General features: G+C 48.0%; 2 protein-coding genes, 1 long non-coding RNA gene and 1 pseudogene across 3 annotated transcripts; 1 reads left to right on the top strand and 3 right to left on the bottom strand.

Moving 5' to 3' along the window:
• Positions 1-16,315: 16,315 nt before the first annotated feature.
• Positions 16,316-34,997, bottom strand: LOC144285131 (ubiquitin carboxyl-terminal hydrolase 17-like protein 6; annotated as a pseudogene).
• A 3,071-nt stretch (positions 34,998-38,068) lies between these two features.
• LOC144285130 (uncharacterized) lies at positions 38,069-48,241 on the top strand. The gene is made up of 5 exons (XM_077850379.1): positions 38,069-38,122; positions 45,596-45,789; positions 46,362-46,418; positions 47,318-47,511; positions 47,751-48,241. The coding sequence occupies exons 1-5, from the start codon at positions 38,069-38,071 to the stop codon at positions 48,071-48,073; spliced, it is 822 nt and encodes a 273-aa protein (XP_077706505.1). The 3' UTR covers positions 48,074-48,241.
• A 7,276-nt stretch (positions 48,242-55,517) lies between these two features.
• On the bottom strand, positions 55,518-60,288 carry LOC144283917 (beta-defensin 107A-like). Its single transcript, XM_077848393.1, has 2 exons — positions 60,101-60,288; positions 55,518-56,751 (listed from the first exon to the last, which is right to left on the bottom strand). The coding sequence occupies exons 1-2, from the start codon at positions 60,168-60,170 to the stop codon at positions 56,609-56,611; spliced, it is 213 nt and encodes a 70-aa protein (XP_077704519.1). The 5' UTR covers positions 60,171-60,288; the 3' UTR covers positions 55,518-56,608.
• A 7,984-nt stretch (positions 60,289-68,272) lies between these two features.
• Positions 68,273-70,144, bottom strand: LOC144284239 (uncharacterized). Its single transcript, XR_013352605.1, has 3 exons — positions 69,840-70,144; positions 69,448-69,489; positions 68,273-68,408 (listed from the first exon to the last, which is right to left on the bottom strand). It is a non-coding gene; the product is annotated as an uncharacterized LOC144284239 (long non-coding RNA).
• Between the last annotated feature and the right edge of the window lie 1,023 nt (positions 70,145-71,167).

Here is a 71,167-nt window from a genome sequence, read left to right as displayed (position 1 = left end):
CTCATTCATTTCTAAACTACTAGATATTGAATTTTTCAAATTTAATTCCAATAAAGGCATCAGAATCCTTTTAGAGATTGTTTATGAAATTCTGAGGCTACTATTAGCAGAATATGAAATGACTTTTAAAACAGAAATTTAGGGATCCCTGGGTGGCGCAGCGGTTTGGCGCCTGCCTTTGGCCCAGGGCGCGATCCTGGAGACCCGGGATCGAATCCCACATCGGGCTCCCGGTGCATGGAGCCTGCTTCTCCCTCTGCCTGTGTCTCTGTCTCTCTCTCACTCTCTGTGACTATCATAAATAAATAAAAAAAATAAAAATAAAAATAAAAAATAAAAAAATAAAACAGAAATTTAAGCAATATTTCAATCACATTTAAAAAGTAAGACAGTGGAGAACAGGAAAAGATCATTTGAAGAGTAATCAACTGATGACACCAGAGCTTAAGGATCGTACTATGAAGATGATATAAAACAGAATTCTAAATGGTTAGCTAATGCAAATTGGCCAAAAAGGTGGAAAAGAAAGAAGAGGAAAGATATAAGACAACTGGAAGGGAAACGCCTAAAGGTTATGTATAAGAAGTCACTGAATTTACGGTATATTGAATAGGGAGGACAATAGGAAAACTCTTCAACCACAGAACAATTCTGGAAACAATTCTGCAGATGCGGAAAGAGTATTGGGGGGCGCTAATTAGGGATGGGAAGATGGAATTCAACAAATACTTAGAAAGGAAGTCCTGAACCAGAAGGGGCCTGCGAGCCATCTGAGCCCCGTGACACTGACTTCCACGCAGATCCCAGAGGGCAGGGAGCGGGCCGCGCTCGGCAGGTGCAGCCGGGAAGCCGGTGGGGTCGCAGGCCGGAGCATCCCCTGCCGCAGCCTGGCTGGGCGCGGGCACCTGTGCAGGAGGCAGGGCAGGGACAGGTGCAGGAGGCGGCCGCCTGGGAAGGGCCGGCTGGCGGGTGTGGGCCGCCGGGCCCGGAGGAGGACATGGCCTGGGGTGCGGGTGGTGGACACACAGGTTCCCAGGCGGCAGAGGACGGGAGTTGAACCCGCAGTCAGCGGACTGGAGAGGGAATCGGGGAGACCCCGCGATGAGCCGCAGTCGACCTGGGACGGGCCGGCAGTCCGCGGGCATCAGCGTGGGCACCTCGCCAGCGTGGGTGCAGGCGAGGCTGCGTGGGGTCCCGACCTGAAGTCAGGACGGTCCTCGCTCGGCCGTCGGGTCTTGATGGCACAGCACATGCTTGCCTAGGGCTTTGCAAGCGTGAAGCAGGATCTGAAGCATTTTGGAAGGCTTTTCGCATTGATTCCTCCCACAGACGTAGGGAACAGGTGCCGTCCTTATTTTCAGTTTTGGTTTGTGGACATTAAGACTGAGAGTTTAAATAAAATGATTTTCCAAAAACATGCAGCGTATCGGGCAAGGGCTGTGTCTGCTTTCCCGATGACACACATTTTCGTTGGGAGGGACCCCGGGGTGCCACTGCAATACAATTTAAAATGTGTCTAGATTGGGATTGTTAATGTTTCTAGGGCATTATTTCCCAACCATGACTAAGAGCCAGACACCACGTATCTAAGCGTGTATTTATCACATGTAATTTTGATCAAAAATATTTTGATTGAAAAATCAAATCTTAAAAAAGAAATCAAATCTTACCACGAAAAGCATTTTATAAATCTATTACATAAAAAGAAAATCAGATGCATAAGTATGTTGGATATTAAGAACGTATTTGGGTGCCTGAGTGACTCAGTCGCCTAAGCATCTGCCTTTGGCTCAGATCACGATCACAGGGTCCTGGGATTGAGCCTGACACCTGCTCAGCGAGGAGCCCGCTTCTCCCTCTCCCTCTCTCCTTCCATCTACTTGTGCTCTGTCTCTCTCTCTGTCTCTCAAATAAATAAAACAAAAATCTCTCAAATTTTTTTAAATAAAAGGCAAAAGCAAGAACAAGCAAATGAAGGAGAAATATAAATATGTAATAATAGAGATTGATGGTTGACAAAAAGTAAGGCGTGATTGGCAATACCCGCTGCTGATGACAGTGGGAGTAAAGGCGCTCATCATATTCCTAGTGGGAGTTTAAATTGCTCCTGGGAAGAGACAGTACTATTTTTAAATTAAGCTCTCTATTTTGAGAGCATTACAGAAGCACATACGGTTGTAAGAAACACTACGTGGAGGCTCCGTGTGCTCACTCCCCATCTCCCCGCCCGTGACCTCCTGCGGCTCTCCTGCACAACACCTCCACGAGGCCGTAGGTACTGACGCAGTCCAGAAGCAGGACATTATCACCACGCACCTGTCTTCCTCCCCTCCCTGCTCCTTGACCCCCTGGGGCCGCGGAATCCTGGCTCCTTTCCCATGGTCTCCTCACTCAGGAGCCTTAATGGGATGGGAAGACCTGCGGCATTTGGGGGTTGGATTTTTCCCCTTTCCTTCCTTCCTTCCCTCCTTCCTTCCCTCCTTCCTTCCTTCTTCCCTCCCTTCCTCCCTCTTCCTTCCTTCCTTCCTTCCTTCCTTCCTTCCTTCCTTCCTTCCCTCCCTCCCTCCCTCCCTCCCTCCCTCCCTCCTTCCTTCCTTCCTTCCTTCTTTCCTTCCTTCCTTCCCTCAGAGCAAGTCTCTAAAGGTCCATCCACGTCATGGCGTGCATTACTGGCTTAGTCCTACGTGCTGCTAAGCAGTGCCCCTCGGAGCTGATGTACGACCTTCTGTTTACCTGCTCATCATTGAAAGGCAGCTGGGCTGTTCCCAGTTAGGGCTGCTGTGAACAAAGCTGTCGTAAATACTTGCATAGAGTTCTGCTGGTCTATGTCTTGGTTTCTTGAGAACAAAAGCCCTGGTTGGATGGACTGGGTCCTAGGGTAGGGGCATGCCTTGTGCTTTAAATTGCCTGGCTGTTCTGCAGAGAGGCTGTACCACTTCTGATAAACAGCGTTTCTGGGATCCCATTTCTCTGCATACCCACCGGCATTTGGAACCATCACTATTTGTCACGTTAGCCATTCTCATTGGTGCACTGGGGTGGCTCCTGATTATTTTAATCTGCATTTCCCTGAAGGCTGATGGTGTCGAACATTTTTTCTTTTTCTTTTTTTTTTTTTAAAGATTTTATTTATTTATTCATAGAGATGCAGAGAGAGAGAGAGAGGCAGAGACACAGGCAGAGGGAGAAGCAGGCCCCATGCAGAGAGCCCGACGCGGGACTCGATCCAGGGTCTCCAGATCACGCCCCGGGCTGCAGGCGGCGCTAAACTGCTGCGCCACCAGGGCTGCCCAACATTTTTTCGTGTCATTTGCCTTCCATGTACCCTTTGGGTGAAATACCTCTTACCCATTTTCTACTTGGAATTTGTTTTACTGTTGAGCTTTGAGATTCTTCATATGCTTTAGATACTAATCCTTTGCCAGGTATATGGTTCACAAGGATTTCCTTTACTCTGTAGCTGTTTTTCTATCCTATCAACAGTCACTTGAAGCATAAAAGTGTTTACTTTTGATGAAGTGTAGTGAATTGATGTTGTCTCTTTGTCTCTTACAGGTCAAGACCTGAGCTGAGATCAAGAACCAGATGCTTACCCGCCTGAGCCACCCAGGTGCCCCATAGTCAATGTATTTTTGAACCGACTGTGAGACTTCCTCTTTGACTCATGGAATATTTAGATTCTGATCAGGACTCTATGGTCATTTTTTTTTAATAATTTTTATTTATTTATGATAGTCACACAGAGAGAGAGAGAGAGAGAGGCAGAGACACAGACAGAGGGAGAAGCAGGCTCCATGCACCGGGAGCCCGACGTGGGATTCGATCCCGGGTCTCCAGGATCGCGCCCTGGGCCAAAGGCAGGCGCTAAACCACTGCGCCACCCAGGGATCCCTAGGATTCTATGGTCATTTTAATTGCTGTTCACCTATAGGATTTTTCTGTGATTTCTTTCAAGATTTTAAATCTTTCTTTCATTTTCAAAAAAAAATTAATCATGATATCTTGGCACAGATTTACCCTGTTTGGCTGCCCACAGCTCTTGAATCTGTTAGTTTATGTGTCTTGTCAAAATTTGCCAAGATTTAACCATTGACTGTTTCCAGGCCCCTCTTCTATTTCCTCTCCTTCTGGAACCACAGTGACACAAATATTAGATATTTGTGGTCGGTCTCCAAGCATCTACGTTCTGGAAAAATCCTCAAGGGTCACTTGGCGTGGCTCCAATCCCACTTCCATCCCCAGCACGCCAACTGACACACCAGGGGCATGAGGCCCCACTAGGCTTCGTGTTGCCCATTTACAATGCTCGGCTGTCCTTTCTCCTATGGACCCAGCCTGCATATTACATCACCACGTGCCCACCTCCGAAGATCCCTTTCCTCATTCGCTTTCTAAACTGAGCTTTCCAGAAAGTACACCGACACCTGGTTTGCTTCCTTCTGCCCAGGGTCTTCCTCTTCAGTGGGTTTTCATGCCCCCAATTCATTTTCTCAGTTTCGAGATGGTGACATATCCCATCTCGGGGTGGTCAGAAAGACAGAGCCTTTCTGTCTTGTCTCTGCTCAATTTCTAGAAGATCTAATCTGGACCCAGAGTCTTTCTTCTGGATCCATGATCTCAGAGGATTAGTGGATGAAATTATCCAGCTGTGTAAAGTTTATTCTACTGGGGTACCCGTGAAGCTCAGAGTTATATTGTGTGACCTCCTGGCCACTGGTCTGTGACATCAGTGTCAAGTGAGGCAAGCAGAGTGAAACACATTTCTTCTCTCCACACTCCTGTTTGTGATGCTCCTCCATTCACCCCCGGAGAGCCAGCGACCATCGCAACACCACCTGTGTAGCAGATTCCTAAACAAACCCTATTTGCAATCAGAAGTTAGAATTTTTTTCATAAACTCTGGAACTAGAAATCCCACACACGGCGTACATATTTATTTTAGACAATAATGTTTGCTGCAATAAAAATCTACTTATCAGTAAATAGAACTTCTCTCTTTTTCATTTCAAATCTTTAATCATTGTGAGTCAAACTGAATTATTCATAATTCTTAAAACAACATAATGTTTGGACATGTTTGCTATAATTTAAAGCAGCAATGTAGATGGAAAGAAAACACTTCTCTTTATTCTGCGTTTTAGCATATAAGTAAGCAATTAATCTCGGTTTGAGTTTATATGACTGTTTAGTAGTAATGCCTTCCTTTCCATTTATGCATTTAACTCAACATGCATTCCGTAATTTTTATTTCCTTTTTTTGTTGTTGTTAGAAATTTAGCCCTTGGGCAAAATAAAGGAAGTAATTACTTTTTGTCAAAAGGTTGCAAGACCGTAGCTCACGGATTATAAAGGAGACTTCATCAAGCCTGTATGTCTTCTATGCCTACTGTTATTTTACTTATCCTGACAGCCCTCAGAAGACAAAGCTCTTCATTAATGGACTCAACTATTACACTTCTAATTTTAACAGAAGGTTTTGGATATGTGGTGGTGTAAATGGGATATTATTTGAAAAAAAAAGTGTGAGTGAAATCCTTTATAATGTTCTCCTTTGATATATTTCCATTTAAATGGCCAATTTTATTAAAGTGCAAAGGGACCCTAGGCATGCACATTTGGTCATGAGTAGCCATGTCTCTTAACTCAACACAAGAGAAATCTTAGATCTAATGAGAAAACAGCCTTTTAAGGACAGCTCTTCAGAAAGCGGCTGAGAGTCTACTCATGCATTTAGATTTATTTGTGGGTATAAACATGCATATTATAGAGCATCTGGTTTTTACCTTTTCATAGTTTATCATCATTTAAAACTGCTGAATATGTTACTCCTTGGACAAGTGATTTTGTCATGATTTTTCATGGAATGACTTAGCATAGAAGAGCGAAAATTACCTCGTTCTCATACAAGTGATTCGGAACACGAATGAATGATGATGCTTTTATTTTAAGAAGGATGTGACCATTTAAAATAATAGATTATCACTTTTAATATCGATAAACTCAGGATCTACCTTGGTAAAGATCTTGCACGAACCTACTTGGAGCAAGAATGGATTGGAATAGGCCAAAATGTGGAATTAAGAAAAAGATATTAAACTATCTTTTTTCTTTTTCTACTAGACTCTTTCTACTTTATTTTGGTACTTATCATTTACTCTAGGTATTAAAGAGCAAACCAAACAACAAACAAACAAACAAAACCCATACATTAAAAAAAAGAAAATGGGAGTTTGAAGTCGTAGCCTCTGATGTAGGGACTACTGTACAAACATTTCCTACTGTGCATTCAGGTCAGTACATGTGGAGGCAGAGACGGTGCAAGAGCCGGGCCAGCAGAGGTCGGGGCTGTGGAGGGCTGACAATGCCCTAGGGGTCTGGACAGCACCTCTTCAGTGGCAGCCCAGGCTGGGTCATCTCAGCCAGTTTCTTCAGATCCCTGCTGGTCATTCCTGGACGTAGCTGCTTCAGGTGGGGGCACGGTCTGGGACAGGTGGTGGTTTCGGGTGGGGTGATACCTGCAGGGCCATCTGCTAGAAAGCACTGCCAGTAACGGGGGATACATCTTTATCCTCAAGGGTATGAGTGGCACATATGACAAGGTTTGTTCCCCTGGAAGAAAGTCCTTCCTGTCCTGAGAGAAGCCCCACTAAGATCCCAGTGAAAGGCCCTGTCTAAGAGGAACATGGCGGGGGGCGTTCTAGGGTACAGGAGCAGCCCCCCAACTCCAGAGAGAGGCTGATTTGGCAGCCACTCTGGGTATCTCCCACTCCCACCATCCACTGTAGGCTCCTCATCTTCAACTGGCACCTGTTGGCTCGTTAGCATGAGCCAGACTCTCATCCCTGAGGGTATGTGCTGCTGAGGCCGAGGCTGCTGTGCGTGTTCATTCACCATCCAGTGTTGGCAATGGGCACCTAGACACATCCAAGGGTGTCACCTGCATGCCACTCGGTGACAACATCCCCCTATCTTCCCCTTGGTCTCAGGCCATTATTATACCTGCTAGAAGAGAGATTCTTCTTCTCCGCAGCTCCATTGGCACAGAATCTAAGGTGAACTTTCTTCTCGTGAGCCCCTGCGTGAAGTGTTCTCTCTTAATGAAGACCTCCAAACCTACAAAGCCCAGAGTTTCAGGGACAGGAGGTCAGACTCCCTAAGTGGGTCCCTGGGGGTGACAGTGAGGAACCCCTCCATTTGCACCTTGGCCAAGACTCTTATCATGTTCTTGTTGGAGACATGGCACCAAAATGTGCACTTCGTCCTGGAGCCTGGTGTCCCATCTTTGTACAGTGTAGGCTCCTGGTGGACGGTATCACCTGTCACATTACCAGCTCCTCCTGATGCTTCCACAGGCCAGCTGTTTCTGGGATGGTATGGCTTGTGATCAGAACAGTGGATGTACTGGGCAGGACCCATTCCCCTCTCTTGCTGTAAAATGGGTCCTCCCTGAGTTAATGTTACTGAGTTAATTGAATTAATGTTAGTCCATTCTTGTAATGGAGGAACAAATATTCCAAAGCCCCTCACAGAGTGGAGATGGCTAAGCCCCTGAAGGTGAGAAAGGTAAATTCACATGCACAATACATATCATTTCTAATCAGGATGGACTGCTTTTCCCTTCTGATGTAAAAGGGGATTGATTTAATCAGTTTACCACCAGCGGGTGGGTGGTCTCCTTTTTTTTTTTTTTTTTATTTATTTATGATAGGCACACAGTGATAGAGAGAGAGGCAGAGACACAGGCAGAGGGAGAAGCAGGCTCCATGCACCGGGAGCCCGATGTGGGATTCGATCCCGGGTCTCCAGGATCGCGCCCTGGGCCAAAGGCAGGCGCCAAACCGCTGCGCCAACCAGGGATCCCAAGGTCTCCTAAAGAAATGCTTCTTAGGATCGACTCTGTCACTGGCAAGCTGGGAATTCCATAGTTTCAGCAGCTACATGCCCTTTGCTAGGTGAGTCTCACACACAGTGTCCTTTCTTGCCAGCAGGCTCACCTCATGTGACCCTCATGCCAGCACTTGTGTGGCCAGTGATAAAGGCCAGATGTTGTCATAAGTAATTTTGTCCACCTTGTTGCCTAGTGCTTCTGCTGGGGTGGATGCTTTCTGGGGGGCATGCCGTGCAATGCAAAGATCTCTACCTTCTAGGTTTATCCCATATGACCGCCACCATGTCTACACCAAGATTTCCTGTCCCCACCCTCCTGACCGTTCTCCTTCTCATCCCAGGATATGTTAGCCAAGCCCTTCAACGCAGATCACATCTCTCTATACAGTCCAACCTGAGGCTACTTCTATTTCCACATGCGTGGCCCACCAGGTGCCCTGCTTGAAGCAAGGTAGCCTTACCACTCTCTGGTAGTACCTTCTCTGGGCTGGGCTGTCATTCATTTGTGAAATGACATTCATTTCTAACTCACACCCAAATACTGAGCTGGCCCATCGTGAGCCAAGCTCAAGCTTTTTCCTCCCATGTCAGCTCGTCACAAAGGATCACCCATATGTGTGTATGCTGACTGGCAGGCCGAGTGCAGTTAGTGATGGGTGACATGGGGCCACTCGTTACCTATGTGTGAGACTTAACCTCTGATTTGCTTAATGCTCACCTTCCATCTTGCAATAGATTGTTTCTGGACCACCCACACTGATGGTTGAATGGGTACATGATAGCCTAGTTCACAGAGAGTAGCAGTGGCCATATGGTTACTTTTTGCCTGTGGGACAGGTGCTCTGTCCCTATCAAGACTCAGTAGCACATCGGGAGTTGTTCTACAAAAGACGTACATGCTCATAGAGGACAGCATGCGCTTGATCCACAGCCCGAAGCATCCACGATGTGGGCTCCTCAATGGGGCTCACACTAATTCATCACTGATATCTCCAGAACTAGAACATGCCAGGTCCTATGGCCCACGTGTCACTGTAGCTCAAACCTTCACCTGGGACCACAGCAGGATCCTTCCTGTTTGGAGCCCCCTTAGAGCAACCACCTTGGGAGTCAACTGCTGTCTGAACTGAAGTGGTATTCTCGGGTGTAGAGCACACTGTGGCCACAGCCTGGCCTACGAGGCACCGTATGAGTCAGGATTCTTTAGAAGGATGGAAATTGGGACAGAATTCCCGCTACTTTGGGAAATCCAAAAAGATCTTACTCGTAAGACCTTAGACTGATTGGGCGGAGCTCACCCATAGTATGAAAGGTCCTCAAAGTTGACTGAACATTTGAGTTCAAATGTTTCTGAACATTAATCTTATCTGAAATATACCCTCGTCAGAGCATCTGGCCTGGGGTTTGACCGGTCAGCTGGCCACTCTAGCCTACCCAGGTTGGCACATGGGATTGACCGTCCCAGGCAGTGTTGAGCCTTCTTTGTGATGGGAGCTGTGTGATCAGTGATTTCTCCCTTAATTTTGATAATGTGTTTCAGCACCCCCCGAGCTGCATCTAAATATTTCACATAACATGGTGGGACTCTGAACGTGCACGGAGGACATCCCCATCACACGGAACACATCTGTCTCTGCACGGGTACATGATACATTAGCACGATGCCACCGATTTAGTGGATTAACATGGTATCAGCAGGATGTTCAGATAATTCAGGCCTCTCTGGAGGATATTATGGCAGAGGGTAGGATATTTAACCCAGCCTTGGGGCCAAGCTCTAAATGTACCCTGTTTTTTCTGTGTGTGTGGGGGGGGTTTTAATCCATGTGGATATGAACTTGTTCTGATCCCTTTTCTGATTGTCACCAGCTAACCTGTGTTTACCCACTCTGCTAAGGCCACAGCCTCAGGCATGGACACTGATGTCTGATTAAGTGGTGAGAAGCCTCTTTTCACCCTCCACGGCCAACATGGGCTTCGCAGGACACTGACTGGCAACTGAAATGCTGAGATGACGGGCACCACCTCCAGACCCTTTATGTTTGTAAGGGTGGCTCCTAATCCCCAAGAGATGGGGTATTGCCGCTGATGTGAGGTCTTGGCCACATGGGGACGGGGGCAGTTTCAGAGGCTTCCATGTGACCATGTGTATACGACAGCTTCTCAGCCACTAGGTGAGGCCCCGGTATGGGACCGGTGACACACTCAGACATGCCCACTCTACTTACTCATTTAAGAACTGAAGACAGGGGGGGATCCCTGGCTGGCGCAGCGGTTTGGCGCCTGCCTTTGGCCCAGGGCGCGATCCTGGAGACCCGGGATTGAATCCCATATCAGGCTCCCAGTGCATGGATCCTGCTTCTCCCTCTGCCTGTGTCTCTGCCTCTCTCTCTCTCTGTGACTATCATAAGTAAATAAAAAAAAAAAAAGAACTGAAGACAGGGGATCCCTGGGTGGCGCAGCAGTTTGGCGCCTGCCTTTGGCCCAGGGCGTGATCCTGGAGACCCGGGATCGAGTCCCACATCGGGCTCCCGGTGCATGGAGCCTGCTTCTCCCTCTGCCTGTGTCTCTGCGCCTCTCTCTCTCTGTGACTATCATAAATAAATAAAAATTAAAAAAAAAAGAATAAGACAAGGGTGTTTGTTTAAAAAAAAAAAAAAGAACTGAAGACATAGCCATGGGGTGGGTCTGTGGACTGAGTGGGCCCGTTACAGACAGATTTAGTCAGGAATTCATTTGTCACCTGGTCCCCGTGTGCTCCCAAGTTAGTCAGGGAGCATGAAGATGCTTCGAGTCTCTGAACATGGATGCTGGCACAGACCAATGTACTGCCCTAACCAGACACCAAATATTGGACACCCCCTCCCTAGTGTCAGTGACTTTGTCTATATAAATTCTAGACTGTGTTTGTACTGTGAGCGAATTATGAAAATTTGCAGTATACCCAAGCCCCAGTCTCATCATTAAGTAAAAGAAAATATTAGAGCAAGAAAATGGGCAGATTTCTTATGAATCTAACCCTAAGCAATCCGATGATTATTGTCTCCTTTCTTGTAGCTAGATTAATATAAATCGCAGAGAATGCATGTGATAAAGTGTGATATCCCAAGAATTAAGTTGTTATGAGTTGCATTTAACTGGGTGATCCCCCAAAAGACACCGATATCCCTGAAAATATATAAAATGGATGCTTCACATCATCATGGAATGTTGAAGTATTTAAGATCACAGCATTCATGTAAGACAAGATCTGTTCTTGCTAGAAAAAAAAGTGAAGTCTCAGTTCTCTGAATTTCCCAAAGATATGGGACGAATAATACCTCAGATATGCAATTCATTGGCATCAAGTTCTCCAGGTAATTTCTCTGGGATGAAGAGCAAGCATTGTGATAGATGACAGGGGGTCTGTTCACAAACATTTGTGTATCATTTTTTCCCCAGAAACTAGCAGTTATGTCCCCTAACAAAGAAAAGAACAGAGATGTAAAATATATTCCTATTGGATAGGCACTGTGTGTGTGTTGGGAAGATGGGAGCGTAGAATGCTGTTCCAGAAAAGATTCCTTCAAACTACATTACAAAAATCAAAATGAGCTTGTAAAGCTTGAAAACCTTTGTCTCCTACGTTTGTGGGTAGAGAATTTACGAGTTTTAACACAAAACCTCACAACCCGCCGTAAGTGTGCTGTCCTTCCAAAGTGCCTTATTTAACGGCAGATTCCAGGGAGCACTGGCATTTACTCTAGAAAGCACTTCCTGCTCTTTTTCTCCCTCGGATAGATCCAGAAACAAAACTACTTTAAGAAATGAAGTCACAATTCCGCGATATTTAGGAAAAATGGCTTACATAAAAGCATCCAAAATAATACTCCTTTTGTTCAAAATTTAGGAGGTAAATCATCAAGAATTAATATTAAAATAGTGTTATGTATGTTGTGAAATGTAAGGTTTTCTGGGAAATGACACCTGCCATTTTGCCAGGCACCCCCAAGTATTTCACTGGAAACAGATGAGGAATGGTTGGGTCATCCAGCTCCTTAGTGTGATGTGTGACTTACAAACAGAAAAACACAGAGCATAGAGTTTTAGATGTGTGCCTCGGGGCTTTCTTACAAGAACCCCTGAGGGATCCCTGGGTGGCGCAGCGGTTTGGCGCCTGCCTTTGGCCTAGGGCGCGATCCTGGAGACCCAGGATCGATTCCCACGTCGGGCTCCCGGTGCATGGAGCCTGCTTCTCTCTGCCTGTGTCTCTGCCTCTCTTTCTCTCTCTGTGACTATCATAAATAAATAAAAAAATAAAAATAAAAATAAAAAAAAAAAAACCCTGAGCCAATGACAAGCATTAAGAACATTATAGATCTACCTTTGGATATAGAGTGAAAGGCAGGCAGCATTGTACAGGGGACTTGAGGCAATATTTTTAAACCTAGGATTTTCTAGTTTTTCTTGAATATGGCTCCCAAAGGAAAATGTACATGTCAAAACAAAGCAGGTGCAAGCAAAAGAATTCTCACAGAGAGAGATGCAATTGCAAGGGGATTCGACATCGCCTCCAGGCATGTTTGCAATAAGAGTATTAATGACCGGGTAAGAAACATGGCAAGAAATATTTGATGCTGCTCAAGGGACAATAAAAGACCTGGAAACTTGCCTTCATTCAGTGGAGGGGAGTGAAAAGTGGGCACATGTCTACTTGCTTCTATAAATCTTCATACAGTGTTACGTAAATATTACACAATCCCAGAAAGAATACAGGTGGGCCATGTGGGAACATGCGTTCCCAGGGCCTGGGAAGGGGCCAAGGTCCAGAAGCCCGCCGGTGCTGATGGTCATGCGACGGGGACTGTCAAGCAGCCAAGTCTTTAGCACTGATACACACGCCCAATTGTTCGGAATTGTATTTTCCAGATTTAAACCTTGAGAAATGCATTCACAGAAAAGTGCTATATATGAAGAAGTCAAGGAATATATATATATATATATATATATATATATATATATATATATATATATTTTTTTTTTTTGTCAGTAGATCATGTAGTTCTGCACAACATTCCCTGGGTTCAACAAATACCAACTCATGAAACACACTACCATATTTTTAAAAGAACACACTAAAGTTGATAATTCGTGCTCACATGGGATACAGATACCAATCCCAGATGTGATATGCCCAAGAAAAAAAAAGGATATAGAGAGGGAGCATGAATTTCTGCCTCAAGCGCCCCGAGCCACATCACTTACTAGCAACACAGTCTTGAGAAAGCCATGTAGACTCTTTCTCTTCAACTATTAAATTGAGATATCACCACTTGCTTTACAGCGTTGTTGCAAGATTTCATGCAATCATGCCTGTAAATTGCACAGTGCTGGGCGCATGTGGGGAGATGGGCACAAAAATACATTTGTATTCTTCCTGTGTCAGGTTCTGTGGCCAACGTCAGGGTACCCAACCCCTGGTTTGCTTAAAGTAAAATTCTTTGCAGTGCCTAAGTCTTTTAATTTCTTCAAAAAACCATGATCAAATTCAAATGTGGATTTTTAGGCTACGAGTAGATTATGAATCCAATGCCTGAGAGAATGTAATTATTTCAGAAGAATAAGACACTGCTTTATGAAAGCATTCTAAAAAGTGCTCCAGACATGGAAGAAATTGCACTTAAAATGGATTCTTGTCCTTGTTATTTAATGCACTGGTGATGACAGGTGTGCTTTGGGAGTTAGATGTTTAATTGGGTCACTAATTCACACCATGGTAATAAAAAAAAAAGTAGATCTTTTTAGTTTCATACTGAGAATAATGATTTCCTTATCTTACCCAGTTAGATTCAACATATCGTGCAGTCAGCTTGTCAATTATAATGATTGTGTGTATTGGAAAATGAGAGACCCTTCAGGGCATTTTTGATGGTGTAAAAATTGAACTTTATTTTATTTGCTTATTATCTGACTCTCTGACTAGTATGTGAGATCCATGAGGCTGTGACCCTTATCTGTTTTGTTTGCTTAAACGGTGCCTGGTACATAATAAATATGCAATCAATTTATTTTGAAAGATTTGAATGAATGAAGGCTTTCACCTGGAAAGTGAATGGAATATTTGATCTTCGAGAGTGACTATCCTTGAGGCATGCATTAGACAAAGGTTATAAAAAAGAGGGGAGAAAAGACCCATCCATGAGTGTTCCCCCAAACGTTCCTGACTTACCATTTGAGAATTTATTTTCCTCTGTGCATAGATTTGTTCTAGGCCATTCTGGGGCTACTATTTTGCTTATGTGATAAAGATCCTCTTCTTTGGTGATGGGTTAACAGTAGCATTTCCCTCGAGGCTGCTACACTTCCCTTTCTTTTTATAATAGGAGAAGCAAGTGTTTGCAGAAGGAACCCATCTCTAGTGAATTTAGGTAAAGATACAAATATGAAAGCTGTGAATGCAGATTCTAGTTTTACCAAAAAGTCTGAACAGAATAGAGAATCCAGAAGTGGACCCTCAACTTTATGGTAAACTAATATTCGACAAAGCAGGGAAGACTATCCACTGGAAAAAAGACAGTCTCTTCAATAAATGGTGCTGGGAAAATTGGACATCCACATGCAGAAGAATGAAACTAGACCACTCTCTTGCACCATACACAAGGATAAACTCAAAATGGATGAAAGATCTAAATGTGAGACAAGATTCCATCAAAAATCCTAGAGGAGAACACAGGCAACACCCTTTTTGAACTTGGCCAAAGCAAATTCTTGCAAGATACATCCATGAAGGCAAGAGAAACAAAAGCAAAAATGAACTATTGGGACTTCATGGAGATAAGAAGCTTCTGCACAGCAAAGGAAACAGTCGACAAAACTAAAAGACAACCTACAGAATGGGAGAAGATATTTGCAAATGACGTATCAGATAAAGGGCTAGTATCCAAGATCTATAAAGAACTTATTAAACTCAACAGCAAAGAAACAAACAATCCAATCATGAAATGGGCAAAAGACATGAAGAGAAATCTCACAGAGGAAGACATAGACATGGCCAACACGCACATGAGACAATGCTCCGCATCACTTGCCATCAGGGAAATACAAATCAAAACCACCATGAGATCCCACCTCACACCAGTGAGAATGGGGAAAATTAACAAGGCAGGAAACCACAAATCTTGATTCTATATACTGTAAATCCCTCCACTTCCCCTGGAACTTTCCAGTGCTGCTTGGTCAATAACTGGCTTTTCCCCTTACCTTCTAGCAATTCTTCTGGGGGAGGGTCCTGCTGTGCTGATTCTCAGGTGTGTGTACCTGGGGAGCTGCCCCGCCTTCTGCCAGGTGTACGGCTCAGTGGGAGTTTATCCTGTGAGCCCCCTGCTCAGTCCCAGGTACAGGGTGACACCAGGAGGGACAACAACAGTGCAGGCAGCCAGCTGTGCAGCCCTGGAGTCAGCTCCCGCAGTAACTACAACAGCCCCCAGTGTGCAGGGCCTGGGTGCTCCAGGGCGGGGCTGCTGACCTGCACAGCTCTGGGCCTGGCAGCAGGAGTGACCTGGCTGTCCTGGGTCCTCCCGGCCTCTGCCTGTCCCGGGGGAGCAACGGATCCTCGGCTGTGTCCCTCGGCGCCCTGGGCCAGGGGGCTTGCAACACTGTGAATGGACCTAAAGTACCACGATGTGAAATTCAGAAGCATCAGAGTAAATTTTGTACCAGGTTAACTTATCCCTTATTACAAATAAAATATATAAGCCCTTACAAAAGGTTTACGAAAATCATAAAATAGAGTAACAATGCAATGACAGGGAGGGGAAGGCTCCATTGGGCTATAGCCACCACGAGCCCCGTGGCAGGAGCTGGGGCGGGCTCCCGAGGTGACCAGGGGGCTGCTCAGGGGTCGAAGCAGGTTGTTCCGGAGTCCGGTGGTGGCTCTGACACTCTGGGGACCCCAATTGCAGGCTCCTGGGCCTACTCCTCTGGGGTGGCCGCGGGTGCAGGTGGCTCTTCCTCATCGGGGCAGGGAACCATAGGTTCGACCAGCATCTGCACTACCTTAAACTCAGGAGCCAGCATCTCGGCTTTGACCAAGTCCTCAGCTCCAGCAGCCAGGACCAGCTCCATCACCCTGAAGCTTCAGCAGGCCCCACAGTCGGAGCTGGGGCGGGCTCCCGAGGTGGTTCACAGGGTTGCTTCGGTCCTATGGCTGGTTGCTCCATCGAGTTAGGAGGCTGCTCGGGCACATCCATGACCTCGAGAGCAGGGGTGGCACCTGCTCCTCCTCCAGGCTCGCAGGGGTGCAGGGGGCTCCTGCAGGGCGGAGCAGTGAACTAGACCAGTGACGACTTTGCCTCCCCAGTGGGTGCCTCAGCGCAGGCCAAGCCCTCAGCCCCAGCAGCCAGGATGGCCTCGATCCCTTCAGGCCCCGACGGGGCAGTAGGCCCCACGGTCAGAGCTGGGGCACACTCCAGAGCGGGTTCAGGGTGTTTTGCTCGGTCCAAAGCTGTAGCTCCAAGAAGACAAAGTATCACCATCAGGGCAGACTGTCCACGTTCCTCCCAAATCAAGGCCACTCTTCCCACTGCTCCACATGTGTGGGGGCAAGAGCCCTGGGAGGTGTCCCCAGCCCACAGCCCGTGGGGTGGGGTGTGAGCCCACCCCCTGCTCCCGGCCCAGCTGCATAGAGGCTGGATCCGCCGGGCACCCCCTGTTCCCGCTCGGCCACCCCCTCTGGCTCCGCTGCTGGAGGCGTCTGAATTGCTGGAGGTAACGCCGGGCATGGAGTTCCACGTCCGAGCCTGGCATGCGCTGCCTCATGAATTCCAGAATCATCCTCAGGGAGGGAAATTCTGGGAGCTGACAAAATTCATCCCGAAAATAATCCAGCCATATTTCCAGCATGCAGGAGATGGCCCTGGGGAGGGACAGGAGGGCACAGGTGTCAGAAGACAGGGCACCATCACTCACAGGTGTCCTGAGGAAGCCCTGCAGGACCCAGGGACCCGACATCCCTTGCAGGATGTTGGAGGCAAGTCCTGATCCTCGTCCCCTTGCCACCTGGCGGACCTGCCTGCCACAGGCCTGCTCCCCGAGGAGGGGCTGGGATGCAGCCTCTGTGCGGGGAGCCCAGGCCCAGCGGGGTGACCATCACCATCTCTCCTGGAGAAGCGGGGCTCCCTCCTCAGCCTGGTCCCTGCCCACCTGCCCCTTGAGTCCACCGGCAGGCGTACGGGGACGGGGGGCATCTGGCCTGTCATTGCCCTCACTGCACACACTGTCTTCTGGGTAGGTCCAAGCCAGGAGGGCTCGGGCTCTGTGTCCTGCCAGGGCTTGCCAGGAACTGCCCAGGACCGCCAACTTCCCTCCTGTGGCTCTGGGCTGCCTCACTCCCGAGGGGGCCCTGGGGGTGTCCTTCCACTGACTCTAATCTCCCATCTCCCACGGGGCGGGGGCCGCCTGGTCCGGGAGCCCCCACCAGCCCTCCTGAGCACCTGCTGTGCCCCCGAGTCCAGGTGCTACCAGATTGGGGAGTGCAATGCTTCCCACCCCCTCTGCTCTGGCCCCAGGTGTGGGGCAGAGAGAGGGTTGGGGGGCATGGAGAAGGACTCCTTAGGGGTCCCAATGCCTCCCACCAAGCCCGCATCCCATCCACCGCTCTCCTGTGCTCTTTTCCAGAAGGGGCCTTAGACTTTACCCTGTCACGGGAATTGCAGATGTGTGGGGTGAGGGTGCAGCCTCCCCACCCCACAGCCCCCTCGCTGCCCTCCTGGAGAGGGAAGGCCCTCCTGCAGGAGCCGGAGTCACTCACATTTTCCAGCGCTGCAGGACCATGTCATTGTTACCCCACGCATCTACGATGCACCCATACCTAGAGGAGGGCGGGGGCATCCCATGAATTGTGCTGGGGACGTGACTTCTCATCATGGGGGCTGTCACCCTCTGACCCCGACTAGGCTGGAGCCCCGGGAGCCGTCACCTCTGTTCGTGGGGCCACGGGCAGCTCCCAGAGAATCGCCCGCACCTGCTGGGGACTCCTGAAGGCTTGAGCATGAAAGGGCTCCAGCCAGGCCCATATCCTAGTGGGCCTGAGGCACCCCGGGGTCCCCCGGTCTGGTTGCCCCAGGACACAGACCCCCGATGGACTCTCAAACCTCCCTTTCAATGGGGAAACAGGCCAGCTCAGGCCCCTGGTGATGGGTGGAGGAGGCACAAGTCTCCTCACAAGTGAGGAGGATGGCTGCTGAGCACAGGCACAGCCCCTCTGGCCGACCTGCCACAGGCCAGGCCCCAGGGCTGCCCTCCAGGACCTGCTAGGCCCTGGGTTACCCTGCTCCAGGTGGGGGAGCAGCCCGAGGCCGGGAAGCTCACACCATCCCCAGCCTCCCCACCAGCAGGTGGCCCAGCCCTGGGCTGCGGAGGGGCAGGTGCTCACTCAGTGGACAGCAGGTCCAGCACCTCGTCCGTGGTGGCGAATCCATGATAGTCGTCTAAGAAGCTGCAAATGGAGATGACATCTCTGCGCTGCAAGGCGAGCAGCAGTTGTCGGACTTTGTGCTCCAGCAACTCCGTCCGGCTGGACTTCATCAGGGCGATCAGATGCCCATTCCCGGCCAAGGCCCCTGCACCCTGAGGTGGGAAGTGGGGACATGCATCCTGCAGGGAGCCGCCGCGAGGCCTGAGAATCTATTTGCAGAAGATAAAATTGACATTCTACATGGAAGAGTAGCCTTTGTCATAGTGCATGGATTTCCCTAAGGAAAGTACAAGGTGTGTTTTGGGGGTGGGTGCATGGCTCCAGGAGCATGAGAACAGCACACTGTAGACCCGGGAATTTCCACACAATGCAGCTGAGCAATGGCTGATTCCCCACATGAGTCCAGGAGGGGCCACGTCCTGAGGTCTTCAGTCACCCCGTCAGGTGGCAGTGGGGTGGAGGACAATGTCTGAGGCCAGGAGCTGCCTCATTCACTATCAGTGTCTTCTGAGGATGAGGACACCTGTAGGTCACTGTGGAGGACACTCCAGGGGCCACAGACACAGGCTCCGTCCAACAGGTGGGGGGCAGGAGGGCCCTGAGCAGGTCCTGGCTTCTCAGGAGGAAGGATGAGGGAGCTGCGAGGAACCGGGAGCTCCAGCAGCTTCTGTCCAATCTGGTGAAGACCATTCTCAGGGGCTGAGTGGGGGCCCGCGCAGAGGGCGGCCGAGGGGGCTCGGTGCATGGCTGCAGCATCTCCAGGTGACGTGTGGCAGGTGTGGGCTGGGGGCTCTTGCTTGGCCAGAGGGCAGGTGTCTTCCTGGGCTGCGGGGGCCCGGCTGTGCATCCACAGGCATGACTGCTTCCTGGAGGACACAGATTCCCTGAATTCCCCACAGGGGCTGCCTGGATGCTCCTGCGGGTGTGCTAGCTGGGGCTCCACCGCGCTTTCTTTTGGGGGTTCTGGGTCCTGTCTAGGGGCATCTGGGCACATTTCTTGCCTGGAGTATGGAGGGGCATTTGGGAATTGTCTGCCAATTCGTTCCTGACAGCGGGACGGGTGTTCTCCTCAGGATACTTGGGTGGTGCCTGGGTGTGTCCTAACCCATGGCCCTGGGAGCCAGCCTGGAGCCCCTCGAGGGAGACTCTGCTGCACACCCAGGCTGTCAGCCCTGACACAGGGTTGGCGAGCTGGCTGTGGGGTGTCAGCGATCGGCACTTCCTGGGCACCAGGAGGTCCACCAGGTGGGCTGAGGCTAACTTTAGGGCTACTCAGAGGAGATGTGGAATGGGACTGGGCAGTCTCATCAGGGGTCTCAGTATGTGTCTTCATTGGCAGGTTAGGCTCAGGGATTAAAACTTTCAGGTAAAAATGGAGATATCATATAGAACATCCTACACAAGCTTTTATTGAACTCCATGGGTACAGAATCAATATCCTAAAACATGGTGGCTTCAGAGATGACACTTTTATTCTCTTAGTGTCCAGGGATGACAAGTGAACATCAAGAATTCACCAGGGCCCCAGGGCTTGTGAAGCCCAGTCACTGACCAAGGCCTGTCAAAATGTTCCTGTTTCTCTTGGCCTCTGGTCAGTAAAGAAGACAAATAGACTTAGGTTTCAACCTTTCCTAGACTTATACAATTTCCTATACTTCATTATTCTTCACTATTCTATCCTGCACAAAGATGCCTCCTTTCCCAATGCAAAGGATCATGGTCACAAGTAGGAAAGAATTGTCGTGACGACTCAAAAATGTTTCAGCAGACACTACCAATTCTGTGGGCGGAAGAAGCCATAATGACACTTTCAAACCACAAGCTAACAAGGTGCCCTCCTACCTGCATCTACACCTGCCAAGCCCACAATGTGGAAAAAGGCACAAGCCTACAACATATTCCAACTGAATCAAGAGAATATAAAGGATATTGGGGTGGAATTCCCTGAGGAACAGTTAAAATGAGGCATATAAACACTGGATTAAGGATAGAGACTCTTGTAGGAAAGGGAGTTTCAAAGGAATGTTTCCCAAAAGCATAAAACCAGCCAGAGAATTTTTCTTGTGGTGGACCCGGGCCACACCTAGACAGAAACTGGTATTCATCAAAACCTTCACAATCTTTGTAGATTGGGATCATAGTCCAGAGAGATGGAAGTGTAGAAGCCAATCAATGGATGCCATATTCCCAAATAATTGGTTACAGCTACAAACATTCTGGCTGGTGAGGAGAACGAGTTCCTATGTGATACCTGCGCTCCTTTGGGAGAGTGATCTTCCCTGTCCTAGAGCACTGACGACTAACACTCCTTGGCTCGCTTGAGGTTACTGAGGAAGAAAAAGGACATTCATAGAGATATCCATTGAACATAGAAACTGATCAAATTCGGTTCAGAAATGAGCAGGGGCAGTTAGGGAGGTTGAGAAAGACCTGAAGGTGCTGTCTGATGAGAGAATCAAGATTAGGACCTGGGCTGGCCTGAAAGGTCTCTATGAGAAAGGGACCACACCCAAATCCCTTAATCCAATCAAGCAATTATAGCCGATTGGAAGATCTTGCTCTTTATGATATTTCAGTTTTTAACTGAAAGTTAGTTGACAAAATGGATATAACATCTTGAATAACCTCAAACCCTGACCCCATTTTTAATACCATTAGGTCTAAATTCAGCAGAAGTGTTGGTAAAATACCAATAGTTCAGGAAACATGAGTCCTGAGGCTAATTCCCATGCTAAAATGTACCAATATAATTTCACTTGCAGAAATTCCAATCTCCACCAAATCCACATGGACTCACACCTCCATTCACAGAGACACACACACAGGCACACACACGGAGTCATAGAAATCGCTCTCATGAGGACATCATTAGCCTGTTGAAGCTGCTGATTGGCTCAATCCCTGCAGCAGCTAAGAGGATTAGGTGGATGTCTTTCAAGTGGCTGAAATGTCACGTGACCTTGGGGCAGTATAAAAGTCCGGGAGCACAGAAGTGGCCATTCCTGACCATCCCTCTCTCCCACGGGACACCCAGTCTCCTGCAGCGGAGTCTGTCCAGGACCTTTCTCAGCCTCTCCTGATGGGCGTGAGGACCACAAGTGCACTTCAGGTGAGTTTTCGGGCCACTGGTCCGACCTTCCCTGACAGAGCAATGGGACAGTGAGGAAATGATGGAGGGATTGGCCCTTCCTCCACGGGTTAAGGACTCTTTCTGGTCTAACATGTTCTGAGGACAGAGACTGAACCAAGGCATGGCTGTGAATGCCCTGGACACCCGGAGGTTCCAATGCCAGTGGAATGGGGCCTCAGGTGTCACATTGGTGTGGGGTGGTGGACGAGCAGGGACAGAAGGCCTGTAAATGTCTCACTGGGCCCTGCAGACCTAGAGAAGACACAGGATCAGGGCGCCTGGGCAGCTCCGTTTTTTCAGGGACTGACTTGGGTCGGGTTGTGATCTCAGGCTCTGGAGATGGATCCAGGCCCTCACTGGGTTTCTGATAACTGAGTGTCTGCTTCTCCCTCTGTCCTTCCTACAGCTCAGGTGATCACTCTCCCTCATACACACACACACACACACTCACTGTCCCATAAATAATTGACCTTTTTTTCAATAGAAGAATTACCTGGTTCCCAAGGTGAAAAGAAATTCACCTCCCAAACCTTCAATGGCAGTTAATTGGGGGCACTGCCACGAACACATGGAATGGAAGTGTTCAGATGGGCAGCTTCCCATCGAGTAGAGAAGAATGTGTTTTCCCAATGAATTTGGACTTAACTATGGCTTCCTCTGGAGTCACAAGGGGCATTCAGATATGAGAGAGGGAAGCCCACTTTCCTGACGCTTTTGCCCTTTGCGTGTTCCATGGTGCATCCCACTGGACCTCAATCGGGAGAGGTCCCGTCCCTGGTTTTGTTCCCACAGGGGATTTGGAGAGACTTAATGATAGTGTCAACAAGAGTCCTTCCTTAAGGGCGGCCTTCCTCAGAGCGGGGATGTGGCTTGGCCAGGAGAGCGTAGGCAGGAAGGAGGAAAGAGAAGTGACAGGGGGAAATGTGTTTGGCACCACTGTCCTGAAGCTCACTAAGGCCTCTTGGGAAGATGGTACAGTGAGGATGCCTAGGTCAGGTGAATAGGACTCTCTTGTTTCTTTTCCCTCAGGCTACCCGAAACCCATCCCTGAAGCAGACTGACTTGTCCCTCCAGAAGGTGGGACTGATGGCGGCTGGTCATGCCCACCTTGGGCCCGACAGTCCCTTGAGACCCCAGAAAGGCAAGAGGCCACAGATAGCAGGACTGGCCCTCAAAGTTCCCAGTCCAGAGGAGGAGGATCGCAGGGTGAGTGGGGAGGCTGGCATGGGTTTTGAAGCAGGAGCTCTGCCAGGAGTCTTGAGACAGGCTAGGCTCCCAAAAGATCGTGGCCCGGACTCAGTTGTCCATCGTGACATGGGCAGGAAATCCCCCAGGCTACACACTGGGACACTCAGAGGCTCTGAGCATCAGCCCCAGGGCACCATAAGATCAGATCGAGCCTTGTGTTTGTCCCGAGTCTTAATGATGTTTCCACCTGTCCTCAACCTGACACCTCCAATCCCTCTTCCCCTTTCCTTCCTTCCAGGGGATGGGGAGTAAGCATCCAGAGGTCTTCACTATACTGACACCTCACTAGCAGATACGATGTCCCCTGTCCTCATCCCATGTGCCACTCCATGAGGATGGCCTCCCATTCGTGTGCTTGACAGATTCACTGGCATTTGAGTGGATGCACTGACCGTTGCCCCTTCCTCCCACAGGTGAAGTGCAGGGACTGTGGCGCCATTGGACACAAGGCATCAAGCACCAGATGCCCCATAAAACACTGAGCACGACCCTCGTTCCCGTGGCCTTGGGCTCCAGGAGGCTGAAGGAGAATGTGGAGCCGGGGAGTCATCGGGACCCAAGACACCAGGCTGGGCTGTTGAACCAGGCTGAGAGGGAGAAGGCAGGGAGACGAAGGTGAGGAATGGGGCTTGTGACCCGATGCCAGGGCTGATACGACAGACCCCGAGTCCGTGTGCATGCACAGTGTGCAGGGCGGCTGCGGGCAGAGCCAGGCTGGGCGAGGCAGGCAGAGGAGCTCCCAGACTAACAGGGTCCACATTTGGGTGATGGAGCTGTCCCTGCTGATTTGGTGTGGGGTTTGCGGCTGGACAAATGTCCCTGCACCAGTGAATGTATGGAGCTTGGCACATGCCAAGGCAGACCCTTTCAGACTCTGAATGTAAGAAACTGCCTGGATGACCTGTTCAGCTCCCTGTAGTTAGGATGAGGGGCAGAGGTGGGCGTAGAGTGGCTGCGGAGGGAAAGGACCAGGTTGGCCCAAGCCCCGAGCAGGTGTCCGGCTGGAATCCAGGGAAGGGAGTTCCTTCTCCTTTCTATGCCTTCATTTCTGGTGCAGGCAGGAAGCCGAGCAGAGGAAGGCCCTGCTCCACAGGTTCCCCAGGAGACCCCAGGAGGGGCAGAAGCGCACCTGGAAGGAAGACACGGAATCTTGTGACTATGTGAGGGTGAGTGTGCACTGCGTCCCGGGCTGTGCCCTTCTGGACTCGCTGGGCTCCATGGGCCTCCTGGGGGAGGCGGGGCTCCACTTCCTCTCTGACCAATGGCAGTTGAGCAGCGTGGATTTGCACACTTTTTTCCCTTGGTGCCCATGATGTTGCCTTATGCCTGGTATTTGGGCGAACACTGGCTGTTTGACGTGTGAAGGTCATTGGCGGGCACTCCTGGAGCACATACCAACCTCAGAGAAGAACAGGCCGTTGTCCTTTGTGACACATCATCCCACACTGCCCATCCCCACTCAGGAGCTCCCACCATGACTCTCCAGCAGCAGGACTCCTATCTCCTCATGAGCAGAGAGGATGGAAGCGCTGGTCCAATGGAGGAAGCATCGCTGTGAGGCAGGACTTTGCGTGTCCCCCCCATGTCTCAAGGGCATCAACAGCATCCTGTCAGGCCTTTGTTTGGACGAGCCCTGCAGCCAGATTCCCTACTCCTAGGTCAACAGATCCCAACTCTTTCTTTCCCTGTTCCGGGGGAGGGGGTGGTTACTAAGGTCGTGGGCGTTTGTTGGTTTCTTTCCTGAATGTTCATTTTGCCTTGGTGTCGGGGCCAAACTCATGGAGTCCCGTGTGTTTTCTTTTCCCACAGTGTCCACACATGCCGATGCTCGTCTACACCAAGAGGAGGCCTTCTATCCCTGAGCCTGCCCTGCCGATGGAACCACGTACTCAGCCCCCTGACATAAGACTCCGGTCCCATTCCACCTCTCGTCTCAGAAGCCCTCGAGTTAGCCTCAGCCCACCTGGTGGACGTCCTAGTGCCCAGGAAGTGCCGATCGCTGACACCCCTCTGCCGGGTCGCCAACCCTGTGTCAGGGCTGACAGCCTGGTTGTGCAGCAGAGAACCAAGAGGCCCTGCAGAGTCTCCCTTGAGGGTCCCCAGGCTGGCTCCCAGGGCCATGGGCTGGGACACACCCAGGCACCACCCAAGTATCCTGAGGAGAACACCCGTCCCGCTGTCAGCAAAGCATTGGCAGACAATTCCCAAATGCCCCTCCAGACTCCAGGCAAGAAATGTGCCCAGATGCCCCTAGACAGGTCCCAGAACCCCTGAAAGAAACCGTGATGGAGCCCCAGCCAGCACACCTCCGGGATCATAAAGGAAGTCCCTTTGGGGATTTCCGGGAGTCTGTGTCCTCCAGGAAGCAGACGTGCCCGTGGATGCACAGCCGGGCCCCGGCAGCCCAGGAAGACACCTGCCCTCCATCCAAGCAAGGGCCCCCAGCCCACACCTGCCACACCTCACCTGGAGATGCTGCAGCCGTGCACCGAGCCCCCACGGCCGCCCTCTGCGCGGGCCCCCACTCAGCCCCTGAGAATGGTCTTCACCAGATGGACAGAAGTTGCTGGAGCTCCCGGTTCCTCGCAGCTCCCTCATTCCTTCCTCCCGAGAAGCCAGGCCCTGCTCAGGGCCCCCCTGCCCCCCACATGTCGGACGGAGCCTGTGTCTGTGGCCCCTGGAGTGTCCTCCACGGTGACCTACAGGTGTCCTCATCCTCAGAAGACACTGAGAGCGAATGAGCCAGCTCCTAGCCTCGGACATTGTCCTCCACCCCACTGCACCCTGACGGGGTGACTGCGGACCTGAGGACGTGGCCCCTCCTGGACTAATGTGGGGAATCAACACTTGCTCAGCTGCTTTGCATGGGAATTTCCGGGTCCACAGCCTGCTTCCTCTCATGCTCCTGGGGCCGTGCACAGACACTGAACCCCAAAGGCACACAATGCCCTTTTTTTAGGGAAATCCGTGTGCTGTGGAGAAGGCTACTCTTCCCTCTGGAATGTCAATTTTCTCTTCAGCAAATAGATTCTCCAAGAAGTGGAGGGAATTTCGAATGAGCACTTGTCACTCCAATGGAAATAGAAACTCAGACTTTAAGCTCTCATTGGCATGCACATGTCTGCATTTGGGTTTTCAGCTGCGAACAGCCCCTGTGGGCTCTGCAAATGGACACTGTGTTTTCTCCTGAGATGAGTTTTCTAGACTGTGGTGGTAGCTTTGTGGGCACTGTGATGGGCAATATTTCATCTGCGCATTTCGATTATTCTCAGCCATAATTTAGAATCGTGTGTAGTGTTTTATTTCCCTTAATAAAATGTTACCACTGATGAATAGCGTGCATGTGTTTCATTTGATTTGGTTTCTGGGTTTTTTTAATCTCAGCAATTCTGAAACTCTCTATAGTTAATTTAATTCCTCCAGCCTTAATTAACTGAGAGGAGACAACAGCGTGATAGTTTTGGGGGATATGTAGACTTTGAGGGTCTCCTGCACACCCAGTCTCCTTGGTGAAGTACTGCATAGGGAACATTGACCCTGTGCACCCTGTGAGGGAGCCCTGTGTACTGTATGGGCCCTGGGTCACAGGTTGGTCTTTAATGGGATGAGTGGGTGGTTTCCCTCTATACATATTCTGGATCCATCTTTAATGTTGGATCATGATGCCTCCTTTCTGAGACCTGGGCAAGGAGATTTTTTACCCTCCTGATGATTTCCTAAGGAGGCAATGGTTGACAAGTCGTCCAAATAGCACAAGACCAAGGCCACAGTTCTATCTATCTATCTATCTATCTATCTATCTATCTATCTATCTATCTCATTCTCTCTCTGTCTCTCTTTCTCAGGGTTATCTCTGATATGGGCCCATGGGAAAAAACAATACAACACCATGCCAAATGAAACCAAACCACACCAAGCACCTCCATACTTGTATTTAGAGAATTTCTTTTTTTTGGAAAAACAACTGACTGCTCTTTTCTCACTCCAAAGCATCTGTTTAAGGGTGTTCCCTCTGTCTGTGCAGATGCCTGTAGGTGGAGGTAGAAGAGCTCCTCTATGAGCACACTAGGGTTTAAAAAGTCAGAATGCAGTAGAAAAGCCACAGTGTGTGATCCTTCTCCCACCCCCAACCCCTAAGTAACTCCCATTCAGGCAATCATTATGTGACCCAGGTCAGAGTCTGGCCCCTTGAGCCTCAAGCCCATGTCTCATCCCATGGATGCCGCCCTATTGCTATCTCATGGCTTCTGAGGAAAATGCAGCTTCCTGGGCACTCATGGGATGTGTGCAGTAATAGAAATGTTCCCTACTTTCTGGAAGCCTCAGAAGATCCCAGAGGTCCAAGGGTGCGAAGGCCTATCATCATGAGGGGATGCTGGGATTGGAACTAGCAAAGTAGCCTAAGAATTCTTGGACTTGCAGGAATATAGGGCGCAAGGGTGAGGATGCAGGCAGGCTTGAGCATAGGGCTTTAATGCTGGGCTCTCCAGCAGAATTGGGACTTCATGTGCAATTGAGAGGATTCCTTCCATGTGCACAGGGAGTCCAGAGAGAAAGGCTAGCGGAAGAAGGTCTGAGCAGGCCTGTTCTCCCCTCTAGTCACCTTACATGTCTTTTGCTTCCCTGCCATCAAAACACCAAACCAAACCAAACCAAAGCAAACCCAACCAAACAGAGCCAAACCTATCTTCCCAAAGCAAAATCCACTCTCATCCAGATATGGAAGACGACAGAGTTATCTGAGCAAGCTGGTATAGGTTATGGATATTAGTAATAGATGGATTTAGCACAGTTGGAAGCACACTGGGTGAATCCTCCCCTCCTTCAGCCTTGGGGAAAAATGGGGCCACTTGAAGGTGGCAGGATTAGAAGCAGTGAGCAGCCAGCTTTGAGTGTGGAAATGATGCTGAGGACCTGGGGTCAGTGTGAGCATGTCTGACCGTGTCCTCATGCATCCCTCGTCCCATTGCTTATCTTCTCTTTATATTGAAAGACCATTTGTCCAAACCAGCGTGGGTGGAGTGTTGGCAGCAATGTTTTTGGTCATATACAACCAGCACCGATTTGAAAACCCAGAGCACCTACACAAAGAAATGACAAACTACCGTGTAAGTCAATGACCTACAGCCTTGTATGGCGACAGACTTCTTTTCAGGAAATTATGGGCACAAAATATATATTGAGAAGTTAACCTATAAACCCGGCGTTTGATAATATTTGGAAATGCAAAGAGGCAATGAAATGCTTATATTTCAGGAGTTAAATGCATCCTGCCTGATTAGATCATGTTGATTGAATCACAGCCCCTTCACAATCCACCCCCACCTTTGACTGAAGAGAAGGTGCCTGGCAAGGACCCATCTCCCACAGGGAATTGCTCCATATCCCAGCAACTCTAACCTGTCCAGAACACTTGACAGTCATCCGTCTGTGTAACAATCTCCTGACAAGGAAGAGGTGGGCACAGGATTTCAGATCACTTCCACTCCAATATTGGTCCTTGGGTGACACCTCAGAAAGACATTCTCCACTGAATGAATGTGGGTTTTGAGGTTAACTAATGGGTGCTATGTAACAATTATATTTCTTAGGGGCAAGATTGACTAATGCATTGTTGAAAGGTAATTAATGCGTGATTATACAGATTCTTATGATTTGGGAGGCCATTCTCATGCTGTTTTAAACTTTGGTGACATATACATGCATTTAATGTTTCCATTATTTCCTTTAAGAATGAATTATAACTTTCACGAATCACAGTTATTAGAAAAATAATGTGACAGTTTGAATTTTGTAGAGAAAATATCAGGGTTTTTAAAATTTTTATTTATTCATCAGACAGATTGAGATAGAGAGCTAAGCGGATAGATCTGTGCCAGTTGGAGAGTGAGATGGAGCCTCTCACTGAGCAGGGATCCAGACTGTGCACGGCAGACCCCAAAACCAAACCACATTGTTGGAAAAATCTTGAAAATGTCTCTGAGTTGGGAGGTGGATCGGACACGAGAGAGGAGGTCAGTGTAGCAAAGTGCAAAGGACTCAGTGCTTCCCACACCCTGAAATACTGAGTAACACCGGGCTCCCTGGATCTAATCGACTTGGATGTGGGGACATAGATGCCAAGACATGAACACGTTTCATTGTTTGTTTCTGTTTAAGATTTATTTGTTTATTTGTTTGAGACAGGGAGAGACCAGAGAGAGACCACAGAGTAGCGGGAGAGAGGGGGCCCGACAAAGAGAGGGAGAGAGATTCTCAAGGAGACTCCCCAGTGGCCGTGCTGCTGGATTCGGGGCTCCCTCCCACATTCCTGAGACCCACATGTCTGGCGTTATTTTTCATTTCCAGGTAAGAAGCATGAGACAGCAAGGCCCTCAAGCAGACATTATCTAGGACACTCCAAGGGCAAAAGCAGCCACATTGGAAGGAATTGGCAGCATCGGATTCCCTCCTGACGGCGGGGCTCTTCCTTATCCACCACCGTCTCCCGTCTGTGCACCCAGAGTGTCTTCACTCCATGCTCTTCCTCCGTGAGGGATTTCTTAAAATTCCATTCTCTCCCCGAGTTCCCTCCCTTGCTTATGGAGTCTTCAGGTTCCATGTGTCCTTCAATTCTTTGCTTCTGTGTGATCGCTGACATGTGAGCCCCAACATGCTAGAGCCACCACGTGGAACTGATTTACTGAGATGTCTCCAAATGGAAAAATCCCTAATGCAACAAAATGTATTGATTCCATATATATTCCAAATCGTGTATCACACACAGTATCACTAAAAATTTTAAAGACAGCTATGGTTTTCTTTTTAATATTCCCCTGGCTATTCAGGGTCTTTTCTATTTCCACACAAATCTTAAGATCATTTGTTCCAAATCTCTAAAGAAAGTCCTCAGTGTTTTGATAGGGATTGCATTAAATGTGTGAATCGCCCTGGGTACCCTTGACATTTTCATTATATTACTTCTTCCAATCCTTGAGCTTGGAATATTTTTCCATCTCTTTGTGTCTCCCTCCATTTCCTTAAAAGTGTTCTGTAGTTTTTAGGGTATAGATCCTTTACCTCTTTGGGTAGGTTGATTCCTAGGTATCTTATGTTGAATAGCAGGGGTGAGAGTGGCCATCCCTGCCTTGTTCCTGATCTTAGGGGAAAGGCTCCCAGTGTTTCCCCATTGAGAATGATGTTTGCTGAGCTGTTTCCGTAGATGGCTTTTAAGATGCTGAGGAATGTTCCTCTATCCCTACACTCTGAAGACAGGATTAGCTCGGTCCACTGCCAGAAGAGTGAATGCAATGGCTTCTTCTAAGGAAACTAAAACACTGTATTGAAACCTTCTCATCTGACCCTCTGGTAACAGGAGGCTAATGTATTTTATGTCCCCTTATCACCACAGGGGTGGGGTTCTTTTCCCATTAAAATGAGCACTTTTAATAATATCACCGTGGAATGGATTGTTCTCATCTCCATGCCTTTACTGTGCTTGATTTCTATGAAGTGGAGAGGCAGAGCTAAGATGTGGTCCATCTGTGGTGTCTTCTATTGGAGCAGCTGGTAATGGGATGATGCACACCTCACAGGAGGAGACAATCTCCCTAGAAGCTGTTTCCTGTCTCCTGCCTGAGCTCAAACCTGCCACAAGACACATGCCCTAGGATATCTCCTGTGAAAAGTCCTGACTTTGTTTTCTCCTGCTGGACAACAGAAAAGCTCAGGAAGGGGAGTCAGGTAATCCTTCTGCTTACATTCACCCACCATGGCCAGGAACCTACCCTCCTTGTCAAGCTCACAGATCATTGATTGGATGTGGCCTCCCAGATTAAACCTCCATATACTGCCATGGAATCCAGCCTTGGGGCTGTCCCCAAAACCCAGTTTCAGCCCAGATTTCTATTGTGAAAACAATTCCAGCCTGAAATCTTGCCGCAGGTTGATGGAGCCAGGACTCAACACATTGTAGCCTGGAAACAGGTATGAGGTCCACCTAGAACTCCATCCAGGATTGGCAATTCCAGTTTCCCAGGAAAGAACTCATGAATCTGGGGATCTCTGGGTGGCTCAGCGGTTTGGCGCCTGCCTTTGGCCCAGGGCATGATCCTGGAAACCCGGGATCGAGTCCCACGTCAGGCTCCAGGCACGGAGCCTGCTTCTCCCTCCTCCAGTGTCTCTGCCCCCCTCTCTGTCTATCATAAATAAATGAATGAATGAATAAATAAATCTTTAAAAAAAAAAGAACTCGTGAATCTGTTCTGTGGGTCGCTCTGCAGATTCTTTGGTCTGTCCTCATGACTAATAGATCTTGATATAGAGAGACACCCCTCGATTGACTAATGGATACCTGGACAGGATGAGCATTGACGTCCAGACACCTAACCAGAGAATCCATCTGCTTACTGCCCAGCCTCCACTGTCCCCACAGTGTGCTATCCAACCATCTCCCGTCATCCCTCCTAGGGGTCTCTGCTAGCCTTGGGCAGAGATGGTGTGCTTCTGGTTCAATCTACTCCTCCCCCTTAATTTCTCATACAAGCATCTTCCTGGTCAAAGCTCTCATAATTGAAGAGACCCTGAAGAATAATGTCCCTATGTCCCATTGCATTTCTTCTTAAATGGCTGCTGGCGCTTCCCCTATATTGAGCCAGTGAGTAGGAGTGAGAAATTCCCATGGGGGGAGGATATGAATTTGAGCTGCAGGTGACCTAGAGGTGGCTGTGGAATTCCACTCAGGGGAAGCATTCAAAGAAGCCTCTGTGAGGAGCCAGCCTGGAAATAAAACAACTGTTTCAAGGTTCTGAAATACTGGGGAGAAAAAGCCTGCACACCAAATCATATGTGGGAATTTTTTATTAAGAATAAAAAACCACACAACTTCGTAATAACATTTTAGAGCAAAAACAAACAAAGCAGATGCAATATTCTGCATAACAATTTCAGAGAAATAATATCAACAAGTACAGAAAATGTCTTCTAGGAGAAAACATGGTGTAATTTGCAGAACTCTGGATGGGATCTTTTTCTAAATCAGAAATTCAGACATTTATAAAACAATTTCAGATTAACTTGTTAATTTCTGTTTACAACCAAGTTACAAATTGCCAGGATGATTTCCCTACATTTGTTAGAAAATGGATTTCACTAAGACAAACTTGACATTCCGGATTGGGAAGCATGCTTTGACAGTCCTATAGATTTACCTAACGAAAAACTGTAGCATCTGTGTAGTGGGGGGAGTGTATGTGTAGGCGCACAAAAGCAGGACACTCAGCACGTGGTGGACTTGACCGTTTCCATCCAGTTCAGCGGAGGAATTGCTGGTTCACCACAACAGTCCAGGTGGAGACATATCCTCATTCCCACAGACACCTCCTCAGGGTCCTCTGCTGTGGAGGACAAGTCCCCGAGTCCATGAGCTGTCTCATTCCCTATGACAGTCTTCAGAGGACGGGGATACCTGCAGGTCCTCTTACGGAACTCTTGGCAAGACATGCACACAGGTTCCCTCACTTTTTATGACACAGTAAACTGTATTGGTCAAAAGAAACACAATTTCCAGACATGAAAGAAACCCTGACACTTTATATCTCTAATCTGTTTTTGTTACATGAAAATCTAAAAAAAAAGCGTGATTTCTTCTGCACAGATCCTATTGTCCCTTACTCTCCAGTAAGGGTGCATGTCCAAGTTTGAATACAGAGTGAAAATAACATTATGATGTGATGTTACAACTGCACATCTACGGTCACACTCAGAGGCGTTTGCTGGTCATGCAATAATTTCCATTCTACAAAGAACTTGTCAAACTCCTCTGTAAGAAATGAAATGATAACACAGAACACCTATAACCTGACCTCAAAAAGCTTTTGCTAGATTCATGAACTTGGCACTGTTTTCCAGAGGTATCAACCCAGGTCCAAATTTGAATTTGAACTGGTCTGAAATCCAGAGTCCACTGCTTCTGGGTCAGGAGGTGCCACAGAGCAGATGGTAGCAAAATAGTCATAAAAAGTTATGTTCAGTGGGAGGCTGGGCATTTCCCTTTGGAATAAGAGTCCTTGTTAGTTTGCTTCTCTTCAGTCTTAATGTGGGAGAGAGTGAAGGGAACATAATAAAATCACTGTGGTTCAATCAGGTCTGGATGCAGTTATTGCCCCAAAAGTAAGCACTTAATTTCCTTCCTACAATTTCCAAGCATTGACCAAGACACATCGCTAGCAAGACCCAATACATACTTATGTGTTCAGACAAAATTCTTTCAATATAAATAGAAGAAAAGCATTGGGAAGTGGGGAGCATGATGAGAGGGTCAAACATACTGACTTCAACCCCAGGTCCTCAGCATCATATCCACTCTCAACCCTGACTGCTCACTGCCTCTCACCTGCAAGTGGCCCCCACTCTCCACAAGGCTGAAGGAGAGGCAGGTTCCTGGATTGACCCCATATGAAATCCACACTATCCAAATATAAGATCATGACAAAGACCCAGGTTTAAATATCAGTGTCTCCTAGTTTCAGTTGAAGGCCATATCCCATGAACACACCAGATAGATGGTTCTTCCATACATACAGAACACACACTTCACACAACACAAAATATTTCCAGTATGGGACTGTGTTCGGGTTTGGAGTGTGTGAGTGACGCTGTGTGTGTGGGTGTGTGCGCCCATGTGCACCAAAGTTAGGAGACACATCCCTGGACTGCTTCCCCAGACCTCTGTCCCTTCTTGCTCGTCCTCTTGGTAGGTCGGGCTCTCCCTGGCACACGCGGGACTTTGGCCACGTCCCCGACCACCTGAGGTGGGAGCATCCCAGCCGCAGTGGTGAGCAGGTCGACGGTCTGCTGAGGATGATTCTTCGGCATCTCAGGTCTGTATTTGGAGTGGTGAAGGATGACTGCGTTCGCAGGAAGAGCAATTTCTCTTCTCCTGACATTAAGTTCAGGCTTAGGGCGGTTGCATTCTTGGAGGCATCTCCACTGGTCTAATGTCATTTGTTGCCTTGAGGTCTCTTCCCCACGCTCCTCCAACGCAGGAAGGTTCACGGAGGGATCCGTTGCCGGCTCTCCTGAGGCCTCACCCACCACTGTGGGGTCTGCCTCGGGAGATGCGAGTCCTCCCTCTTTGACTGACTCCCTCCCAAGGTCTCTCTCCAGATCAGTCTTCTGCATATAAAAGAGGACATAGGCAGGTTGGCGCAGCGCCCAAGTCACATCACAGGCGCTGACCTTAGCATCATCCATTTTATACCACTGGCCATTTCCTGCCTTTACAAAACAGAAGTAATGTCCGCTGTGGCAACTCCTCCCAGCGTGCACCAGCACGGCATAGAGCACATAAACCAAGGGTCCTGCCCTCTGCTCAGACAGGTAGTGTTGCATGTCAAGGCGCTCAGGATATTGCACCTCCTTAGTCATTTTGTTGCCTGTCAAGTCTGAGAATCGTCTCAAGACCAGGATGAGGACCTTCGGGGAAGTGTGCAAAGTCAACACCTTGGACGCAGGCACCTTCTCCAGACACTTACTACAATGGTAGGCATTTTCACCTTCCAGCAGTTCGGGCTTCACCAACTGCTCCAAAGCTTGGCTGACGCTGTGAGCATCCCCGATGTCCAGGCTGATGTCCAGGTAAGGTTCCAGAGTGCTCGAAATGCCTTGGCAGTGGAGACACTGGATTTGAGACCTCCAGTACCCCCCAAAGAGTTGCTGGATGAGGGTACTGTCCTGAGGACACTCAGGGTCTGAGAGCTTGTCCTCAGGCAAGCATGCTTGCTGCATTGCATCCAGAATGAACATGAGATACTCATGGGCATCTTCCTGCTTGTGTCTGTGGAAGGCGGCGAGCAGGAGTGGCAGGGGCCGGAGCACACGTCCAGGATGGCAGAGAACCCGCATCAGGTGAGCCTGCAGGGTACACAGCATGCAGGATGTCTGCCTCCTACAGGTGGTCCCGTGCTGCTGGGACAGCATGTAGCTGGCGAGGGGCTCTGTGTAGGTCAGACACTGTAGGGTCGCATTCACATAGCAAGTGTTGCCCATGTTCTAAAGCCCGGCTCCCACCTGGGAAAGGCTCTTCCAACTCAGAGGCGTCTTGGTGGGAGGCAGCCCTGCTGATGCGGGAGCCAACGGGTCAGTCGGGGAGGAGAGCGTCTTTGATGCAGGAGATGTCCTCTCGGGCACAGAGGGTCCTCCGTGGACTTCAGCACCGCCTCTCCTTGACCAGTATGACTGGGGTTTGGGAGAGGCGCTGAACTGAGGCTCCTCTGAGGGGTGGAGGTGGGCAGCCTCCATGTCTGCAGAAACAGTGTCCACAAGATACATTCAACCAGGAGCTTCAGGTCGCAAAGGGATGCTCCTCTCACTGAGCCGTTTTCAAATGTCAGATAGTGAACCTCACCTCCACCTTTATGGCTTTTGGGCCCTGGGATAAGGCACAAAGTCCTCTAATCCACTCTAATTGCTTGATTGGATTACGGGATTTGGGTGTGGTCCCTCCCTGACAGAGACCATTCAGGTCAGCCCAGCTCCTATTCTTGCCTCCCACAACAGGCAACTTTCAGATTATTCTCAACCACCTCAACTGTCCCTGCACCTTTCTCAACAGAATTTGTTCAGAGTTTCTATGTTCAGAGGAAACCTTTTTGAATGTCCTTTCCTTTGAGTAACCCCAAGGGAGCCAAGGAGTGTTAGACGTTAGTGCTCTAGGACAGGGAAGATCACTCTCCCAAAGGAGCTCAGGTATCACATAGGAACTCGTTCTCCTCACCAGCAGAATGTTTGTAGCTGAAACCAATTATTTGGGAATATGGCATCCATTGCTTGGCTTCTCCACTTCTATCTCTCTGGACTATGATTCCAATCTACAAAGATTGTGAATGTTTTGATGAATACCAGTTTCTGCCTTGGTGTGGCCCGGGTCCACCACAACAGGAATTCTCTCACTGGTTTAATGTTTTTGGGAAACATTCCTTTGAAACTCCCTTTCCTACAAGAGTCTATATCCTAAATCCAGTGTTTATATGCCTCATTTTACCTGTACAAGACCGGGGGACCTTGAACACAAGGCACCAAACACCAGATGCCCGGTAACACACTGAGGTGCAACCTTCCTTCCCCTTGCCTTGGGCTCCAGGAGGCTGAAGGAGAATGTGGAGCCGGGGAGTCAGCGGGACCAGCGACACCAGGCTGGGCTGTTGAACCAGGCTGAGAGGGAGAAGGCAGGGAGACGAAGGTGAGGAATGGGGCTTGTGACCCAAATGCCAGGGCTGATACGACAGACCCCGAGTCCGTGTGCATGCACAGTGTGCAGGGCGGCTGCGGGCAGAGCCAGGCAGGGCGAGGCAGCCAGAGGAGCTCCCAGGCTAAGAGGGGCCACATTTGGGTGATGGAGCTGTCCCTGCTGATTTGGTGTGGGGTTTGTGGCTGGAGCAGTGTCCCTGCACCAGTGAATGTATGGAGCTTGGCACATGCCAAGGCAGACCCTTTCAGACTCTGTATGTAAGAAACTGCCTGGACGACCTGTTCAGCTCCCTGTAGTTAGGACGAGGGGCAGAGGTGGGCGTAGATTGGCTGAGGACGGAAAGGACCAGTTTGGCCCAAGCCCCAAGCAGGTGTCCGGCTGGAAGCCAGGGAAGGGAGTTCCTACTCCTTTCCCTGCTTTGATTTCTCGTGCAGGCAAGAAGCTGAGCAGAGGAAGGGCCTGCTCCACAGGTTCCCCAGGAGACCCCAGGAGGGGCAGAAGCGCACCTGGAAGGAAGACACGGAATCTTGTGACTATGTGAGGGTGAGTGTGCGCTGCTTCCCGGGCTGTGCCCTTGGGGACTCCCTGGGCTCCATGGGCCTCCTGGTGGAAGCGGGGCTCCACTTCCTCTCTGACCAGTGGCAGTTGAGTAGGGTGGATTTGCACCCAGTTTTCCCTTGGTGCCCATGATGTTGCCTCCCACCTTCTATGTGTGTGAACACTGGCTGTTTGACGTGTGAAGGTCATTGGCGGGCACTCCTGGAGCACATACCAACCTCAGAGAAGAACAGGCCGCTGTCCTTTGTGACACATCATCCCACACTGCCCATCCCCACTCAGGAGCTCCCACCATGACTCTCCAGCAGCAGGACTCCTATCTCCTCATGAGCAGAGAGGATGGAAGCGCTGGTCCAATGGAGGAAGCATCGCTGTGAGGCAGGACTTTGCATGTCCCCCCCATGTCTCAAGGGCATCAACAGCATCCTGTCAGGCCTTGTTTGGACGAGTCCTGGAGCCAGATTCCCTACTCCTAGGTCAACAGATCCCAACTCTTTCTTTCCCTGTTCCGGGGGAGGGGGTGGTTACTAGGGTCCTGGCCATTTGTTGGTTTCTTTCTTTCTTTCCTGAATGTTCATTTTGCCTTGGTGCCGGGGCCAAACTCATGGAGTCCTGTGTGTTCTCTTTTCCCACAGTGTCCACACATGCCGATGCCCGTCTACACCACCAGGAGGCCTTCTATCCCTGAGCCTGCCCTGCTGATGGAACCACGTACTCAGCCCCCTGACATAAGACTCCCGTCCCATTCCACCTCTCATCTCAGAAGCCCTAAAGTTAGCCTCAGCCCACCTGGTGGACCTCGAGGTGCCCAGCAAGTGCCGATCACTGACACCCCTCTGCCGGCTCGCCAACCCTGTGTCAGGGCTGACAGCCTGGTTGTGCAGCAGAGAGCCAAGAGGCCCTGCAGAGTCTCCCTTGAGGGTCCCCAGGCTGGCTCCAAGGGCCATGGGCTGGGACACACCCAGGCACCACCCAAGTATCCTGAGGAGAACACCCGTCCCGCTGTCAGCAAAGCATTGGCAGACAATTCCCAAATGCCCCTCCAGACTCCAGGCAAGAAATGTGCCCAGATGCCCCTAGACAGGTCCCAGAACTCCCGAAAAAAACCGTGATGGAGGCCCTCCCAGCACACCTGCAGGATCATTGAGGAAGCCCCTCTAGGGATATTGGGGAGTCTGTGTCCTCCAGGAAGCAGACGTGCCCATGGATGCACAGCCCGGCCCCCGCAGACCAGGAAGACACCTGCCCTCCATCCAAGCAAGGGCCCCCAGCCCACACCTGCCACACCTCACCTGGGAATGCTGCAGCCATGCACCGAGCCCCCACGGCCGCCCTCTGCGTGGGCCCCCACTCAGCCCCTGAGAATGGTCTTCACCAGATTGAACAGAAGCTGCTGGAGCTCCCGGTTCCTCGCAGCTTCCTCATTCCTTCCTCCCGAGAAGCCAGGCCCTGCTCAGGGCCCTCCTGCCCCCCACCTGTCGGACGGAGCCTGTGTCTGTGGCCCCTGGAGTGTCCTCCACGGTGACCTACAGGTGTCCTCATCCTCAGAAGACACTGAGAGCGAATGAGCCAGCTCCTGGCCTCGGACATTATCCTCCACCCCAAGCACCCTGAGGGGGTGACTGCGGACCTGAGGACGTGGCCCCTCCTGGACTGATATGGGGAATCAGCACTTGCTCAGCTCCTTTGCATGGGAATCCTGGGTCCACAGCCTGCTGCCTCTCATGCTCCTTGATAGGTTCAGGGGATACGTAGACATTGAGGGTCTCCTGCACACCCAGTGTTCTGCGTGAAGTACTAGCCAGGCAATGTGGATCCCTGAGCATCCAGTATGGGTGCCATGTGCTCCACATGGGGCCGCGGTCGCACATGGTCTGTAATGGGATGAGTTGACAGTTTCATTCTTTATATATCCTGAAACCCACTTCAATGTTGGGTAATGATGCTTCCTTTCAGAGGCCTGAGCATGGAGATTTATCTCTCTCCAGATGATTTCCTAAGAAGGCAAAGTTTGACTAGTGGGCATGTAATGGTCCAAATAGCACAGGACCCAGGACTGGGTAGTTCCCTCTGACTGTCTGTCTTTCTCTCTCTGTCCCTCGTTCTCAGGCATATCTCTGAAGTGGGCCAATGGAAACAATACAACACCATGTGATACCAAACCAAATGAAACTCAGCAAAACCAAACCAACCCAAACGAAACCAAACCAAAGCACATCCATAGTTGTGTCGTGAGGATTTCTTTTTTAGGAAAAACATTGACTGCTCTTTCCTCACTCCAGAGCTCCTGTTCAAGGGTGTTCCCTCTCTCTGTGCATATGGAGGGTAGAGGAGCTCCTCGATGTGCACACTAGGCTTTTAAAAGTCAGAGGGCAGTAGAGAAGCCACGGTGTGGGATCCTTCTCCCACCCTCAAGCCCTAAGTAACTCCCATTCATGCAATCATTATGTGACCCGGGTCAGATTCTGGTCCCTGGAGCCTCAGGCCCCTGTCTCATTCCATGAAAGCTGCCCTATTGCTGCCTCATGGCTTCAGAGGAAAATGCAGCTTCCTGGGCACTCAAGGGATGCATGCCACAACAGAAATATTCCCTACTTTCTGGAAGCCTATGAGGATCCCAGGGGTCCAAGGGTAGGAAGGCCTATCCTCACAGGGGATGTCGGGATTGGAGCTAGTGAAGTAGCCTAAGGATCCTTGGACCTGCAGGTGTGTAGGGCACAGGGGTGAGGATGCAGGCAGGCTTGAGCAAAGGGCCTTCAGGCTGGGCTCTCCAGCAGTACTGGCACTTCATGTGCTTGAAGGGGATTTGGTCCATGTGCCCAGGGAGACCAGGGAGAAAGGCTAGCGGAAGAAGGTCTGAGCAGGCCTGTGCTCTCCCCTCTAGTCACCTCACGTGTCTTTGCTTCCCTGCCATCAAAACACCAAACCAAAGCAAACCAGACCAAATCTATCTTCCCAATGGAAAATCCACTCTCATCCAGATATGGAGGAAGACAGAGTTATCTGGACAAGCTGGCATAGGTTATGGATATACCATGAGCCTGAGACACTAAATCTCAAATTGTCAAGAAGCAAAACTTATATATGGAGAACAATAAAATTCATTCCAGTGACAAGAACCAAACATAAAGAATGTATCTATAAAATATGAGTGTAAAAAATTGAAGTTACCAAATGTCTTAAAATCAAAGAGTTGAGAAAACACGAAACCAGTGGAAAAGGGGAAAAAGACAAAAAAGCATCACGGAATTTTAAACTGCAGATATAGGAATCATTAGATGAACAGTCAAATTCTCTATACTGTGTTGTCCCACACCTGGAATACGCAGCCCTTTGATATCCATACACATGGTGTTCATGGCATCTTGGGAGCTGATCTCCCGGGGGAGGGGCCTGCTGCACTGATGCTCAGGGTCTGTTCCTGGTCCGGCTTACACGTCCCCTTGCCTCGGGGCTGGGCTCACTGTGAGCTCTTTCTGGTTTTCCTGCGTGGCTTTGTTCCCTGAAAGCCCCCTGTGCCTCTTTAGGAGACCAACACGAAATGGCTGGAATCTGATCTCCAGCCTGAGAGCAGAAAGATCAGGGTCCCGCTCTTCAGTAAGCACTCAGGGCCAAGCAGGAGTCACTGGGGTGTGCCAGATGCTGCAGACGCCTGTGGTGGGTGCCCAGACCAGTCTGCCAGAAGAGAGAGGGTTGCCCTGTTACTGTTCCTTCCAGGGTCTCTGCACTGAGACCTGTCCCCCGGGGGTGCACCTACACTCTCTGCCTATCCCAGGGGAAGGGGCAGGGTCCCCACTTCCCTGTCCTTTGCAGGATTCCCATGTGGAGAGTGGTCAGCCGATTAGGCAAAGTGGTTCCAGTTTTAGGGCCAACTGAGCTGTGAGGCACCTTGCACTCTTGTTGGCCATGACCAGTGTCCACACCCCAAGGCTTGGGAACCCCACCCCCGTGGGCACCCCCATTCTTTCTGGGACTCTGAGAATTCTGAGACACTGTGTCCAGAGTAGTGTCTGCCCATTTCACCACCTGAGCTCATTTCAGGCAAGGTTGTGTCTCACCGGATCAGATTGCCAAGGCAGATTGCAATGTGGGCTCTGTGGCCCTTCCCTTTCCCGATTCTGGGGTGCGTAAACTGCCCGCCCTGCCATTCACCTTCTGATATATCACTTTGGATTCACGTCTCGCATCTCCCACCTTGCAGAGGGTGGTCGCTTTTCTACTGAAGAGTTCCAGCAATTCTTTTATTAAACGTCAGGTGGGATTCCTACCTTTTCACAACGATCGGATAGCATCTACCTACCATCAAGGATCCAGCTGAGCGGAGGTCCCCAGTTTTCGACAATCTTGCCCCTTCACTATCTTATTTCTTTGCAATTGTAATTTTGCCAGTGTTTTACACAGTTGAGCTCACTGAATTTTTAAATATATTTATTCTTGCGATAACAATAATCAATTATCTCAGGTTCCTCGGGGAGTTGGTACATACACAAAGCCTAATATATTCAGTAAGTAATTATGAAAATACAAGTATTGTGATGAATCAATTTTGAGTTTATGATGTGCAGAGGAACAGGGTTAGAGGATGACAATACCTTAGTTCAAATCCAACAGTAGATACGGATGCATTTATCGGAAGCCGGAACGCCCACCGTCCTCCTAATTTCTGTTAAATGCACCGAATCCTATTTGGGAATTTTCAAATCGGATATAGAATACGCTTCTTGCTCAACTGTTGTTTAACTGATGTGGCAGGATCTGATGACTCTACCTTTGCTTATTTAATAGAGGATGCTCAGGCATAGCTGGTGGTTTTCCTATCCTGAGGAATCCACACACATGTAGAGAAAGTATCCTCTTCTCTTTTATAACGTAAAATAAATATGTGTCACTTGCTTCAAAAAGTTAAAATACATTGACACCAGACCTAATGAGGTATGAATACATGTGGAAAACCATTTGACTTTCTAATACAGCATTTATAATCATTCCTTTATGTATGGATGTGTGTATTCTTTGAGTATCTGTGTGTGTTGGGGGTTTGTTTCAGGAAAGAGGGTCTACCTGGAGGAAGAGCAGACCTTGCCCATCCCACACCCCTGTCCTCCAAAGCCCCAACTACCCTGAAAATTCTAGTGATGAGTGACCTGTCACTCTTCCTGAAATTTTCTCTCTCCGACAACAATCATGTCTAAGTCGAGTTGTGACTCTGAGCCTGGGCTGTGGATCTCCTCCTAAATAGTTCCCTCTGTGCCCTGAAATCCTGTGTCAGTCATTCTGGCCGGAGCCGCTTTGGAAAACCAACCATCCTCTACAGCCCTGGATCCAGGAATTCTAGATGAATGAAGACTGACAAGTATTTTTGGAATTAAAGGGTTTAAATTCACAAAGTGGAGTTAGATTTTGAATGACTACATCCAATGAAGTGTCTTTTATTGTTGATTTGATCTGAACTGACAGGAATCTTAAGTGAAATGGCAATAGGGCAGGACACATGAATGATGAAGGAAAAAGCCACAGAAAAATCCACATATGCAAGTCAATGTGTATAAATTTCTGTATCCAAACCTCTGCTGGATTAACATCTGCATTCAGACACACACACACACACACACACGCTCACACACCCACACTATGAAAACCCACAGAATCATCCATTCAGCTCCCTGCACGCTGTGGCCAGCACCTCCCGGATGACCTTCTCCCACCTGTGCTATCCACACCTGAGCAAGTCCACCCACCTATTCCCATTGCATAGGGGAGGTCACAGGAAGGAGCCTTGCACCGTGAGCTCAGACCAGCAGAGGGCGACGCTGGCCAGCCCAAGTTGTTCCTAGGCTTCCAAAGGACCCCACTTTGTGCAGCTGCTCAGGCTGGCAGGTGTGCAGCTCCACACTTTGGGCTGCAGCGTGTGCATTTGCTAGAGCTGCAGAGGCATGATGAGTATTGACAGAAGGTCTGGGGACGTGGTTCCCACCTTGCAACTCTAATGTTGCCACAGCTGGACACTGCCTGCTGAGGAAAGGTGAAAAATCCTTCCTGTGCTCTGCTTCCAACGCTCCGCAGTCCTTGCTCATCCCCTGTGCAGCCTCTGCACCTGGGGAAACCATGGCTTTCATTGGAAGCCTAGGGGCCCTACTGGGAGGTCAATATTGGTTTGGAAAAGAGTAGATCAGGTTGTGACCCTCTAAGTGCCAGGAAGTTTCTGATAATATTGCCCTGCGAGTAATGGGTCCTCCTGCTTCACCCCTGGCCAGGACCTTCCAAGCAGGGAAGGAGGGCTGAGGAATAGCTCTCAAGAGCAATGTTACTCCCTATCTATTTCTCCATCGACTGTGTGTCCATCTATCGCTGACGAGCCTCCCTGTCATCCATCTCTCCTCCATCATCTCTCCATCATACACCTAGAAATTTCTCATTCCTCACAATGCACATATTCACTTTCACATAATAGGAGATGAGATGACTTTCCTGCCGCTCTGCACCTGATTTCACAGAAACTACTAAGGCAGGACTGTCTTGGCCCAGTACATGGTAGTTTTTAAATGTAACTGTCTCGTGTTTTCAAATGACTTAGCCTGTGAATAAATCCATTGAAAATGACATTGGCACAGGCATGTTGACTCCTCTCTTTCCTAGAAAGTCCTGCCTGCAAGGCTGCTGCTTCCTGGTGAATAGCTCCATGTCCAAGAGAAGAGAAAAAGGAAACACAGGAGCCCCCGTTTGGACAAACACCACAATGTCCTCCATTAACCTGGTCATGAACATGTCTGCACGTGGCCTGGCCCAGAGCCTGATCCTTTGTCCTCCTGAGCGCTTGCCCCATGGCCCATAGCCTTCCCCATCGCTGTGACACAGTCAGCACACGAGCTGCACTGGAGCTTCAGTTCTGTGAAAGCAAGCGTTCCAGAAGACATAGGACAACCACCCCCTTCTGGACTCTTCTAAATAGCACATGAGATAGTGAACATGCGTGTCAGCATAGATATCATTAAATTTGGAATAATTTGTGTGGAGTCAGTCTTCTTGGATGTGTAACTCATGAATCGAAAGTTGAGGAATAGATCGGTTTTCTGAAATAGCTGCAGTTTTGAACACCTGACCCAGGGTCACAGGGCACAGAGGGTCCCATTCGGGAGCAAATCCACAACCCGAGACTCAGAATCACAACAGGAGACCAGACGACACCTTTTGCAGGGTTTGCCTTGGATTCAGGAGCCTAGGATCCTGGGAAGCTGTTGCCCATCCCTGCCCAAGGGGACTGTCACCTTCTGGGCCTCCAGAATGAGGGTACCGGTGCCCACGTGTGTGCACAGAGGACCTCGTGGACCTGGACGCATGTACACACCAAGGAAGAACGTGTGGGTGGAGGTATGTCCTGCAGGTGACACCCGCCTCCAAGGTCATAGATATGAGGCCACAGTGGCCTGGGGACATCTGGGGGAAGCACCCGCTAGGATACTCCCTGTCCCACAGTCAAGATGCTGACCATCCCCATGGGCACAACGGCTTGTTGGTGTCAAACCGGGGAAGACTGGACAGTCATGTCTGAACCCAGGCGTGTGTCCAGGCTGGGGTCCTGGGTGCACACAGTCCTTCCCTGGGGCCTGTGGACAGGGCTGCGGTCGTGTCCCTGTGTGCACAGGCCATCGCCTGCAGGGAGGGGGGAAGCATTGGCAGCACGAGCACTGCCCCTGCAGCTTCCTCCAGGAGTGGGTCAGGGAGGGGGTCCCAGGGAGTGAGGTCACTTCCGTGTCACAGAGCCCAACAGAACTTGGAACCCCCGTAACCAGGCACCCGCATCCAGTGCAGCCCCAGCTCAGGCTCACTTGGCTGGAGACATCTGCTACTGGAGGATGTTCTCTTGCTGCCGGCCCACCTCTGGGGGCTCTGGCTCCCAGGAACCCCGGGGGAGCCGCTTGTTCCAATGCTGTAGGCATTGGCTCCAGGATAGATACCAAGGCGTCAGGGCGGTGATCCGGAGGCGCCGTCAGGTAACACAGCGCAGGCCAGGCCAGGCCCCCTGTGCCACCATCCTGGGAGCCTCATCCCCTCCTCCTCAGGTTCAGGGAACCAGGAATGTGTGGGCAGGTCCCATGCAGGCTGGGGGACGCTGCAGGGCGGCACATTCCCCGGGGATCCCTTCAGGGTCACCCTGATGTCACAGTGGGCAGGGGGGAAACAGGGTTCCTGAGGTCCTCTACCCCCCCCGGAGTCACCCCGAGGCCCTGCAGCCACATCCCTTTCCTCTCTCCAGGGGCGGTGGGTGCCGCCTGCACTGTGGGGTGTCTGGGTGGAGGCAGCTGGGGGTGCGGCCCAGGCGAGGGGGCCAGACCAGGCGCTGAGGCCTCCTGCCTGACTGCCGGGCACTGTCTCCACAGAGCTCCACCCGGGACGTGGGGCGCGAGCGGGAGGAAGGGGTCGTCTGCCCCACCGCCTCCAGGAGCAGGGAGGTGCCCTGCGCAGCTAACAGAGGCCAGCGCGGGCTCAGGGTGAGTGCAGGGGCTGGGACCCCCGACACCCGGGCCCTGATGCGGCAGGAAGGGCACCGGGTCCCAGAAGCCAGCCTGCTACCCCCTGGGCCCCCCGACACTCCTGCTCCCACATGAGTCTGGATCCCCTCCTCCCCACACCTGCCCCCATGGCCCTGCCCCTGCCTGGGCCAGATGCAGAGTCCCTGTGCACAGATGTGTGGGAACATCAGAATAGAGCCCTCAGGGGAGGCCTGGTCGCCCGGGGGTTAGCGCCTGCCTTCCCCCAGGCCTGATCTCCGAGGCCCGGGATCGAGCCCCGCCTGGGCTCCCTGCACGGGCTGCTTCTCCCTCTGTCTGTGTGGCTGCCTCTCTCGGTCTCTCTCTCTGTGTCTCTTGAGGTCCTCGTATTGATCCAAATATTTTGAACATTTATCCTCTGAGATTGTTTCTTTATTGCATAGTTGGTCCTGTTTGTGTAAGAGACAGGCAGGGAGCTTGAGCGGGAGAGGGAGCCCCAGCTCCTCAAGCCCACGGGGCCCCAGCGCAGGGCCTGCCGGGGCGGGATCCCAGGTCTCCTGGCGGCTCCCTGCAGGCTGCACGTCCCCTCTGTCCCACCTCAGGGTGCTGGGGCCGCGGCCGGGAAGGGGCATCAGATTGTCCCGAAGAAGCTCAGCCGGACGGAGCTGCTGGGGCACGAAGACCGACAACTGCTGCTCGCCTTGCTGCGCCGGGACGTCATCTCCATTTGCAGCTTCTTAGATGACTATCGTGGATTCGCCACCACGGAGGAGGTGCTGGACCTGCTGTTCACCGAGTGAGCACCTGCCCCTCCGCAGCCCAGGGCTGGGCCACCTGCTGCTGGGGAGGCTGGGGATGGTGTGACCTTCCCGGCCTCGGGCTGCTCCCCCGCCTGGAGCAGGGTCCCCCAGGGCCTAGCGGGGTCCTGGAGGGCAGCCCCGGGGCCTGGCCTGTGGCGGGTCAGCCAGAGGGTCTGTGCCTGTGCTCAGCAGCTGTCTTCCTCCCCCATCACGAGGCCTGGGCCTCCTCCACCCCGTCACCAGGGTCCTGAGCGGCCTGTTTCCCATTTGAAAGGGAGGTTTGAGAGTCTATCGGGGGTCTGTGTCCTCGGGCAACCAGACCGGGGGACCCCGGGGCACCCCGGGCCCACTCGGTTATGGGCCATGGGCCTCGCCGAGCCCTTTCATGCTCAAGCCTTCAGGAGGCCCCAGCAGGTGCGGGCGCTTCTCCGGGAGCTGCCCGTGGCCCCACGCACAGAGCTGATGGCCCCCGGGGCTCCGGCCTAGTCAGGGGTCAGAGGGTGACAGCCCCCATTATGAGAGGTCACGTCCACAGGACGATTCATGGGATGCCCCCGCCCTCCTCTAGATATGGGTACATCGTAGCTGCATGTGGTGACGACGACACGGTCCAGCGTTGGAAACTGTGAGTGACTCCGGCTCCTGCAGGAGGGCCTTCCCTCTCCAGGAGGGCAGCGAAGGGGCTGTGGGGCGGGGGGGCGGCTGCACCCTCACCTCACACATCTACAATTCCTGTGACAGAGTAAAGGTCTAAGGCCCCTTCTGGAAAAGAGGGCAGGAGAGCCAGGATGGGGTGCGGTCTTGGTGGGAGACACTGGGACCCCTAAGGAGAACTTCTCCATGCCCCCCAACCCTCTCTCTGCCCCACACCTGGGGCCCAGAGCAGAGGGGGTGGGGAGCATCGCACTCCCCAATCTGGTGGCACCTGGACCAGGGGGCACAGCAGGTGCTCAGGAGGGCTGGTGAGGCCTCCAGACCAGGCGGCCCCCACCCTGTGGGAGATGAGAGATTAGAGTCAGTGGAAGGACACCCCCGGGGGCCCCTCTGGAGGGAGGCAGGCCAGAGCCACAGGAGGGAAGGTGGCGGTCCTGGGCGGCTCCTGGCAAGGCCTGGCAGGACACAGAGCCCGAGCCCTCCTGCCTTGGAGCTTCCCAGAGCGACAGTGTGTGCAGTGAGGGCAATGACAGGCCAGACGCCCCCAGTCCCCGGACGCCTGCCGGTGGACTCAAGGGGCAGGTGGGCAGGGACCAGGCTGAGGAGGGAGTCCCGCTTCCCCAGGAGAGACGGTGATGGTCACCCCGCTGGGCGTGGGCTCCCCAGAACAGAGGCTGCATATCAGCCCCTCCTCAGGGAGCAGGCCTGTGGCAGGCAGGACCGCCAGGTGGCAGGGGCACAAGGAGCAGGACTGGCCTCTGACACTCCACACGGGAGGCCGGGTCCCCGGGTCCTGCAGGGCTTCCCCGGGACACCTGCATGTGACAGAGCCCTGTCTTCTGACACCTGTGCCCGCCTGTCCCTCCACAGGGCCATCTCCTGCATGCTGGAAATATGGCTGGATTATTATGGGGACGACTTTTGTCAGCTCCCCGAATTTCCCTCCCTTATGAAAATTCTGCAATTCGTAAGACAGCACATGCCAGGTTCAGACGTGGAACTCCGTGCCCGGCGTAACCTCCAGCAATTCAGACGCCTCCATACAGTGGAGCCAGAGGCTGGGGGTGAGGAGGCCTGGGGGTGACTGAGCTGGGGACAGGGTGGGCCCCGCCGATCCAGCCTCCATGCAGCTGGGCTGGGAGCAGGGGGTGGGCTCACACTTCACCCCACGGGCTGCAGCCTGGGGACACCTCCCAGGGCTCATGCCCTCACGCACGTGGAGCAGTGGGAAGAGTGGTCTTGACTTGGGAGGCACGTGGAACGTCCGTCCTAATGGGGATACTTTGCCTTCCTGGAGCTACAGCTTCAGCCCAAGGAAAACACCCTGAAGCAGCTCAGGAGCAAGTCCCAGCTCTGACCGTGGGGACTGCTGCCCCGTCGGGGCCTGCGGGGATCCAGGCCGTCCCGGCCGCTGGGGCTGAGGGCTCGGCCCGCGCTGAAGCGCCCGCTGGGGAGGTGAAGCCCCTGCAGATAGTGGTCACTGCTCTAGTTCACTGCTCAGCCCTGGAGGAGCCCCCTGCACCCGCGGCCACCCCAGAGGAGGAGCAGGCCCCGGCACCTGCAATCGGGGTCCCCAGAGTGCCAGAGCCGCCACCTGCATCTGGAACAACTGGCTTCGACCCCTGAGCTCGCCCCAGCTCCCAACGCAGGGCTCGTGGTGGCTGCAGCCCAACGGAGGCTTGCCCTCCCCTGGCATTTCACTGTTTCTATATTTTCCATTTTTCTTTAACCTTTAACCTGTATAATGGCTTATGAGTTTTATTGTAATAAAGGATAAGTTAACTTCACACAAAATTGACTCTGATGGTTTTAAATGCTACATTGTACTTAGGTCAATCACAGTGTGGCAGGCTCGGAGCCCAGGGCACCGGGGGACACAGCCCAGGATCCGGTGCTCCCCTGGCAAAGGCAGAGGACGGGAGGACACAGGACATCAGGTCACTCCTGCCGCCGGGCCGCGGCAAAATTTTGAGGGTACTCAGGCCCCTGCTAATTTGTTTTCCAGTATTTTTGGATTGCAAGAGCAGTTGCAGGGCACCCAAATGACATTAGAAATTTTATGCGGGCTCTAGTGAGGCAAGGAGGGTTGTGTGACTCTCCCAGGTCTACAGGGAATGGTGCTGATCTCTGGACGGAACGTGTACATTTTTCTAGGATCTGCCAACCTGGGGACATTATCCACTTGGCTTCCCTGCCCTCATGGAGGGTATATGCCTCAGGAGAGGAATGTGGAACATGCTGAGAGGGTTTCCGCATGAAAGGAAACCAAGCAGTGGAGTGGGAGAACTGTAGCCTCGTTGTGTGAAAGTCTTCTGGGGAACAATCAGAAATGGTCTCCAAATATCAGACCCTCCTCTTGAATAGAAAATGTAGTCAGTGTTTTATAACAACCACCCATGAACAATCCATAATAAGAGACATAATAGTAAAAGTAATAATCAAGAGCAATGTAATGATTGGAGGACGATCACAGTGACTTTAACGCTATTAAAGCAATTAATACTGCCAAGTCTCCTACAACAAACCTAAGAAGTTGGGAGATTCCGGTACATATTTCTCAAATTCCTTGTCAAATCACAAGATATCAGGACCTTCTTCCTGGGGTATCTCAGGCTCTGAGCCCCATGTTCTGATCAAGAAAATTATTTCATAAGGCCAAAACAGGTAGCCTGTGGCATAGAAAGTCAAACCAACTAGGTCCAGGTAATGGGGGATCTTGGGAACTTGTGTGCACATACCAGTGGGGGAGCTTTAAAGAATGGAGGTGGAAGGGGGGCTGTCTGGGGCTGGCCAGCCACATGATACCCATCAGATTTCAAGTATTTGGCCAGCCCAGGGTGCATGCAGAGAAGGCAGGAGCCAGACTCACAGCCAGGGTCCCTGAACCATGCTATGACTCCCACTAAACCCCAGCATTTTCTTAGCCTTAGCATCCCATTGCCCTTCTTCCACCTCTTCCATCCAACCACTGGAGGTCCAGGTAACCATATTTGCATATAGAGGCTCTGGGCTGTTGGAGTGTGAGCCTCTGTCAACCAGACCAGCAGGGGTGACAAAGGCAAGCATCTGAGTTTCATATTGCCTTTGGGTGAACCCAGGAAGTGCTGAAGTTGCTGGAGTAGGTGGGCAGTCACCACCCGGTGCCTTCAAAAGGCAAGTTCCCCTTTTTTGGAACAACAAGAGGACTTTAAACATATCCAGGGACTCAGGCTGGCTGAGATTGTCCAATGGTGGTTCCCTGACGCTGAGCTGAAGTACAAAATTCTAAGGATATTTGGGCAGGTGTCAGCTGAAACCTCTCCAGGAAGACAAGAGCTGCTCCTTGGTTCCCAAGTAGACTCGAAAACATTTGACGACTCTGGCCATCCAAGAACAAAATCCCTATGTCTTCCCGCTCATGACAGGAGGTATCTGGACCTACAGGAGCTCTCATAAAGTTTTATTAGAGATTCAGTTAGGTCATGGGAAGCCTGGTTGGATTTCAAGTTTTGACACTATCAGTTCTCAGGGTCTGAGCTGAAGCAGATAATTCTGAGGATGCTTCAGTTCAGGATAACTTTCTCCATCATCTTCACAGAGGCGAGTGATCCCTGGGCCCCCAAGTGTTCTTTAAAAACTTTGTGGAGGTTCTGGTGGACCAAGGATGCCCGGAAATGGCCGCAGCTTGCTATGTGGAGAGGGTTTCTAGGAGGCGTTCAGAGGGAAAACCAGGCATAGCCCAGTTAACTCCCTGAAATGAGGATGGAGTAGAGATGGAGCAGATAAAAAGAGAAGGGAGAGCTACTTGGGGAGGGAACCTGAGCTCCATGAATAGGGACCACCATCCCCAACTGTCAGAGTAGACAAGCACATCTCCCCACCCCTCACCCCTGCCCCCAGCCTTATCCCCTGGGTGTTCAGGCACAGCCGTGGTCAGTGCTTGCTTTGGAAGTTGGTGCTGTTTAGAGAGCGCTACAGAGTTCCTGTCCTGCTCGACGTGACATTCTCCCCAGGGCTCATTCTTTTCTCTTTTTTAATATATCTGATTTTGTTTCCCCCTTTTCTGTGTTTCAATCCTAAGCTCTCTGCCTATTGTTCGACCCTCTTAAAAAGTTCAGTCTGATCAGGTATGTCCATCAATCTCATCATCTTGTAGAACTCTGTCTCAGAGATTTCTGAGGTGTCACAACCAATATTGTTGCCAGCTGTGCATGTTGCTCCCTGTCGCATGGAGATGTCTCTTGGCTCTCATCCTGGGATTCCCACCAGAGTGTTCTCTTGAGTTTTCCACTAGTTTTCTATTGTCACTGTAATGAATTACCATACACTTAGTAACTAAAAACAACAGAAAATATTTCTTTCTTTCTTTTTTTTTTTTACAGGTTTGGAGGCCTAAAACCTACAATGAGTCATTTTAATAGTCGTATGGTGGTATCTCACTGGAGAAACCCCTATGGATTCTCTATGTTTCTTACATACTTCATTGTCTCATTTGATGAAAATACTTTGCTGCAGTTTTCACAATTGGCCTTGGTTCTTTAAAAGCAAATAACTTTGCTTAGTAAAATTATATATGGAGAAAATATAGAAGTGAAGTATACATAATTGTTTCATTGAAGATCTAGTAGGTTCCTTGAGACTAGAGAGTGTGCCCCATTTGTCCATAAGTCTGCAATGTGTGTTAATAAAAAACTCCAGGACCACCGTCATCATTACTCTTCCCCCATTTTGAGTTACTACCATTGGTAATTAAGCACTGTTGTCACCTCTGTGTCTACTTCATACATTTCAGCAAACCCTAGGTTTCTGTTCATCAAAACAAATGAATAAATATCCTACCTCAAGTGTAATAATATCGCCTATTCCTCCTTGAATATACTTGGCCAGGACTTTTAGATACTGGCTGTTCTCTTTTATACTTCCAGTTCTTTCCTTGGTCAAAAGCAGGGAGTCTGATGCAGGCTATGGTAAGGCATGGTTGGACAGGATGGTTAAGACCTCTAGTTCCTGTTTCTACCCTAAATGTAGAAGGGCACATTCGGTTTGGGAGTCAGCTGGAATCTCAGGAGGAATCCATTTGAGAAGACCAGAGTTGAAAGGTAACAGGGGGAGCCAAGGGTGGAATAAAGCCATAAAAAATGACTTAAGCCCCAAAGATCAGTTGTATGGAGCTAATTTTCTTAGACTCAGTTTTCCTATAAGTAGATCCTTATCATTTCCCATTGCCTGGGCCCCTGAGCTGTATCATGGCTCTGTCATGCTATTATCTGAAAGTCACTAACTCTTGGAGAATATAAGCAGAGGAGGTTTGGAGACAAAAAACACTGTTAGGAAAATGCCCCATTTTCTGTTACCCATCTCCTGTTCTGTTTCACTGATGAAGTACAGATGGTTCTAAACACCTGGAAAGCCCCTGACTGCAGTTCATCCAAGTCCATCTTACCAGACCTAGGATGTGATGCACACAATCAGGAGGGAGCATTCAGGTACCAGGGAACTATGGTCTCTCAAACACTGACTATCCCATAGGACGTAGTGGGATGTAGGTAGTGTAGGTCGTGGAGTCTTTGGCCTATGTGTAGGATTCTCTCAAGTGCTCAGTTTCTCAAACTGAATAAGTCTTTTATAAACTTGTTTTGTTACCTGAGGAGACTTGGTTCAAAAAAGAATAGATTTGCACGAAGATAGTAATGGTTCTCATGGGTGATGGTGTCCATACAGACAGGTGGAAAATGACTTCATTTCAGTCCGCACTCACCAGGACTAGTAGAATGTCCCTGCATCATGAGGACATTTTAATACCTCCCTACAGGTATCTGAGGACAGGGGTGTCCTATGATAGCAGAACGGCCTTCAAGGGAGGACAGAGAGTCCTTGTTATTTTGGGTGCTCATGGAAGTGGGCAGTTTTGAATGGAAGTAATTGTCAAATGGGAACATAAGCTACGGACACTTTGGCAATAAAATGGAACAGCAATCTTTCAGGTCAGTTAAAGTGATTTTGACTAGATTGACAAGAAGTTGGTTTGAACGAGGACAGGGTATTTTGTCTGAGAACTTGTTTCAGACTCTGCTAACTAAAGTGAAACTCAGTCATTCTGTTCTGAGCTCCCACAGGCTTCCCATCAGGCTGTGGAAACTGCCATGTTCTATGTTACTTTGCTGGACATGTATTTTCCAATGAAAGTCTGAGGTTCTAGGGCACCTGGGTGGCTCAAACGGTTAAGCATCTGCGTTTGGCTCAGGTCATGATCCTGGAGTCCAGGGATCCAGCCCCGTTTTGCTCAGCAGGGAGTCTGCTTCTCCCTCTGCCCCTGCCTTCCCACTTGTGTATACCAGCTCTCTCTCAATTGAAAAACAAACAAACAAACAAACAAACAAACAAATAAGTAAATCTATCTATAAAGTCTGAACTTCTCTTTCCCGAGCAAGGAGGTGAGCCATTTGTTATGTTCCTCTCAATATCTCCTTTTCAAAAAGTGCAGGACAGTGAAATACCACTGGGCTGAAAGACAGAACTTCTAGATTTGAGTGCTGAAGCTCCACTCTGGCTTCTAACTGGAAGTGTGGGACACAGAACCAGGGCACTTTCAAATCTCAGATGCTCCTCTGGTCGGTGATCTATAGTTGCCAAACATCACTATGCAGGAGATTTGATCGGACATGTGGTTTTAAAAATTCAGATTCTTAACTTAAGAATTCCGAATATGAAAGTGTGAGAGTCAGGAACAGACCTCTGGTTTTCAAAAATATTCTAGGTGACTAGAATCAACTTTCTAAAAAAGATTTTTTTTTATTTATTCATGATAGACACCGAGAGAGATGCAGAGACACAGGCAGAGGGGGAAGCAGGCTTCCTCTGGGGAGCCCGATGTGGAACTCGATCCCAGGACCCCGGGATCATGATCTGAGTCAAAGGCAGATGCTCAACCATTGAGCCACCCAAGCATCCCTAGGTGACTGGAATCCATTTGGCTCTAGAAACACTGATTTATATTACCTCCAAGGCCACTTCTAGCTCTAACATTTTAATATTCTAAGAATTCTTGTAAATCTGAGTGTGACACTTATCCTTAGTTTTTATGATTGAACAAGAAACCCGGTCTGTGGGTGTGTATGCGTGTGTGCATATATGCATAATATGTAGCATGAAATGTAGAACCATATCCAATCCCTAATTCTTGGTAAATGAGAACAATGTTAGTGAGGAGAGAGAAGGGAGGAAAAGGTATGGCACAATTTGCACATACTGGGGAATAATCTATGTACATTTATGCTGTGAGGGAATTGTGTGATTTGTAAGGGACAAGAAGCCTGAGGAAGTCATTTTTAACTTGAGTGCCTGAGTAAGTGGTAACAATATTTACTAAGATCTAGAACAGTAAATGAAGATCAGTTTTGGAAAGGAAGGGATAAAGTGCAATAAAAACTAGTTATTTGTGGGTGCCCATCAGAGATCCAGTTAGGGAAGACCAATGCCCTGTAAAACTTTAGCATGAAGTTGAAGTCGGAAATACAGTGTAGGATTTTTATCAGACAAAGCTCATTTAGGTCAACAAAAATCATGCTGGGTATTCAGAACACGAAATTTAATGCAAAGGATTGCTTACACAGGTAGCAGATGGTCAAATGTCCACAGAGATTAATAACTATGGGCCCAGAGGAGGAAATGGGAAAGGCGCTATCAGCGGCAGGGGTCCGAAATCCTGGTGTTAGCTACCTACAGCTGGAGGCTGGATGTGTGAGTATGGGACACAGCACAGCTGGTGCTCAGACCTCTAAGTCAAGAACAGCTCATGAATGATGCTTAAGACTTTAAGGAAGGAGTGCTCCATGGCTGGGGCCCAGACAAGTGGGGTGGAGACATCCTGCAGCCAATGTTCAGACTTTTGAGGAGAAGATATGGCCAAACAGGGGCCATGGAGAACCAGGGTACACAGCAAAACAGGTTGTGGCCCAGCCATGCCTTTATGGGTGCTGGGTGCTGTTAGTTCCTTCAAGGGTTATTGCAAGGCTGCTGAGAAAGCCAAAAGGAGTTGGAGCCTGGAGCCAACCATCTGTTGCTGTTGGGGTGCTGCTGGCCAGAGCTGGAAATGAAAGGGACTGTCTTCACCCTTCATCTTAATTTCCTGCCTACTGCCAATGTCTTGCATTAAAGGGGCTAATGGGAAGCAACTGGCCTCAAGGTCTGGAAGATGCAGTGTGCAGGGCATCCATGCACTGCCGTGGAGTGGAGTAGAGAATGGAGGCTTGGAGCCTGGAAAGGCTGGTGAGGAGATAATGCCACATCAACAGGAGAGGCTGAAACCACAGGAGCTCCTGGAATTGCTTAGAGACATGTGTAATATGAAGATGGATGAATCCAGGGTGTGTGCAATCGCAGGAAAGGGAGAACATAGGACAACAGGGAAGAAGAGAAAGAAAGTAGCTGGAAGACTTCTATCTTCAAGGGCAGAGGAGACAGGAATGAAGGAGGAGACAGACCACATTGTGAAATGCTTGCGATGTATCGAGGTAACAAGAGATACCAACCATAGATTGCCGAGGGTGCCCCTGGAGTCTTTACAAAGAGCATGGTGACCAACACATGTCTAAGAGTTCATGGTCTCCTCATTAAGAGAAATCCCAGCAGCATGAAGGTGATAGAGGATGTTTCTGTAAGTCGAGAAGCAGAGGAAGACACTATACACACCACTGTTAATTTTGCAAGGAAAGAGGAGGGGAAAAAAAAAACAGAAAGAACAGGGGATGAGACCTAAATACATTTAGATTCTCAAAGGCAGTTAGTTTTATCTGAGGCCTGGGTAAGCAACTTCTGGGAAGACCTGAGGACCTGTGATACTTGCAAAAAGAGAGCTTCTTCCACCCACTCGTCTCTTGCATAGTTTTCAGAATAAAAACATCAGCCCATTAGCCATGAAGATATGTAGCAGCACCAGAACATTTTTTAGAAACATGTTTTGATTTCTTTTTACAGCCTTTATAAATTGGCTCATCCTTGGAAGTAAGTTGTGTTTTATTCTGCTCTCCTTTATTTACATCTCTACAGAAAGCAGGCTTAGTCAAATAGGTAAGGACATTCTCCAGACAGAGCCAAGGGACTGTCTTTCTTCTGTTCTGGAGCAGTGTGCTGTCAGTCTAGGATGACAGTGGCCTATGACATATATATTGCTAGCCCTGAAAGCTGGGAGTCTGAATTTTGGCAAATAAGGGCAAAAGCAAACCTGTGTGCTGTTACCATCAGCCCAGACAAGCAAGGATCACAAGGTCACAGGAGGGATCTTGGAAAGTGTCCAACTCTTCTGCAGCTGTTTCCACTTCTTCTTCCACCCAGCTGCTCACCGGAGCTGCTATAAATAATCCCTGTTCAGGCTTCTGCTCTCAGCCAGGACCCCATTTTGTGGACAGGCTAAGAACATAAGACCAAAAGCCAAAGTGTTGCTGTGACTAAGCCGGCAACAGTGGCATCTTCTGGGGTCTCTATCTCCTCCGCTGTAATGAAGGTGTTGAATTAGACTATCTCTAGGAACCCTGCTCTTGAAGAGGCCATGACTGCTACATTCTCACTACAAGAGGCCAGCATGAAGACGCTACCCAATCTTTGGCCAGCTTAAACTTTGACACAGGCCCTTTTCATTATGGCACTTGATGTTCCAGATTGAAGAGGGAGGGGAAGCCATGCTAACAGCTATCTGTGAAGGAGCCGGAGAAGCATGAGCCAGCAGGACTGCTAAGGCGGCCACAATTTGTGTCCATCACATGGGCATGTACTATGTGGTTGAGTCGTCTCATATTACAGAGACCAGAGTCTGAACGACAAAGACCCAGGGTCACAGCTCTGTCTGAAGCCAGGGTTTTAGAACATTTCAACCATGGTCCCACCTTTCCATTCTACCTGTTTAATCTGTTAATCTGCTCACTCACTTTATCAATGCATAAAATAATTAAGGGGGCCTCTGCCAGCAAGTGAGGATTCCGAAGGTCAACATAACACAGTGCCTTCCCCCAGGCCCCTCACGGCCTACAGATCGTATTTCTCTGCAGTGTCAGAAGCTGGATTGACAGCTTCATTCAAAGAATGCCCATGTTGGAGGTCAAGAGAATAAATCCAGAGATGTTTGCCGCATGGAGCTCACAGCCAGAGGATCTTTGCTTCTCACTTCCTGTAGCTCCTGCTTGGCTTTTAATTATTCTTCCTTTTTTTGCAGCAAAGTGGTGTCAGTTCAGCTCTACAGCCCCCAATCTTATCTTCAAAGGAAAGGCACTCAACCTCACAGCGACCATCCATCTTCTGACACTGCATCCTTCTGTGTATAGCTCCATGGGCTGTGTGGAGAAAGCAAGGCCTCAGTTATCCAGTACTTGGTGACCAGAAAGCAACATAACATCACCCAGGCCAAAATCACAATTCCCTATTACCGAGTCTCCTGCGGACACCGAGTACACGCCTAGCGATCAAAAAAGCACATGTCACCTGAGCAGCTGTATGGGAGCTCAGATTCCCTGCACAACTTACACAGTGTCCCTACTGGGTATTCAATTCCTTTTGCCATATTCATTTCTAGGATATCTAGAAGCAGAGTATGTCTTCCTGGGATGGAGGCAGTCTACTTTCTATTTTCAATAACATTCCTTCCCAATGTGTGATTGTTTTCATGTCTCCAAATTAATAGTCTCAGATATATGACAAAAGGTAAAGATGGTGCTGTTTATACTGTAGGCAGGTCAACGATAGCCCACATGCAACGATAGACCACAGCCATGTGGCTGTGGAGTTTCAAAAGTTTAGGTGCAAAGATAAAAGAAACCTGAGGCTGATCTGTTCTGTAAGAAATATCAATGAATAATGGGTTTAATTCTGGAATTCAGGGTGATGTGGACAACAAGTTTTTCTTCAGAATAAAGATTAAGCTGAAAAGAGTAAAGGTATTTTGAGATAAATGATTGAAAAAAGTTTTTGGTGATAGATGTTCTCAGGAGAAATAATACAAAGAACTGGCAGTCACTCCCAAAGGGAGTTCTTGGAAAATACAGCTTTGAGGAGGAGAAAGAACACATATTGCTGTCATATACCTGAGATAATGCCATGCTGAAGAAACACTGAGCCTGTTTGTACCCCAGTTAGGACTCAGACCAACAGAAAGGAATTGCACAGCCTTAGATTTCTGCTCAAAGTAAGAGGAAATTTTTAATAGAGTCCAAAGTTGAACTGGGGATATTGTAATAGACTACTGAAGTTCATCAGGCATCTAGCTAATCAACTGACATGGAATACTCATAAGGTGTTTAAATACTTAATTGAGGCAGATAATAAGAATGAGAATGATGATTTAAAAACAATGATAAGCAGACAATAATAATATTGTACTTTCTCAGGGCACAGAGGATGTGCCTGCCTTTGTTTAAGCAGATTATAAAAACAGAGGGATTGTTAAACCTTCCCAAACAGTTATTTCTCACTTCAAACAATGAGTAATGGAATCTCTGGATAACACAAGGAGACTCAGCAAAACACATCAGTCCCAGGCCCCATGTCTCTGTATGGTTGCATTGATAAGTTTGGACCAATGAAACAGGAATCAAATGATGCAGATGCTTCTGTGCAATATTTTTGATCAAGCGCTTTACTTACTTTTCAGCCCTTCCTGTCAGAGCATCTTTAGAACCAGATGGAAGACACATGTTTAGGACACAAAGTTGACCTTCCTCCCTAGACTCAAAGTAACTTGGTGGAGAAGAGTCTTCTTTCTAACCATAATAGTCAACTTACTTGTTTTTTGGATTTTTCCCTAAAAGAAAAATAAACTATTTTTTCATTTACTCTCTTTTTAAATGTCTTTGTTAAAATAAGTTTGCCTCTAATTAACATAACAAGTATCTTAATCTTTCAAACAATCCTATTATTATTATTACCACTTCTAGAAAGGAAACTGAAGCACAATGGTTTACACAACTTAGAAGGATTAGACCTGAGATCCAACTTCAGGTGTTTTGGTGTAAAAAAATCTGTATTCATTTCCTCTTCTCAGTTCCAGCTCTGAGATTCTGTGTGGTTGTTGTGATTGTGGCGCTCCTACTTTGAGCCCACACTAGGCTTGTTGTTAGGATTCAAATGTACCTGAGCTGAGTTTGGGAACAAAGGACCCTTAATGAATCAGAGACTTGTTGAATGGGAATGGAGAAGATGGCTTAAAATGTGCTTCTCTACCTGGATCCATTGTCTGACCTCCAGGAAAAGACAGGAGCAGAAACCAAGTAAGTGACCTGATAAATGAGACTTTGAAATGTAAGGGCATGTTTTTATACCTGTTTTCAAAAGTGCAAGGTGAAGAACACTTCCCAAGAAGGCCCTTCGGATCCCACAGTTAGAACCACGGTTCTACTCCCATGGCTTTCCTTTATAGTCTGCATCATTTATGGCACTTCTGAGAACTGTTTTTGTGTTATAGTTTTTATGAATCTTCTCATATCACCCATTCACTTATTTGTACATTTGAATTTTATCAAATACTTATTTAGTATTCCAGGGAACCTATTTTTTACCAACACACAAATAATAAAATAGTAAACTTCAAGTAAATTAAGCATGAAGATCATACTCTAATTACATTTTTTATCTCCATTTTACCTGCTTTTTCTATAGTGCCCAAACAATTGCTTATTAAGTGCTATATGTATTGGTCTGGTAGGCCTATTAAGGCCCGATTGTGTAATAAGTAAGTGCAGAAATCCGGAAATCATGAAGTAGTAAAGTGCTTCATAATACATGAGGAACCCCCATTAGTCATGACTTAATAACAGAAGTATAGTTGAGAAGGGATGGATATAAAAGTTTCTTGGTGGGGGGGCGATGGCACCTGACTGTCTCAGTTGGGCATCAGACTCTTAATTTTGGCCCAGGCCATGATCTCAGGTCATTGGATTAAGCACCACATCAGGCTCTGCGTTCACTGGAGAGTCTGCTTAAGATTCTCTCTTTCCCTCTGCCCCTCTTCCAGCTCTCTCTCTCTCTCTAAAATAAATAAATAAATCTTTTTAAAATGTCTTAGGGATAGAGTCTTGGCAGTACTGAGCAAAAAGAGATCATTTCAAAGCTCTCAAACATGTAAAAGCAAACCAATCAAGATGTTAGTTGTTGAAATGACATAATTTTCTATTCGTATGTGAGAACTAGAAAGAAATTCTAAGTAATCTAAGATTAGGAGATTTAGACCAACTAATAAAACATAAAAATAGGAAAAAAACACAAAAAAAGAGACTAAGAATCTCTTATCATAAGTTTTTTTTTTTTTCATTTAGGCTACAAAAGCTATACTTCTCTAAATTAACACGTGTGCTTGAAATTTGCCTCTGAAATTGTCTCTCATTTTAGAGCTATCACTTTGGCACACGCTGAAGCTGTGTGGATGATTACAGAAGATGGAAAGAGAGCTAACTGTAAAGAGAAGTCTGAATCCCTTGGTGGAGCTTTGAGGGAAATTAACCAGATACCCTTCTGGGTGGAGATAGTTCAGCTCAGTAATTTTGTATTTATGCTCAAGAAAAGATTTCTAGTAACTGCTTTGTGCTGGGACATTTTTAGAATACAGGGATTAGTCATGCACTTTTCTAAAGCCTGAACTTTCTCTCAAAAGACAGATTGCCACCCTTACATCTATTAGGATTTCCCTCTTACCTGAGAAAATGTGAGCAAGGAGAATGAGAGCAGCAGAAACTAAGAAAAAAATTCTCATGGCTCCAGACATCAGTAGAGAGAGGATAAAGGAGGTATAGTTGCTAGAATCCAGCTCTTTTATCAAGGGAAGTTGATTAAAACAAGTTCTACAGCTCTGAAAGGGCTGGAAGTCAACTTCAGTTTGAAATGTCCATTAAAAGGAAGCTATTCTTCATGCTCCACTGAGTAACGTGTGGGCTGCTGGATCAGGTGTTACCTCAATGATGTCTCTCGGAGAGTAAGGCACACAGCTAGTCCCCCTGCCTGCATTCCTACATTCTATGTCTCTGCCTAGGCATCTATTCTCTGAAGCCCCATCTCAGGTGCCTACACTTCCAGAAGATCTATAACCCCCACTCCTTTTCTTCTTCAAGATGTTACTTGCAACTTGGTCTCTTATAAGATTATCTTGGCAGTTACTAATGGGTACCTGTAATAATTGCTTTTCAAAAATTATAGTATGTGAAGAATTTTTATCCATCCAGTTTGACTATCAACTCAACGGAAGAAACCAATTCTCCTTCCATCCTTCTCTTTCCATTGATTCCTCATAAAGTGCTTTGCAGCAATAGCCATTCAAAATATACAGGTTCTTTGACTTAATTGATAGCTGTCTAACTAGGGAAACTCCTGAATAGTCAAACAGTTAATTCACAAATCTTACTGAACTTTTAAAGATTTTACATTTGTAAATATTATTATTAAGGATAATGGTATTATGACAAAATATGACCATACCTCATACGTTATGGGAATAGCTTTCATTCAACAAATATGGGTTGGAGAACTATGTATATGTTTATTTCATTTTACTAAGAAATTTGAATTTTATCCTAAAATCAAGGGGAAACTATTGAAGGATTTTTAAGCAGGGGGGTTATTTGAAATATTAAAACTCAAATGAGGAGTTCCATTTCAAATAAAGCAAAGTGAGCTCCTGACAAAAGACCCTCCCACTAATAACAAGTGAAACTGTGGGAAAAAAAATTACCTGAAGAATATGAAAGTTAAAATAAATACAGGCGTATTTAACTTTTTGGAAAAAAAGTTAGAACTTGGAAAAATTAAACAGCAAAGAGTACATTCTTTCTGATTGCAATGTGGCATGGAGAGGCTAACTCAAAACAAACAAAAATATCTATCCTCTTTCTGAACTTATAAAGGCAGAGTCAAGGAAGACCATGGCTGCTGGAAATGAAGACTCAGAGAAGGGAGCTTAGGTTCTTTGTATGAACTCTCCCCATGACTTTTGTTGACTCCCAAACCATGCATGCATCTAATTAAGGTAAAACAAAACAAGATAAACACACAAATACCTCTGAGATTTGAGCTGCTGCTCATTACACACTAGGCAATACCTGTCAATTGAGTTTAATAGAGATACTTTCCTGTTAAAACAAAATGTCAGCCTTCTTCAGAGGGTATAGCAGTATTCATATCCTCTTCCACACAACATTCTCTGTGTCCAGGACTTCAATGATGTTGAAATAATCAGACAAATGACTTTAATATATTCACTTTAATCTGCTCCAATAGTAAAGAAAATACACTTGCAATGAGTATTAAACATGGGAAATGTCATTAGAGAACAGAAAATATAAAGAAATGTTGATACTGAAAGATATAATACCTGAAAAAGATTAACTGAATAAATTTGATAGCATAGCAAATATGACAGGATCAAGAGTCACTGAATCAATAAAAATTATGCAACCTATAGATCAGAGAGAAAAAGATTGAGAAAAATAGACCTTTGAGGGTCTGAGGGATAATATCAAAAGCTAGAGCAGACAGGTCATTGGAGTCTGAGAATGAGGAGAGAAACCGAATGCATTAAAAAGTAGTTCGAGGAAATAATGGCTGAAAACTCTCAAATTTGGTGAGAAGCACAAACTGACAAAACCAGGAAGCTCCTTGAATCACAAAGAATATAAATACTATGCTCAGGCACATCACAGTCAAACTTCTAAAGTCTAGAAAAGGGAGAAAATTGTGAAAGTACACAAAGAAAAAAAAAACACGTCCAGTTCAGGGAAATAGCAATTGGCTTCTCCTCAGAATTGAAAGAGGTCAGGTGACTGTGCACACATCTTGCAGCAGCTGAAGGAAGACAAGCACAACACTGCCACAGCCCCAAACTCCATCTGCAGGAAAGATTCCTTTAAAAAGGGAAGATAGAATAAACATATATTCAGGGCAAAGAAAATTGAAAGTATTTTTCTCTAGGAGAGATTCCCTACAGTAACTATAAAAGGAAATTCTTCAGGCTGAAGGGAAATACCAGAAGGAAATGTGGTTTTCAAGGAAAATGAAAAACATCAGAAAAGATAAATATCAGTGTAAGTACTTAAAAAATACATTGTCTTTTAATTTATTTGAAATTTATGTGACTTCTTAAAGCAAAATCTGTAACATTGCCTTGTGGGTTTATACTGTATGTGGATGTGATACATACAAAAAATATAGCAAAAGACTATGAGAATAGGAAGAAATAGGTCTACCTATATGATTACAAGCCTTCCAAATTTTAAGAACAATGGATTAACATCAACCCTAAGTTGGATGTGTATTGATAATACCAGTGAAGCCATTAATTATAATACATATATTTAATGCAAATTTTGACACAAATATCACAGTAATCTGAAGAAGATAAGAGAGAGAACAGAGGAACAAAATCAAGTAGAACAAAGATGTCAAAAATAGTCAATTGATAGACCAACATCCTACTAATCTATCATTAATTACGTAAAAATGTTAAGGGACTGAATATTCTCCTTAAACAGCAGAGATAATCATATGGATTAAATAGGAAGACAAAACTACATGTTATCCATAAAGGAATCTTCTCTCCAAACATTTTTTTCCTTTGAGATAATTATAGACTCACAATAAGTTCCAAAAATGGTACGGAGAGTTCTTAGGCACCCATCACCCAGCCTACTGCAATGGGGACATTGTCCATAATTGTGAATTGTCAAAGCTAGGAAATAAAGTGGCAGAGTAGCCTCAGATCACAAATTATACGGAAAGCATTAAATATAAAAAGACAAAGAAAGGCTGAAAACACATGAATGGAAAAACATAAACAATGAAAATATCTAGAATAAGGAGGCTGGAGTGCCAATATTCATTTCAGATAAAAAAGAATATTATCAAATGGAGAGTGGGATGCTGTGTAACACTTTTACACAATAACTGGATGGATTAAAATGGGGAAACACAGTTCTACAATGAGAGCAGAAGATTTTGATGTCATTCTTTCCAGCAAAGGCTAGAACCAAAATTAACAAACACGGGTTTGATGTAAACAACACTACCACCACGTTGAGTGAATTGGTATTTATGGAATACAACCCAAAATGACTGCAAAACACACATACACACCTTTTTCAAGTACCTATGACACATTCATCAACACAGATCACATGCTGGGCTATAAGACACATATACTTATGTTGAACTATTGATTTCTCTCTTTGGTGTGTCAGTTCCCACTTCATGTATTTCGTGGCTCTTGTTAGGTTTGTACACGCTTATAATGGTCATGTGTTCTTAAGGGGTTGACGTGTCTACCACTATACGGGGTTCTCTTGTCTCTCGCTCCATCTTTTTCCATCCTTCTACTTTTGACCTCTTCATTTCATTGAATCCAGCGTGTCCCTTTCACACAGGCACACAGCATATAGTTGGATCTTTAAAAACTTTTTTTAAAAACCATTCTGCTAGACTCTACCTGGAGTATTTAATTCATTTGCATTTAATAACATAATTGATGAGGTAGGATTTACATCTGCCATTTGCTATTATAGTTTTCTTTTTTATTATTATGCATTTATTTATCTATGGGGGGGGCGGGAGAGAGAGAGAGAGCTTAAGTGGAGGGTGGGGAGGGACAGTGGGAGAGAGAGAATTCCAATAAGGCTCTGTGTTGGGCTCAGATTCACAATCCTGAGTCATGACCTGAGCCAAAATCAAGAGTCAGAAACTTAACCAGCTAAGCCACCAGGTGCCCCTGCTATTTGTTTCCTAAATTTCTCCTCCACCCACCTTTCCTGCATTACTGACTTCTTTTGTGTTAAACAGATATTTCCTGAGGTACCATTTGAATTTCCTTGTCAAATATCAGTGACTCTTGATCCTGTCATATTTTCTATACTCTCACATCTATTCAGTGAATCTTTTTCAGGTATAACTTTCAATATCAATATTTCTTTCTATTTTCTGTTATCTACTGATATTTCCCTTGTTTAATTAATTATGGCACTATGTATGTTTATGTTGTAAAAGAATTTGCAATTAATTTTAAACAACTAGATTCCAATGGTGAACAAAAGCATTATTCTGTATAGCTTGGTTTTCTCCTCTTTCTTTTGTGCTGTTAGACAGAAGTAGGAGTTTTGAAGTACAAGAGACACTCTGGGTGACCTTGAAGGAGAAATCTGCCATTTTATGGAAAGAGCCACAGGTCAGGGAATGCCAGGCAGCTTCTGTGTGCTCAGCATAATACCTGGCCGACATCTTGCAAGAAGACAGCAACCCAGTGCAGGCCAACAACCACAAGGGACACAATTTTTCCCCGACAGCCCCAGGGGGATGCAAGGGGATCTCTTGCCTCAGATTAGATCAAAGTCCCAGCTGACCCCATGCTGTCAGTCTCCTGACACCCTGAGCAGGGAGGCCAGATACACCATGCCTGGACTTTGGACCCACAGAATTGTGAGAGAGGGTGTGCTGCTTTAAGCAGGTAACTTTTGTGGTACCTTGTGACACAGTGAAATAAATGAGTCCAGCAGTCTTCCAAGGTAGATCTCTTTGGGGGAGCACATTTATGTGTTCTTGCAAGGTTTCTGTTGGTTCGTGGCATTGCACAGTTTCGTGAATGGTTGATGTTCTTTCTAGTTGATCTTATGAATTTCCCTCCACCCAAGCAATGTATCCAAAAATGACTTACTTCTGAGTCTCTTTGATTGAGCAGGTCACATTATTTGGGAATACTCCCTTTAGGATGGTTTCAGCCCTGCGGTCTTTTTTTTTTTTTTAATTTTTTGTTTTCAATCATGAGAGACAGAGAGAGAGAGAGGCAGAGAAACAGGCAGAGGCTGAAGCAGGCTCCATGCAGGGAGCCCGATGTGGGACTCGATCCCAAATCTCTAGGATCATGCCCTGGGCCGAAGGCTGCACCAAACCGCTGAGCCACCCGGGCCACCCAGCCCAGTGATCTTGTGTGGTATTCACTTGGTCCATGGGAGCCATGCCCCTTTTGCCCTACCTCATATCATAAGTTATAAGTGACCCCATGGCTGATCTTTCTGTCCTGCCACCGTGGACAACTCCAGCCAGAGTTCTTCACCTGTCAACACGTTCAGGTATAGAACCACAGGGTGGCAAGTTGAATTTCCCACGTAGCCTCTTGAAGCTCCCCTCAATACAGTGTGGATTGTGTGGATTGTGTATAAAAGTGCTGTCTTCCTCACCCGTCCCCCTTGAGAGCCACAGTGAGGTCCCAATCCCAGCCCACTAACACATTTTTCCAGAGGAATTTTGTCCTCTGCCTTCTCTAGCTTTCTTTTATACTCTCAAGGCATAGACACAAGGCTAAGTGTTTCAGAGCACATTTTGTGGTCAACTTCTTTGCTATTCCTATCCCTGGGGTTCAGTACTTCAGTTGGGAATATGAAAGAAGATGATTCTTAATGTTTTGTCCTCTGACATTTGGGAATTCAGAACAAACTGATCAATCTTGTTCTACAGACTCTGCCATTCCCTTTCCATTATTGTGAGGGGGTTTTGAAATGGACCCCGCATCAAGAAGGGACAATACATGGTTAGCATAGTAAGACCAGAGCCACAATTTCAAACTTAATGGAGGTAAAGTCATGCTAAGCAGGAGCATTATGTAGACTAGAGTGGAGATACTTCAGGGGAAAACCAGTGTCTCTTCCTGACCATTTCCCTCTGACCCATCCACCATATAGAAGACTTTCTTCTTCAGAAAATGCAGAAGACTGACATCCAGAGATCTCCATGAATTACTATGGAAATTAACAGAAATTTATCTGAGGAAGCCACGGGCAGCCACTTGACCCCAGAAAGTGCTGATTTTAATAAGAAATTGCTATGGGTTGAGATTTTATTATTTTATAAGGAGGATTGCTTGTCTCAGGAAGAAGGGGGATGGATAAAAAAAAAGTCCTAGAAAGAAGCCAAGTGAAGAAAAGAGGGGAGAGCAAGAGAAATAGAGAGGGGTGATTGATGAGTAGGTGAGCATCTATGGGATGCTATACATAGATGCTGTACATCTATGGGATGTTATTAGTAAGGAAATATCAGGGCCCAGCCAATGGTCCACCTCTCTGTATGACTGAGACATACGCATGAATCCTTCCATAAAAGAGACACCAGTTAGAGTCCAAAGTGTTTTCAATTTGGGTGATCAAGGAGTGTAGTGTTTGGAATGAGTAGGGAATATCTGGTCTCATGGTCCTCTCTAAACCATCCACAGTGCTCTTGCTGTGAAGAGCTGGGGAGGAGTACCCACCGACAGAGGATCATTCAACTGTAGATTCTTATGTTGCCCCATTGCCCACTTCCCTGAGTTAATTCCTGCAAAAATGAGGGAAGCAGTCGGGGTTGGCAGAGGTGATCACTCAGATCCTTTTGGAGAACAATTGAGCAAATGTAAATAGATCTGACAGTAAGACCAATGGAAAAGCCCTATCAGTCAGACTCCAAGCATGAAAACGGCTCCCACACCAGGTGGTTTGATGGAGAAGATTTAAATGCAGAGGAAGTGATAAAGTGTTGGCAAAGCTGAACATGCAAAAAGGGAGCAGTGAGGCGGCCCCCATGTTAGTCCTAGCTGGAGGTCCCCACTGCCCAATGGCAGCGGGAAAAGCAGGAGTCTGTAGTGTGAGCCCAGAGACTAGGACTGGCTGGCAGGAGCTGTGCCTGCAGCATCAAGGCTGAGGGAGAAGCAAGGACATAGAAGCAGGGGCTTTGCTATGGGAGATAAGCCACTGCTGGAGCAGAGAGTGTGGGAGAGAAATCTGCGGCTCTCCCTTCTTCCCATCTACCCTTTTGCCACCACACACTTGCATCAACTGAAATCAACCATAAGCCAAGAGGTTTGAAGAACATAGTTTGCAAAAAAAGAAAAAAAAGGAACATAATTTGCCGATAATTGTGCCAGTTACACAGCGCAAAGCAGAGAAAGGACAGGGAATGTATCTGTGCAAAATGGTACAATGGTAGCTCAAATGTAAAGCAAAATCATTATGTGAAATTAAAATCATATGTGAAAACTGAGTGATCAAATTTGAGTAGCTGCTGTAAGATGAATAATTTTCACTCTTGTTATATGAAGCTACAAATTTTATTTCATAAACAAAAGCTATAGATAGTCAATCATACATGCACAATCCATGCTGAGCATTTTAATTCGACCTCTAACATCTTAATTTATTGGCAAGAAGTACAAAGTTGGGGCCATGGGCATTAACTGAGTAGGTATGAGTTGCTTAAAAACACAGTGTAAATATTAGAATCAATGACTGATCGCTTTTTGATATACCCAGAAATAACATGAATAATTTCTTGTATGGTATAGAATTGTAATTCCAAAAACACAGATGCAGATGTCATTTCTGTTTATCTATTTGGTTTAAATTATTATACAAAGATAGATACACAGAACAGGACAGGGGTGTGCACATCCATTTCCAGCTTCCAGGCTATGACCTTGAAGAAATGAAAGCTTCTCTGGGTCTCAGTTTCTTCAAATATAAATGGAGATAATGAATTCATAAGTCGATCTTGAGTCATATGAGGAAAATATGGAGGAAAGATTTATAAATTACAAGAGACTCTACAAATACATAGTAGTAGTATCCGATTAGGCTACTCGATGCCCACTTGGACCTAGATTTTTTTTAAGGATTATCTTAAAAAATAAGCAAAGAAACAAAACCAAGGGAGAAAGACAGGAGAATGATTCTGAGACTCACTCACAGTGTGACCTGGGTAAGGCACACGACTTCTCTTGTCCTCCCTTGAATACCAAGTCCCACTTTGAAGGCCAGGGGAGGGCTGGTCTGGTTCACCTGATCCTCCGTCGGCAACAGAAAAAGTTCATCTTGCAATTTCCAACAACCTTCTCATCCTCGGTGCATATCCTCCTGCATTTGCCCCGGCCAAGCCAGCACGGCTCACAAACAGCAAACTCACCTAGTTCAAGAAATAGTAGCTTATACACCTTTCCAGGGACTCCCTGAAAATGAGGAGAAGTTTAACAGCCACAAAAGAATGAGGGTGGGGGTGGTTTGTACAATTGTAAAGAGTGTTTTTAAGAACCAGCCCCAGATTTTCAAAGAGCTTTGCTTTTTTCAGGATGGAGTTGGGGAAGAGGTATCGTTGAAGGAGGGATAAGCCCCATCTCTGTTCTCCACGTGGTTAAGGCCCTTGCATGAGTCAAAGTAAGCACAGGGGGATGAGGTGTCATGTATACGACAGAACCATAAAAATACACACCTGATAGTTCTGCAAATGTTACAAGATGAAGGTGGAAGGGCTACCTTTTGGTTTTAAAAGATCCTTGAAAGTAGAGGTGAAGTTAGGTTTAGTTCTGGTTTGGGCCTGGCAGTGGTGGTGTGTCCTCAGTAAACTGCTTGTTTTCCGCTTTCTCATTTGTCATATAGACATTCTAGAAATGCTTGTCTACACTGTAAGCTATTCTAGTGGTCACATGGAGTAATTTAGGTGAGTCTATTTCACCAAACAGTATGTAGCCCATTAGTTATTTTTGTAGTTGTTAATGTTCTTCCTGTAGAAGATGAGAGCACAGAGAGAGATTGGGGGGCTCTTCATCGTGGACAGATCTTCCATAATGGTAATGAGATCTCCCTTTATTTGATCCTTCTTAGACCAATAGCAGAGATTGGGATGCATTTTATTGGGTTTGGGAGCAGAGCCGGTAGGAGATGGATGAGCATGTTCCCCAAACATTGCTCATTAGCTGGTACAAGCTTGATCCTCTAAACCTGCTTTAGTTAGCACCCTGAGCTAATGAGACCAGCTCCAAATCTCTATGGACAAAATTCCATTCCAGTAACAAAGAGATTTCTCTATAAAATGGCAAAGCAGGTATGATGCTGGCTACAAGAGGAAGAGAAGGCAGAGGCAGAAATCTGGGATTTCAGGCAACTCTATTCTCACTGTCATTTCCATCCCTCCTTGTCTCTGGAGGTCAGAGGAAGCTGAACAGCTAGGGGTCCTAAAGGTAGAAATTATAGGTGAGGGATTCAACTTACCTCCTGGAAATGGCTGGGAATATTCAAGTCCTGCTTGGCACCCTAAATTTAAATCATCACATTTTGGATATTAAAATCAGTGCAGGAAATAACACTGTGTAAAACAGTATTCCCAGCTCCCCCCATCTGCTGTCGAGGGACAGCAGAGCACAGAGGCTGCTTCTTTATCCTATTTCTGAAGGCCAGCACTCCCAGGAACCAGGAGGGAGGTTTACAAAAGAGGGAAGGGGGAGGGAATAGCAGTTTGCTTAGAAAATGCCACCGCAGATTCAAGAAAATCCCATGAGAAGCTCAATGGGGAGCCGACCATTCCTGTCAGTCTTAGGATGGTCCACAGAAGAGCCGGCGGCTTGACCATCTGCCTCTTCACCATTCCATCCATTGGCGATTACCTGATAAAAATTGAGCCAAAATGAAGAAAAAGGCAAAGAAAAAACAAGACATCTTTCTGCTCAGGGTCATCTCTGAGGGAAGCCTCTTCAGAGCAGAGGTTTGGGGTCTCTGAGAGGACAGAAGGCTCACTTATATTTGCGAGAAATGGGGAATGTTCTTGGTCAGTGAAGTGAATCAGTAAAGAAAGCACATTTATATGCTCCATTTCCCAGGATCAAGGCCCGCTGTGATGGTCTCTATAAAGCCTTATCTTCGGAGAGTTCTGGCTGGGGGAGTGCAAGGAACACGAGGCAGGAGCTAGAAAAGCAGGCGTCTCCCACTGATCCTCCTGGCCCAGCAAGTAGGAGCCTGCTACTCCCCTTCTCTCTCACAATTCAGTTTTCTCTCCCAAAGAATAAGGAGCAACTATGGTTACTGAGAGACAACACAGTTCCTTCTGTCAGCCTAAGGTTTGTGTCCAGTTCGAGTGATGATGATTGGGACATGCTTGGAACACAGGGATTGCCCTGTAAGAAGAGCCCAGAAGCAGACACTTTCCTTCTCTGGCTTTCCTTTGTGCTCCCTGTGAATGTCCCCAGGAGCAAAGGGAAAGGGGTGGCAGTCATTTCACCAAAGGAGCTCTGCATCCCTGAGCCTGTACCACTGTCACCTGGCAGCACGAAGGCATTATTACCACATCCTTTTCATTCATCAAGAACCTGGGTATCAAAATTAACATTCATATCCCGGTACCCTCAAATGAATCCCATCCTATTGCCTCTGCTTATTCAAGCATCTGCTCTTCATTTTGGGAAGGCAAGATGGGGGCACTGAGCCACATAGACTAAAGTCAGATTGGTTTAGCAAGTATGTGACCTCGGTTGTTTAGTTTGTTGAACTTGTTTCTAAATCTTTAAATGGGGATGTAATAAAGGTATGTACTTTATAGGATATCTAAAAGGTCTCACTGAAATGAATATAAAGTGGCTACCAGACTGCTCGCTTGGACTCAGTGCAGATGTACCTAGAGATGGGGTTGGGGTGTCTCAGGGCCTAGCATACCATTAACCCCTCCCTGGGATAAGCGTGCCATGGTGTAGGTGGGCAACTTGGTAGGAACAGGCTCCGAGTCGTGGGGTCCCTGGTGCGATGCTGGCAGATGTCCTCACAGGGGAACTGGGAGGCTAGAGCCCAGGGAGGAGAGGCAACAAGGGGCCGTGGATAGCGCATCACAGATGGAGGCCTCGTAGGATCTCCTGCACTAACAGGAATGAGGATGATTCCCTACCGACATGCAGGCCTGTGCCCCGTAGTGTTGAGCGGGTGGCGGGACACTCCCCTGTGTGCC

Source organism: Canis aureus, chromosome 15, assembly GCF_053574225.1.
Source record: "Canis aureus isolate CA01 chromosome 15, VMU_Caureus_v.1.0, whole genome shotgun sequence".
Classification (NCBI taxonomy): Eukaryota; Metazoa; Chordata; class Mammalia; order Carnivora; family Canidae; genus Canis; species Canis aureus.
Note: the sequence above shows the minus strand (reverse complement) of the source record. Positions and strands in the feature narration are given on the sequence as shown.

What these genes read in the sequence shown, in the direction of transcription:
- LOC144285130 (XM_077850379.1), top strand. Translation starts at nt 38,069, where the DNA reads ATGAGCCAGCTCCTGGCCTCGGACATTATCCTCCACCCCAAGCACCCT. An exon ending in CTGGACCTGCTGTTCACCGA is followed by an intron (nt 45,790 to 46,361) that starts GTGAGCACCTGC and finishes GCCCTCCTCTAG; the next exon opens with ATATGGGTACATCGTAGCTG. An exon ending in AGTGGAGCCAGAGGCTGGGG is followed by an intron (nt 47,512 to 47,750) that starts GTGAGGAGGCCT and finishes CTGGAGCTACAG; the next exon opens with CTTCAGCCCAAGGAAAACAC.
- LOC144283917 (XM_077848393.1), bottom strand. Translation starts at nt 60,170, where the DNA reads ATGTCTGGAGCCATGAGAATTTTTTTCTTAGTTTCTGCTGCTCTCATT. An exon ending in CCTTGCTCACATTTTCTCAG is followed by an intron (nt 56,752 to 60,100) that starts GTAAGAGGGAAA and finishes TTCTCCACACAG; the next exon opens with CCCATGGAGCTATACACAGA.